Below are 72,089 nucleotides of genomic sequence, written 5' to 3' on the forward strand. Positions count from 1 at the left end.
CATATTTTTGGCATAGAGTTGAACGTTTGGCCAACGTTGCCAACGCAACGAAGCCCCCACCCCCCTTCGACGCGTTCGCGATGGCCAACATTTGTGAAAGGCTCTCTGCACGCATTCGCGACTCTTCTGCTGCTTCTCCAACGGTGCTTCAATACCCTCCCATAGTGCTTCAATACCCTCTCGGCGAGGTAAGCGTTGCTACTTGTTGTTTACACACACACACACACACACACATAAGCGTTGCTATTTGGTGTTCACACACACACACACACACACACATAAGCGTTGCTATTTGATGTTCTCTCTCTCTCTCTCTCTCACACACACACACACATACACAGAAGGAGACACATGTCGTTGCCTATTCTCATCAGATAATCATGAGAGAATCATGCATCGTTATAGAAGGAAGAATCATGCATCTTTACAAGGAAGAGCGAGAATCATGCATCGTTATATAGAAGGAAGAGCGAGAATCATGAATCCTTTTCTTTACACACACACATGTACACATGCGTTAAAGACAGAAGCTGAATGGTTTTTAATACACACATAGCATTATGTTTTTCATTTAAAAGCTCTCATTCGTCAAATGCAATTGCATGACAAAGCGTTTCGTTCGCTAATGAATGGTTTCAAGTTGCACATTGGATCATGGCCTCGTGTGTGTACACACAGGGGATCGACATAAGATTATGTCCAAAATTTCATTGCATGATTACACATAATTTTGATTTATCATCATACTACATCATCTTCCGCAGTATGTCTTCTCCACCTCTAGTCACGGCTGGCATGCGAAGAGGTAGGCGAGGGGAGGCTAGTGTGCCTTCTAGGCCCTCTTGGGCAATGCACTTGCAGTCGGCGCCAGTGGGAGATGAATGTGAGGAGTACGTTCCTCTTTCCTAGGACGCCACGCCTTTTGAGTAGGTTTCCTACGTCGGTTTGATGGAGGAGGCTATGGTTACACCTCCTTCAACCGGGAAAAAACGATCCAAGGTAGATATAACCTCGCAAGCACAGGCTCCAAGTGAGCAGCCAGAGGTCACAAATACAACGACTCAACCTCAAGTGTAGACACCACAGGAATCAGACATAAGCATAAAAGGGACGAAGCGTGCAAGGGCAACGACAATTATATGGGACGACAAAAGTACACATACTCTCTTGCAAGTCTATGAGGAGTAGTGGTCACACATCAAGAAGAGTAATTTTGGCCCTAAAGATTGGGAAGATTTGGTCTTTTCTCCAAATCGAGAGATCTCAGGTAACTTCAATCCTGAGCATGCAAGAAACCGAATGGACACACTTGAGAATCTCCACAAAAAAGAGCTTTCAAACAAAATTCTAATGGCAGTATCCCTAGCACCTTGCCATTTTTTGATCAATGGGACACTTTGTGGGGGAAGACTCCAAAGTGCTCAGGCATAGCTGGTGTACTTGACAACGAGAGCCATACACCTGTATCATCCACAATAGATACATCCATAGACCTGGATGGTGTTGAGAACGATGGTACCTCGAGTCAAAATCCACAACCAAATTTTGTGGAATTGGACGACGTATTTGGCAAGAAAGTCAAGCAGCCCAAAAAATCTAGCTTGGGCACAGTAGCCAAGACAATCGAAGATGGGATGAAACAGATGTGTGAGGCCTACGGGTGTGCAAAAGACAAGAAGACAAACACCTTGTGAGAGCTTGAGACTGTCAGAATGCTACATGAGGAGCGACTCGCAAAGATCAGAGGAGGAAGAGACGAAGCGTCACCAAATCTTCTTGGAGATTGCAAAGCTTGTCTCTAAGAGAAGCCAGAGCAGTAACTTTATTACACATCACCGTAGTAAAAGATACATTTGATTTGAGCACTACCACATTTCATTGCAGAGTAAATAATATATAGACATTTTTATTTTTGTGCATGTGGGTTTCTGCAGTCGCATTTCATCGGGTCATCACATGTGCGTCCTTACTTCCATTCAGGTATGTCTTAACTTACTTCGTATTTGGATATTTATTTGCTTTGCATTTTTTTGTGATTCCAAATCAGTATGTTCGTTTTAAATCATAGGATGGAAGAGTTGGTGCATCTCTTTGGGATGATGACATTATTGAGTGACAATACACTAGGCCTTGCTGGTGCATCACATGGTCAACGCTTTGAGGAATTGCAAGAAAACAACTTCTTCATACTTATGTTTACTTATGCGTGGTTGTGTTGTGGGATGGCGGGGGCACTTGAGTCAGTGGCATGGCGTTTTGCACCAAGAGTATGGTGGTGTTTTCCTCGCCAACACATGTTCTTTCGCAGTGTGCACAATGTGCTTTGATCAACGACTCGCCTAGCAAATCAAGATCCCTATTGTTTTGCATATCGCATGTCTCACGGATCCTTTCTTATGCTATTAAACATGATTCGTCCACTGCTTCCCACAAGGGGAGTTAGGTTTGTCAGAGAGCTTATTTCTCCAGAGACTGCTCTTCTTGCGTACTTTGGCGGCTTGCGCATGGCACTGCCATGGGCCCTCCTCACGAAAGCATGGCGAATCTGTTTGGCATGGGTGAGAGAAACATTCACAAATATGTGGTGATCATTTGTCACATATTGAGTAGTAGTGAGTTATTCCACAAGATTGGCATTAGAGTGCCGCGTGGAGACCATCTTGGCAGATAATTGTAGGATTTGAGGCTATCTCTGGTTTGCCGCATATTGTTGGGGAACTTGATGGGACTCACATTCGTCTACAAAGAAAGCCAGCCCGAGAGTTCTATCCAGCACAATACATCAACAGGCATGGTTTTCCGAGCATCCTTCTACAAGGTATTGTTGACTCCAACAAACTTTTTTGGAGTGCAGTTTGGAGGGCTGCAGGGGGGTTCACGATTCTTCTTACTTCAAAGAATGCGACTTGTATGATCAGCTCAAGTGACGAGAAGCACTAGATCGGTCACTATTGCACATTCAAGGAGAGATAGTATGACCTTATTTGATTGCAGACTCAGTCTACAAAGCGAGAACATTCTTGGTAAAGCCATACCGAATGAAGGCAAGGCGATTTTTACGTGAAAAGCGAGATTTTTGACAGGAAAATCTCAAAGGGGAGAGTAAAAGTGGAAAATTCCTTTGGTCTCTTGAAGAATAGGTGAAGGATTTTGCGAGATCTCAATGTCGATCTTGCTTTTGCACCCATTGTGATAGGAGCCTCTTGTTTTCGACACAACTTTGTGCAATTGTGAGGTGAGATGGAGCCTCATGATTATCAACGAGATCCGCATCCCAACTCCCAAGAGCCACTTCCTAATGATGGCAGTGATCCTGCTCATCACGAGATGGCCTTGTAAATAAGGGAAACCTTATTCCGCCATAGCAGCTTGAGGGTTCAAAACGTAGCAAGTCCAGGTGTAGCAGTTTTGGAAATTATTCTTATTTTCAAAGTGATCCTGTCTTTTGTTTAAGGTTTTAAATATGTATCCATAAATCTTATTTTTTATTTCATGAAGAAGTGTTTTGCAGGGCTTGATGATGATTCGGAGTCTAAGGATTGATTCATGTTCTACATGGTTGCAATTTATGTCATGTGGCTTACTTTATGGCTGCAATCAGTAGCACCTCTATTTATGTAGCGGAGCACCTCTATTTATGTATTGCTACAGGGTTTTCATTATGGTTCTCAAGCATTTTCATTTATGGTGGCAAATGAGCAGCAATGCTACACGCTTCTGTATCATAGCCAATGATCCTTTTTTATGTACTTAGAACAACTTATTTTATGGCTGTCAGTCTCTTGTTTATGTGGTTGTCGGACATTGAAATCCAAGTTTTGTCATTGTTTTTTCATGCATTCGGTGCAATGTTATTAGGCGTATTTTGTTGGAAAAGGCTATCTTTGTAATGTGGGTAATGTGTGGTTTTTGGTTAGCACGTCAAGTCCAACAATGAATGGACGTGAACGGATAAACACATGTGCACACAGGACATGGCCGGACGGAATAGGTGGTTTGTTTGACCGAACGGATGCACGAACGAATGCATGTGCGTGAAATGGCAAAAAGTTCGCATCCATTTGTTGCACTTTTTTGAGAATGAACGGCCTCATGTGCGCTTTACATCTCTCTCTCTTTTCTACGCTCTCTCTTTTCTACTCTTTGCTCACAGCTCTTCACTAGAGCTCGACACACAGGTCCGCCTTCATCCTTCGGGCTACACATAACATCATCCCTTCAAGCTTTTCAATGAGCAGCACTGTCCTTATTTAGCGAGCTTCTCAGCCCAACACTGACCTCATTCAACCACCTTCTCAGCGGTTTCTTTTGAAGGTAGCTCTCATTCAACGACTTCACAGCGGCCAGCGCCTTCTCAACTCTCAGCTCGACTGTAATCTTCACTCAATCGGCTTAGGATCAGTAACCAGCACCTGCTCCGCTTGGAGGATGGTGAAGTCCTCTGTCGGTGGAGGTCCCTCCTTGCCGATGGATGAGCCAACCATTCCAGAGGAGGATAACTCGTGCCAGACCCCACCCAATGCAAAACGGGCAAGACGACAAAAAATGTGAGATAGTTTGTTGTCACTTGGGTCAACGAAAGTAGTGAAGCTTTCCAAGATCAAAGATGACATCATGTTTGAGAAAGTATAGGTCATGATTAAAGCCGAACTTCATAGTATGAGAATAGAAATGGAAAAGGATATGTATGACGTCTTGGAATCTTATAAAAGAGACATAACCAAAAACTTACGGATAGCCTTGCAAAAGGAGATGTTTCGTGACACTCGAGCCGAGTTGTCCACTAGCTGAAAGGAGATCTGCAAAACTATGTGGGAGCAGAGGTGAATACATTAGAATCTGTGATGCATAAGAAGCTAGATGACGCATTGCCACCTTTGAAACTTGGAAGTCAAGAGTGGAAAAAAGCATTAGGGAAAAAGATGCTTTGATCGAAGACCTTAAGAAGAAACTTGCAACCTGTAAAAAGAGAATCTGGATACAAATGAAGCATTTTTAAATGGTAGGGCACAACCACACTTGCAAAAAGAGGTGAAAGAGCTAAAGACAAATGTAGAGAATGGATTGAGAGCATGGTCGGATGTAGTCAAGCCACACGAGGAGAATACGAAGTGGATCGAAGTGACAAAAAAATAAAAATCCAGCAGAACATTATTTGCTCCTAGTATCATAAATAATACTTTAGAAGACGAGAAGAGGAGAAAAGTGTGGGCGGTTAATGTAAGAGTGATGGGATGGAAACAAGACAAAAGTCCCAGGGAGGATGCTTTAGCCCTATGTGCAAAATTGGGGGCAAATGACAGAAAGTTCGTTGATTCCTGGAGAGTAGGAAGGATGTCAAAGGTGAGACCTCTTATTCTAAAGTTTGGTAACTTGGAAGAGAAGAAGGGATTCCTTTCTCATATAATTAAGGGGCTTAAAGGGTGAGAAAGTATTCCTGGAGGACGACCTAACTCTTGCCCAAGTTACACATAGGAAGGAATGCATACCACGTATCATGGAAGCAAGAAACGCAAGAAAATGGGTAGTTTATAGAGATGGCAAAGTTATCATCGGGGAGAAGCGGAGTGCATGACGGCACAAGAGCTATGGGACCATGCTAAGTCTCGCGGTATGTAATTGTAACGGGGCACTCCGACTTGATGTAGGCACTTTTGAGGAGACATACAAAGGACGATATATAATCTTGTATACAAAAGCCCATCAGTATGGAAAGAAGACCTTGCCTGCAATCCCGGGATACATGTGGGAATCGGTGACTAGAGAAAAAGCTCATGGAGAATCTAGCAGAGGATCAGGAGGAGTGGCTGTGCTTTATAAGGAAGAATTACATCCTATTATACAGGTAACAAAGAAGGATAAGCAAGCCCGATATATGTGGATTAGAGTCCAAATCGATGATCGTTGCCCTATCTACATTGTCGTATGCTATTTTGCACTTTCTAACTTTGAATACGCTAGTCCACATGGAGAATCACCATTTTCAGTCATGGATGAAGATATTTTCCAGTACTCTAGATTAGGAGAGGTCCTACTAGTTGGGGACTTTAATGCTAGGACAGATTCTCACCAAGTCTCCTTTTTTGACACCTCAACCAAAGATTTTAGTGAATCTGATCATGCAGATCTTGGAATTAAAAGATCTTCAAAAGATAAGGGCAAGTGTACAACATATGGAAAATATCTTTTAGAGATGGGAACTATGCACAAGCTAGCCATACTTAATGGCATAGCTAGATGGCCACGGTCAAGAGAACTCACATGCTACACACACATCGAAAGGACACTAGCATAGTGGACTATGTTTTGGCCCCACTTGCCCTAATCCCTCGCATTCAAGAGTTCTCAATTTCACCGAGACTACTGGGAGCAACTATAGGTCATATCATTACACTCGACTGCAACTATTCTATACTCACTACAAGAGCTCGCTTAAATTTCGACGCCAAATTAGTGGTGTCAATGGCGAGTGTGGGTATATGTGTAGGTAGATCTGGAGGGAAATGAAGGTTTTAAAAATTTTAATTTTTGAATTTTCGGTGTCCATACCCGCGCCTATATAGATGACTGTACCAACATACATACCGATGCTCATACCGTGCCTATATCGGCGCCTATATAGATGACTGTACCAACATGCATACCGATGCTCATACCTTGCCTATACCAGTGCCTATATAGATGACTGTACCAACATGCATACCGATGCTCATACCGTGCCTATACCGAGACCTGTACTGGTAGACCCTGCAAAAAACGGAACCACGGGTCTTTCTTGTGCATTTTTCTCCTTTCTTCGCTTCTTCTCTTGCCCTCTTCCTCCTCACTTGCTATAAATCTACTGCCTAACGACTTTTCGGAGGTAAGATTCTCACTCGTGGACTACTCCCCATCATCAAGGTGATATTCTTTTCAAGTTTCCTTGTAGGTTTGTGCAATTTAATGTTTGTGTGTGTAACATAGTGTGTGTGTGTGTGTGTTTTTGCAGGTTTGAGGACTCTTTCTTGCAAAGACAAGAGTGGATTGATTCAAGTGAACTCTAGGTGGGTGTGGAGAGATGCGCGGGATACATTCGTACTTCCGCAGCATTGTGAACAAGTTGTGTTCACACTAGATCCACAATAGAGAGAAAATGATGAAAAAGATCTGTCTAAACTGCGCTGACTCTATGTTGTTCAAGTTGTTCCACGGACCAAGCAAGTGTGTGAAGGATTGGAAGTTGAGGTCGAAGAGTTTCATGAACAAAGTGTAGGGTCGACAGATGATATAAGTTTGAATTTTGAGCTGGAGGTCAGTGGTGAGCATATGCCTGAACCTAGACATGAGCTTTCAAATACTGAAGTTGATGCGGAGAGCGACCAAGAAGTGGAGTTTGATGACAAAAATGTAGAAGTATAGATTGAGATATACATCTTTGGTGCATCAGCTCTCATAGAAGAAGAGAGATTAACTACTGATTTTTACTAGAAACTATGTTGTAAAACTCTTTTTATTAGTCACAATATTGGATAGATTCATTAAGTTGTGTTGCAGCTTTGTTTTTTTGTTATTTGTATTGCTCAAGCATTTATTTTGTAAACTAACGTATTTTATCTGTGTTATTTGTGTATCTGTAGATATGGCCGATGACGATGATACATACTCTCCTAGTTTTACTTTTTTTGTCACTCCAGTCGGCACGTCACCCAAGTAGATGGGCTCCTTTTTGACACAGTTCACACTAGAGCAGATTAGTTACGCTCAAAACCTTTGGGTAGTTGGTTCCTCTAGACCTACTACGGTTGCCCCTACGCCTAGGACTAGTGTTCTTCCTACACCGACCGGCCCCAAACATCAGTCGAGTATGCCCCCTACACTGATGGGTGGTTCATCTTCGAGACGAGGTAGGCGTCGTTTTGGAGGCGGTGGTTGTTGTGGAGGCAGTTCTACCGATGCGTGTTTCATCTTCGAGACAAGGTAGGCGTCGTTTTGGAGGTGGTGGTTGCTGTGGAGGCGGTTCTATCGATGCATCCACACCACCGAGAGAGCGTCCACTACTCTTTTCAGTAGATAGTTCACTGATTGGCACACCACATACACCTTGGGGATCACACGAGCATGATCCTAGCCAGGTGTATAAGAGCAAGGATGGGGATGTTGTGGCGAATAGGGTCGGAAAGACCATGCGACAGAGGATTTGGCAGCTCTGTAGAGTTCAGTTTGGCCACTCTATGATGGAGATTTGGGATAATGAAGATGATGAAAGATGATGAGATACTCAAGATGATGATCCAATCTTGAATGACTGGATTTTGGACGTGGCGTGTGCCACAATGTCACATTGTCGGTGAGAGGCGAGAGATAAGTAGAAGGACGACAGTCCAAAGCCGGCATGGTTGGACGCAGAGGAGTGGACGGGGATTGCACGAGAGACACAATACAATCCTGATAGATTTCAGTAGCAAAGAGATGCAGCCATAGCATGTTTGGAGTTTGTTGGAGCATCACATGTTGGAAGTTGAGGCTATGAAACACTTCCATATGAGTTTGTAAGTATTATAAGTATGCTTTGAATTGTCAAAAATGTATATGTTATTTGAAGATTTATCTCATGATTAAACCATAATTTTACAGAAGTTGCCGTGAAGCGCCCTCCATTAGGCCGAGAGGAGAAATATGAGTACAAGCATGGATTTGTGGCCCTTTTGGCCCAGCTGCTGCTGCTGCAGGAGGAGGGAGAGGCCATTGACTCGGAGGCATTACCATGAGGGTGACATCCTCTATATATGTTTTTTTTTTTGTATCTATGGTCTTCTTGATACAGTCTTAATCATTCATTGTATACATGTACAATCTCACACTTATGTTTATGGTTTTGTATTCCGTTTGCGATTATGATTTTACAATTATGGTTATGGCACAAAGGTTATGGTCATGGTTTTGCAATGATGGTATGTGAATTATGGTATGGTTAGGGTTTAGCAATCAAGTTATGTTTATGGTTTTGCAATGATGGTATGGCAATCATGTTATGGTTATGGTTTGGCAATCAAATTATGGTTATTTATGGTTATGGTTTTGTAATGATGCACTACAAGAGGTTGTGTGCACTTGTGACATTTTTAGCGACGAAAATACATTGTGTTTTTATACTCCCCGGCGTCGCTAAGACCGTCGCTAATAGCGTCGATACCAGAACGTCGCTATGAGCGTCGCTATAATAATCTCTATCGTCGTTGCTATATAGCGACGCTAATAGTGACACTTACAGGCTACCTATAGGGACGCTTATAGCGATGTTATAGAGCCTTTTATAGCGACGCTTATAGTGACATTTGAGAGTAATTTTTTTTTGTTCAATGCCCTACCACCCATCAATCATATTGAATGTTTCAATAATAGATTAATCCAAGATAAGCCCAGATTCACCTTTGAAAGAAAGTGCAAGCTTAGGTATAGACCCAAAGTAGTCACCCACAAGACAATATAACCATTAACTCCATCATCCATATTATTGTTTGGAGAATAAAGATACAAAACTGACAAAAGTAAATTGACCAAAGTAAATCAATGACAATTGTAAACATCATAGACAAAATTAGTTGATTGTTAAGCTTTGCAAATGTAATAGTTACAACACCACTGTCATTATTGAGAAAATATACATGGTTTTCCAATAGTTACAAAAAGACGTATACACGTTATCTCATGATACATATGCTATGAAAAAAGGAAGCTAATGCTATCTAGCTACGGCTAGACTCATGTCATCTAATCAGACGTCTTATCGCGTCCAAGCGGTGTATCTGTCGGATTCTGCACAAAAAAAAACAATAAGAAACTTTCTATAAGTATAAACATATAATTTACAAAACAATACAGCAAATAGAAAAGAGTAAACCCTAATACTAACCATGCCGCCATAAGAACTCAGAATGTCCATCAGGGCGTTTAAGCCCTTCCTGCTTGCATACTTGCGCTCGTACGGTGTGGGGTCACGTCCTGTCATCGACCTCGTCACTACTCATAATGAAGGTAAAAACCTTATAGCTTGGACAAAAATTCAATCTTCTATTGGCATCCTCCGTCCTCTCTCTCTCTCTCTCTCTCTCTCTCTCTCTCTTTGTTCACACTATAAACTACCTCACATTCTCTAGTCATGTCCAATCCCTGCACACCTCAGTCTAGAGGTGTACGGAGATTAGAACCACCAGATTATAATATCGTCTTTATTGGTCAATTCTTATATTTGTGGGTACGTGAAATCTACACACCCACGTCTACATGTAGTGGATAAAACCCCTTTGCCTCTTCTCTAGCTGTAGCATTTCACAGCATCTTAATATCTCTTCACAGTAGATCTTTGTTCGAGGGATTACTTAGCACATTACATGTTGGCTTGTAATCTGAGTATCATGCCGTTGAAAGCTTTCCAACTTAAGGTTGTATCTATAGAGAGGAAGAGGGGGATCACCGTTCGTCTAACTCCAACTTTTTTACTGTAATCCCAAAGGTAGACTCTAATATAAAAACTTAATCCAAAATCTAATCTTAAATCTAACCTAATTGAACATGTGGTGATTCTTGGCTAATTGAATATGGTTAGTGTGTGAGTTAATAGGTGTCAGATTTTGATGGGAATATACATATTGTTGTGTAACTAGTGTTTGCTCTTTGGGCAAAGCGCGCCTTCATTGACATGCACTAAAATCTAACCTAAATCTAATCTAATCTTAAATCGAACATAAATCTAGATCTAATCTAATCTTAAACTCAAAATAAACTTAAATCTAATCTAATCTTAAATCTAACATAAACCTAAATGTTATCTAAATTTAATCCAGTTAATCTTAAATCTTGTCTTAATTTTAAATCTAAATCTAATTTAATTTTAAACTCAACATAAACCTAAATCTGTCCTAATTTTAAATCTAACGTAAATCTAAATCTTACATAATCTTAAACTCAACATGAACATAAATCTAAATGTAATCTAGCATAATCTAATTTAAATCTTAACCTAATCTCTCTCTTTTTGTTTTCTCCCCTTACCTCTCTCTTTCGTCTTCTCCCCCTCTCTATCTCTTTGGTTTTTTATTCTCTCTCTTTCTCCCTCTTTCTCTTTCTCTTTGTTTTCTCCTCTCTCTCTCTCTCTTCCTCTCTCAATGTGTGTGTATGCATACTTTGTTTATGCATGTGTGTGTATGTGTTTTTTGTTTATGCATGTGCTCTCTCTCTCTCTCTCTCTCTCTCTCTCTCTCTTTCTTTCTTTCAAAGACACAATGTGTGTGTGTGTGTGATAGAGTGAGAGAGAGAGAGAGAGGGAGAGATAGAGAAAGAGGTGAAGGGAAGGAGCATACCTGGCTCTTCTTCCTCTCCTCGTATTTGTGTGTGTGTGTGTGTGGTGTGTGTGGTGGGAAGAAAGAAAGAGAGAGGAAGAGCACGGGTTACATCTTTGCTTGAGCGCCGAAAACTCAGATCTGAGATCTAAGTTTTCGGGTACTCAGATCTGAGATCTAATTTTTCGGGTGCTCTCGGTTTATTTTTACCCCTGTCGGTGTCGCTATGAGTGTCGCTATGTAAGAAATAAAATAGCGACGTCCATAGCGACGCTGATAGGGACGCCATGGATTTTCACTTTTGAGCGTCGCTAATGTGAAGTACCTCTTGTAGTGATGGTATGGCTGCTATGGTTATGGTATGACAAGCAAGTTATGGTTATGGTTATGGTATGGCAAGTGGGTTATGTTTATGGTTTTTCAATTTTCGAAGCATGTTTTAATTATGGCTATAAAATCTTCATGCCAAGGTGCCTATGGTTTGGGAGTCGACGTTATGGTTATGATTTTGGGAACTTGCCATGATTAAGCTTTTGAATTTTTGGTTTTTTTCTTCTTATAGTTTTGCTAATCTATATACGCTCGCTCTTTAGCGTCAAGCGTTGTAGGTGGAGTGTGGTTGCTTGTGCACTCTTCCTTTGGGCAGAGAGGGTTGTTTTCTGTTGCTGCAGTACATGCAACATTAGTTCCCATCCCTCTCTGCCAAACTTAAAATTTTGCAGGTTTTACCCTCGGTACAGAGTTCGGTATAGACGTTGGTATAGGCCTTGGAATAGTAAAATATCATACCGGCGCATAGACAAACAATCTTTTCGGCGCTCTTTTCATTGCTTATTTCGATGTCCAATATACCGGTGCATATATAAACAACGCAATACCGACATTTATTTCTATCCTTATTCCATCACATTTTAGTTTTAAAACTATCTTTGAGTTGTTGGTATCCGTGACGATTTTCACGCGGTGTGTTGTAGTGAGTTCAACCTAAGACTTGCCAGTAGAATCTCTCTTTTCGAAGATATCAATTTTCAAAAGAGACAGAACAAGTATATGCCTCCCAGATTTTTAGGTTACTCGCCGTAGTGGATCCCCATATACCTTTGGCGAAGCTCACACACCAGCTCATAGATGCCCGTCATGCAGCTGCAGACATCGTTTCCCCACTCTGGGGGGCACGATTCACACAACAAGGGTAAGGATAGTAAGTTCCAAAATAACTGGTATGATGATGAATGCAGATAGATGAGAGAAAGATTATAGAGAGAGACAGCAATTGGAGCCACTACACACAATCAACAAAAACTACATTTTGACGCCTTGTGCGGCAAAAGAAGAGAAACTTCCTAGCTCAACTCAAAGGAGAATTATATGAATTGTTCTTGAGTCAGGACTCCAAAGAAGCATGTAGACTTTTTAAAGAGAACCAGGAAACCACACCTATCACTTCAGTAGATATTTGGGAATAATATGCAGAGAATTTATATACAGTGCCAGATCGGCCCTCCTTAATAAGAACCTTAGAAACTTTCCCTCAAACTTGCTCTTCTTTACTAATTCTATGGGTAAGGGATGCTATCACCAAGCTACACACAGGGAAATCACAAGACCACGATGGATTTGTTAAAGAATATGATGTTAAAGAATATGTCCATTGTGCTATGGGCAGCTGGACACTGACTATACTATGTTGTAAATATACTTTGGATAATTGTTAAAAGAGAAGAAGAGAAGAGCAGCTCGTTGAATGGCTGCTGCAGGGTAACGATTGTGTGTGTGTGTGTCTCGATGTGTGTTGATGTGTGTGCGTAGTCTTCTTTTCTACCTTCTCCATCACCTGCGCACTCTACAAAGTGGTATCAGAGCTTAGTTTCAGGAGCTACAGTCAATACACAGGTTTCCGCAGCTCTGGAAAACAGCAAAAAAGAGAGGTTTTTTGGTCATAACTCCCTCACCCGAACTCGCAATACAATGATCCAGGAGTCTATCTTTATGTTTTTGGGCATTCCGGACGCATTGGAACACTTAGATTTGCCAAAATATGCAATTTTCTGCAGCAAACAGCCAGCTCACACAAGCATAGGAGATGTCCAGTTTTGCACTCGGCAATAGATTTACAAGTTACAAGTGAAGAATTCAACATTTACACAGGTTTTGGAGAGCGACATAGAGCTTTTGCATCATGATATTGTGTTATCAAAGATTATGTTTGGTTGTTGTGGGTCCGTTATGGACAGCCGCTTATGTAAGAAAGGTTGTGGGAAGAAGTTGAGGCGGTTATATTGTCAGATTGAGTACTTTGTGGTTATGTATGGATATGCGGTCAATGTATTTTGGAAAACTGCAGCCTTTGTGAGGGTCGAGTGAGGTTTTCTGAAGCCTTGCCTTGGGAGCTTTGGTACCTTGGCCAGGTGGATTAGGTACTGGAGTGAACCCCCGACTGGCCCCGCGAAAGACCTCATATGTCGTTTACGACTATGGGAAGAAGGTGGATGTATGGATATGTGGTACAGGACAACGTATGGATTGCATTTGCATACAGGTCCATGTGGACATTGTTTAAGAGTATTTATGTATAGTACTGAGTCAGTCTGTGGCAAAGTGAGTCAGTGGATTTTCCCGTGGCAGTGAGAGATTTTCTGTCAGTGTTTATGAGCACTTTGGTTGAGACTGTCACTTGAGATATTGTCCAAATACAAACGAAACTCTGCAGAAATTTTGTCAAAATCCTTTGGAAGAAATTGAGAGAGTGAAGATGGCAGAAAGTTCAACTCAAGTCACACAGATTGCTGGAGAGAAGCTGACCAGAGAGAACTACAGCATATGGTCTTACAGGATGGAGAACTTTATCATGGGCAAAGGTTTATGGGATTATATTACAGGTGAACAAGAGTGTCCCGAGGTTGGTTTGGAACCAAATAGAGAGAATGTTGAAGCACGTAAAACATGGCAAGCAAGAGTAGAAGCTTACAAGAAGTGGATCGAGAATTCAACGAAAGTGATGCATTGGATTTCACTATGCATTAGTGACTTCTTTATACCACATGTGAAGAAGGCTCAATCTCCAAAGGAAACATGGGAGATACTAGCAAGAATGAACAACTCCAATACAGAACCACGAAAAGTTCACTTGAAGCAAAGGTTACATTGTGTATGGCGAGGAAATAGATCCATATCAGATTATGTGACAGAGATAAAGCAAATACACGAAGATCTTGCGAGCATTAATGTTGAAGTTCCAAATGATGACTTAGTTTCAGTGACATTGAATGGTTTGGGACCGGAATACAAGTCATTGGATACATCTATATCTGTTCGAGGACGCATGCCTGATTTTGAAGAGTTAGTAAACCTTTGTTTGCAAGAAGAGGTGAAGTTAGGCAAGTCAGGTCCTTCTACATCAAATAACAATTCCAGAGATCAGGTTTTTTACTCTAGAGGTCGTGGAAACAATAGAGGTGGAAGAGGAAACTATGGTCGTGGAAACAATGCTGGAAGAGGTCAATGGCAAAACCAACAAAGTCAAAGTTACAATGATTATAGCCAAAGAGGCAGGGGGAGAGCCCGAACTCGTGGACGTGGTCGAGGTGGACGATTTTTACATCCTCAAAGAGATGGATATTGTAACAGATGTGGCATTTATGGTCACTTTGAAAGAGAATGTTACACAAGGCTAAATCAAAATCGTGATCGTGGTGGAAGAGGCCGAGGTTATGGCAGACATGGAGGAAACTTTGTTGGATACAATCCTCATGATCAAAATATATATGACAATAGATCGAGTGGACATTTATTTCCTATGGAGCATGTTGTTGGAAGCATGGTGGAGCCACATCATACAGATGATTGGTATTTAGATAGTGGTGCCACAAATCATATGACTTATCATGGTGAATGGTTTGACAGAAAAGATAAATTAGAAGAGGATGAGTTTGTCGCTACAGGTGATGATACTATGCATCGGATTACGCATGTTGGTTCAGCTCCATTGCTAGAAAAAGACGGGACATACAACAGATTGGGAGATGTTCTATATGTGTCTTCAATCACAAAGAATTTAGCATCAGTTGGACAGATGACAGATCAAGGGTTGCAAGCCCGTTTTAATCGTTATGGCTGCTTCATAGAGGAGTTTCACAAAGGCAGACCAGGCAAGATATTGGCACGTGGAAGAAAGAAAGGTCGCTTGTTCTCATTGGAAGCTGGAGATCCATGTTTACACAGTGGTATGTATGCAAACAAATCAGCCACTCAAGATAATTGGGCAGAGTTATGGTATAAGAGGATTGGTCATGTCAATTTTAGAAGATTAAAGCATATGCAATCAAATCAAATTGTACATGGATTACCAAAGTTTGGCAGATTGAATTTTGATCATGTTTGTGAAACTTGTCAATTTGGAAAGCAATCTCGTTTACCATTTCCAAAGAGGGGGAGAATTAGCCAAAGTCCTTTGAAAATTGTTCATTCAGATATTTGGGGACCTTGTGATCATGCTACACCAAATGGATATTTTATCACATTTACGGATGATTACAACAGAATGACTTGGGTTTACTTTCTAAAGGCAAAGTCAGAGGAATTTGAGGTATTCTTGGAGTTGAAAGTTATGGTTGAGAAAGGGAATGGTTGTCAAATTAAATGCCTACGTACAGATGGAGGGGGAGAGTACATGTCACACATTTTTGATGATTACTTATGTGAACAAGGCATAAGAAGACAGATTACTTGTAGATACACACCACAACAAAATGGAGTTGCTGAGAGAAAGAATAGAGTCATAGGAGAGATTGCAAGAGCCATGATGAATGAGATAAATATGCCATTAACATATTGGGCTGAAGCAGTTCATACAACAGTACACATTATGAATCGAACACCAACAGCTGCCATTCATGAAATTTCACCTTATGAGAGACTTTATGGGATCAAGCCAACAGTTTCCTACCTGAAAGTTTTTGGATGTGTTTGCTATGTTCATGTGCCAAATGAAGCAAGAAAGAAGATGGAGCCAAAGGCAATGAAGTGTATATTCTTGGGCTACCTAGTTGAAAAGAAAGGTTACAAGTGTTATGATCCTATGACAAGACAAGTTTATGTCAGATTTTGTGAGCATGAACCATGGTATAAACCAAAGCCAGTGATGATAGAAGATGAGTATGAAGAGCAAGAGAATATGCGTCATGTTGTTGATAAGCCAGGATCATCAACAAGAACTATTTCAGGACCACATATGACAGAGGAGAGTACAGGAAGTGTCAACCCATGGAGCGGTCATTTGCAAGATAAGAAGCAAGACGAGAAAGGCAAGAAGAAAGTGGTTGAAGAGAGTTATGGAGATGAAAGCCTCGATGAAGAGCATGGTTTACCACATTTGAGGACACCTGGCAGTAAGCATATTGAGAAATATGTATCCCCATATACAAGAGTTGAAGAGAAGAGTGCACAACAGTTGAGAAGATCAGAGAGGGTGCGTTATCCAGTTGATAGATTGACATACAACGGTTACATGCGTACACATTATGCATACATGGTTTCACGTGTGCAACATAAAGAGCCTACATGTTTTCAAGAGGCAATTGGAAAATCAGAATGGGAGTCAACTATGGATGATGAGATGGATGCTCTTGTGAAGAATGACACTTGGAATTTGGTTCGCTTGCCAAGTGGAAAGAGAGCAATTGGTTCAAAATGGGTATACAAAGTCAAGTGCAAGTCAGATGGTAGTGTGGAAAGATAGAAAGCGAGTCTTGTTGCTAAAGTTTATGCACAAACAAAAGTTCTTGATTATGATGAGACATTTAGTCCAGTTGCAAAGATGAAAACAGTCAGATTGGTGATAGCAATGGCAAGTATGTTTGGTTGGAAGTTACGGCAAATGGATGTGGATAATGCATTCTTGAATGATGACTTGGAAGAAGAAGTTTATATGATACAGCCAGAGGGTTATCAACATCCAGAGTTTCCATATTATGTGTGTAAGTTGAAGAAAGCATTGTATGGTTTGAAGCAAGCATCTAGAGCTTGGTGTGAAAATATAACCAGATTCTTGAAGAAGATTGGATTTAAAGAGTCTACTGCTGATCACTCATTGTTTTTGAAGCATGTTGATGGAGAGTTCATCGTTATTGTTATCTATGTTGATGACTTGATTCTCACTGGAAGTCATGATGAGCAAATTTTGCATGTCAAGAAGAGTTTGTTGAGAGAATTCAACACGAAGGACCTTGGTGAGTTGAGATATTCCTTGGGAATTGAAATTGTCGACACTTTATCAGGAATTTGGATGATACAAAGACCATACACGTTGGATATTCTTGAGAAGTATGGAATGACAGCATGCAAACCGGTTGATACACCTCTTGATCAAAATGTGAAGTTGTTTGATGATGGACATTACATTGAGGATGTCACTATGTACCGCAAGATGGTTGGAAGCCTTGTTTACTTGACAATAACAAGGCCAGATTTGAGTTATGCAGTGGGTGTTGTGAGTCAATTCATGCAAAAGCCATGTAAAAGTCATCTTGATGCAGTGAGACGGATTATGAGATATGTGAAAGCCACTGTCAGTTATGGAATGTTTTATGAAAAGAATGGGAAGCTTTGTCTTTATGGTTACACAGATGCAGATTGGGCAGGAGATTTTATGGATAGAAGATCTACAAGTGGTTATGCATTTTCCATTGGCAATGGTATGATAAGTTGGAGTAGCAAGAAGCAATCAACTATAGCAGTATCAAGTATAGAAGCTGAATATCGTGGAGCAGCTTTGGCAGCATGTGAAGAGTCATGGTTGAGAGTACTTATGGTAGACTTTGGTTTTGACTATCTTGACAGTGTCATTATATATTGTGACAATATTAGCAGCATCATGTTGGCAAAGAATCCAGTCTACCATGCTCGTACTAAACACATTGAGGTACATTATCACTTCATTAGAGAAAATTTTTTGGCAAATGAGATTGATTTGGTGTATGTGAAGACAAATGATCAAGTTGCGGATATATTCACAAAATCTCTTGGAAAAGAGAAGTTTTGCTACTTTCGTGAAGCATTGGGAATCCATCATATGCAAGCTCACTCTGAGCTTGAGGGGGAGTGTTAAAGAATATGATGTTAAAGAATATGTCCATTGTGCTATGGGCGGCTAGACACTGACTATACTATGTTGTAAATATACTTTGGATAATTGTTAAAAGAGAAGAAGAGAAGAGCAGCTCGTTGAATGGCTGCTACAGGGTAACGATTGTGTGTGTGTGTGTCTCGATGTGTGTTGGTGTGTGCGTAGTCTTCTTTTCTACCTTCTCCATCACCTGCGCACTCTACAGGATTAGTAGCAGAACACCTGTGACATACGCAAGGTACATTGGAACATTTGCTGGCACACATGTTCAACAGAGCTATGTGTGAGGGCTTTCCTAAGAGCTGGAGCACAAACACTAATTTGCCAATATTTAAAGCAGGGGATCTGGTGCTTCCAGGTAATTATTCAACCATGATGATAAGTCACGTGTTGGAAAAGCTTTATGCTTCTATGCTTGAGAACGAGCTTAGCCGCTGGGCAGAAAGAGAAGGGGTAAGAGCACATGGGCAAGCTCGATTTAGAAGAGGCTTCTCTACTCTTGATCATAGATTCACACTCTGAGCCATCATTGAGGAGGGTAGAGCACATGGTAAGCGCATTTACTACTGTTTTGTCGACTTTCGCGAAGCATTTGATATGGTTCCTAGAGCAAGGTAGATACGAAGGTTGTATGATTTTGTGTGTCCCAAGTGAGATTACATGGGGTATCGTTGCACTCTATGAAACAATCATAGGCAGGGTGCATACACCAAGAGGGCTATCAGACATCATTCAATCCACCATTGGAGTGAAGCAGGGATATCCCCTCTCTTCGACTCTTTTTGGAATGTATATTGATGAAGTTTTAGACTATATTTATAGAGATGGAGAGAGAGGTCCACCATTACTAATCTATGCGGATGACCTTGTTCTCATTTTTGACTCACTTGAAGGGCTACAAAGCCAATTTGATACTTTACAAAGTTTTACACAAGCTAGAGACTTATGTTTGAATCTAAGAAAAACCAAGGTGATGATAATTAATACTACAGCTCAGTGGGTTAAAGCATCAACACCAAAATTTCTTTATGATAAAGAAGTGGTAGAATACACAACAAACTACACATACCTAGGAGTTGTGTTCACAGGACCCTCTTTCTCTGTGAGAAAAGCAACAACTTCTAGATTCACCCGAGGATATGCAGCCTTGCGCATTTGGAGAAGATGTGTTCACTGGTTCAATTTCAGAAGCCCAAAACCAAACTATGATTGTTTGATACCCTAGTGACACCCACATTACTATAGGGGTACAGAATTGGGGCCCAAGTCTTGATCACCGCACTCAATTAGGTGGGACATCAGATGGGTGGAGAACTATGGAGAAGCCACTAGCTACTTTGATCGTCAAGTTGCTCCGATAGAAAGCCTTAGTACAACATGAGATTGTTAGAGAAGAATTGGGAGCAACACCGATTGTGGTTGAGGAACTTACCAAATCAGTATCTTATATACATAGCTTGTGGAATCTCCCACGTCACCGATATGCTAAACTAGCCCTTGAATCATCTTGTTAGCTAGCTATGGAGGAAACTCTAAATTGTTGATATGCACAAATGTCATCTTGGTTTCAGATACATGGCTTTACAATGGATAGATACCACCCTTTCAATAATCTTTGGATAGATACCATCCTTTCAATACTCTTCGGATGCACCTATGCTCACACTAACTTGCCCGGAGATTAACAAGATAGTTAGACAGGATCTTACACAGCTTGAGACAAAGAGAACATGGATGAACCCCTTTCTAGAGTTTGGAAAGAATATGGGTTTCTACAAAGATAATTTTCTTACTACTATTGAGGCGGTCCGGGGCCGGCAACAAGAGAGGTGACCTCTAAACACCCCTCAAGGTTCCCGTACTGCTCAATTGGGGTTGGGGCAACCACAAGCACAACACAACAACAAACCCACAGCCAATCCCAAACAAGATAGGGGCACCACCTAGTTATGCTATGCGACCTAGGACGCAAGAGAAATTTTGTCACAACCAAGAAGATGCACCACAAAACACACACAAGCAACCTCACACCAAGACACACACAAAATGGATCAGAGAGAGCTAGAGCAAAGGGAAGAGAGAGAGAGGAATGGATCTTGCGTAATACCTTATTTGTGACTTGCAATGGGATGGTTCGTCATGATGCTATCGTAGAGCTTGTACAAAACTAACTCAATGCTTAGTGAATGCTAAACATTGCCAACACACACACACATTGTCTTAGGGTGTGGGAGACCTCTCACCACAATACCCTCTTACAATGGATACAAAATTGGCAATGAAAACACACTAAAACACTATCTGAAACAAGATCGAATGATAGAAACTCAAAATACACAAGTCACCTTGAATTCACCAAACCGTATTGCACAAGTGGTAGGACGAAGATTTGAACGTCGAATCACGCCTTTGATGCACCAAACCTCAATTTATTGATGATGGGGGAGCATATACAATGGTGGTTTTGATATTTTTTGAACTCACACTCTCTCACTTGCAATGTGTAGCTTGAAAGCTTCTCTTACACCAAAAGTGAAGCTCACAAAGTGGTTGCTACGCCTAAGTCTCTCCTTACACATAGAGTGTTGGGGTGCTATGTGAGATATTGGAGGTTGTTTTACAAGAAGGAGAGAGGCCTATTTATAGGTTGGAGACCCCTCATTAAGATTATTGAAAATCCTAGTTTACAAGCCAACAAATCAGGATTATGATTTTTCTCGAATATCAAAACATTGCGGGCCTTCTTTGTTTGCTTGAGTCATGGATGTGGGCTCAAAAGAGAGCATTATTGATGGTAGCCTATAAGGTGAAATTAGAGTTTTAAGGAAGCAGAGAGAGAGAGAGAGAGAGAGAGAGAGAGAGAGAGAGAGAGAGAGAGAGAGAGAGAGAGAGCGAGGGGTGGGCAGAAAGGCCGAGGGTAGATCATAGACTCAAACTACCATCACCGAGGGTGCCTTTTATGGTTAGGTTAATGGCTATTTTGTGCTAGTATGTTAGTGGTTAGTGTTAGTAATCACTAGAAAGTTAATGATATATCTACAATGGGTAGAATGGGGTGGATGGTTGAAGTAAGATCGTTGAATGAAGTGAGGAGATCCTTGTCATGGTGAAGCTTGAAGGAATACTTACTTGTGTAGGTTCCCACAATGACTATCGTCATCATCTTCTTCTTCTCTTCTTTATGCCACCGCCGTCAAGGTTGATTACCACGATGAAAATGGAAATTCGGTTGATGAGATTTCTCAATTTGCAGAGGTTAAGCATGGTTTACATGCTAAATTTTATGTATATAGAGAAGGGGTAAGATGGAATTGTATTTTGGTACTAATAGAGAGAGGCATAGAGATGGTGTATGTACATGTAGAGCTCATATGAGAGCTATGGGAGTAAGAGGGGAGGTTAATGGTGACAAAGGTGAGAGGGGCATGGAAATTTGTAAATTTGAAAGGATGATAGAGAGAGATGAGTGTATATGTGGGTGGGAGTGTGAAAATGTGAGAGAAGAGTGAGAGGATCCTTGTGTGCATAGAATGGGCAGACTCGGTCGCACCAAACAATTCACCAAAATTCGTGCTTTTCTCCAAAAATTCTGAAATATTTATGTAAAATAATTCAGCTCACGAGCTACATTTTGTATGCTGACACCTTTTGCTGATTTGGATGATAGAAGGGTGCCAAAATTCACCCAAAAAGCTGTGTATTGTGTGACTGCAAAGGTGCTTATGTGGGACCTGTTTTTGGTTGAATTCTCCTTATACATCCAAAGGTGAGACCCCCATGAGCCATGCCATGACCTAAGGAGTCCAAGTGGCCCTTGCCACATGCATGGATGATGAATTTTGAAGAATAAAAAACAATTGTCCATGATAGACCTAGCGCTTGGATTTTTCCTAGCCCTTGTCTTTATGAGCACATGGTGTATGGAAAACAAATGTGCATGACCCATGAAGGAATATCATGATAGGAGTATTTTATTTTGTATTTGGGTGAAAGAGGAAAATATGCAAGTGGGAAAATATCTAGTGAAAGTGTAGAAACAAATTTCGACTTCCACGAGGGTGCGAGATGAAATGCATGGGTTTATTTTGTAAAAATAAATATTATGGGGTATGTACACACTAACATAGAAATATTTCATGCCATGAAAGGATGCAAAGAGATTTAGAAAAAATGCACACTTAGGTCTACATATTTACACAATTACCAATAAATTGAGAAAATAATGCTATGCTTAGGTCCTTTATAAGAAATATATTATACACGAATAGGACCATAATATATATATATATATATATATATATATTTATTTATAATTTTTTTAACCTAATCTGATGACTAGCTCCATGAAGATTTTTTAGAAAATATGGAAAAGAGTCCTAACACACACACGCCTATGTACAATGCAAGAGTAAGATTAGCCATCGTGCTAAGGTGTTTTTATTGTGTGAAGTGGCTCATTAAACAAAATTTTTGAGAGCCAAAAAAACGGCTATCATACAACCCTCCCCCTGGATGATGGTATATTCATGTACCATCATTCGGTGCACGTTGGAATGCTAATTGCGGGTGGTTATGTAGTGCTTCATCCATCATTTCTTTGTCCCTTGTTATTGTTTCATCCTGATGTTTCACATATGAAGAGCATGATTTTGCTTGAGCATCTCCTTCTGCTCCATCCAAGAAGTCATCCCATAGCTTTGTCTTGTTCCTGTGCAAAATGACCACCAATGTTGAACATCAATGTGCAAGCTTGGCCAAACATATCCGTCAAGCAAAATATTTTTTGCAGTGAGTTCCTGTGCAAAATGCCCACCACACATTTCCTCATGCAAACCTTCAAGAATGGTTGGAATCTCCTTGGTTGTTGGTATTCTCTTGCAAACTTTATTTTTTCCCCTTTGGTAGAGGGACCCTTCCAAAAACAAATACGAACTCGCCTTCTTAATGAGCCTCCGCTTTTGAGCCTTTGTGAAGCCCTCTAGAAAATCGCCCTCTAAAATGTAGCTCACAATGGGAGCCAATGACTCCATCCCCTGGTACCTTGGTTTCTTAACCATTGTTGTTGCCATGATGACCTGCACTTCATTTTCAACACAGGCAACTGCTTTTTGGGCAAACAAATCAGCATCTTCATTTTGTTTCCTAGGAATATGATACAATTATACTTCTTCAAATTGATTGAAGAGTTTATGGATGGCATGAACCTTTTGCCTTAGGGTTTCATTCTTACAAGCCCAAATACCTAGAATTTTCTTCACAATGAGAAGTGCATTCCCTTTTATCATGAGACGCCGTATCTTTTGAGCCACGCACATCTGCAAACCATGGATTAATATGTCGTACTCTGCTTCATTGTTGCTCGTGAAACCGGGAAAATTCACATGCTCTTTCATAACAACCTCACCATTTGAATCAAGCAACACAATCCCTCCCCCTTCTTTTCTTGCAACCTTCTTAAATGCTCGATCAAAGAACAAGGTGAATGCATTAGGTAAATGCCTTGGTGGTGGTAAGGGTAGGGTTTTCACTTCAGGCACCTTGATGTCCCTTTCATGCACTCTATAGGTGAGAATCCCTGCTACTTGTCCACGTACACTATCTTCTACTCTGAAAGAGTATTGGAACTCTTTCAATTCCATGATCCATTTTGAAATCCTAGGACTTAGTGTCATCTGAGATGACACCCAAGGGAACAAGTTTTCAGTAGGTAGTGATTATGATAAAGGGTTTTGGCAGGAGGTAGGATCTAAACTTTCTCACTGCAAAGACAAGAGAAAGTATCATAGGTTCTGCTTCTGTGTAATCCTTTTCAAGTGCATTCATGACCCGACTAGAAAAGTAGACAGGCCGCATCCTAGTGTTATGAGGATCTTGCTACAACAATACCGCACCCAATGTCTCCTTACCCACACTTGAGCTAACAAAGAATGTAAACTCCCAATGTGGAGGCATGAGCGTCGGTAGTTCCGCCAAAACCATTTTTATACAAGAAAAGTACTCTTCAAGCTCATCAGACCATGCAAACTCTACATGTTGTGTCAAATTTTGGAGGGGGTGAAGTAACTCCGATGCCAAGTGAATGAAGCGTGACATGTACTTCACCTTTTGAATAAATGAAATTACCTCCTTAAGACTCTTTGGTGATGGTAGCTCAATGAGAGATTTTGCCTTTGCTGGATCCACCTCATTCCTTTGGAAGAAAACTTGTGACCAAGCAAGATCACTTCATCCTCACCTATGTGGCACTTGTCAGGATTGAGTTGACCTCCCATATCATAAAGCTTCTTCAAGCCTTCTTCTACCTTCTGTAGATGCAATGATTTAGAGCTATAGATGCAAAAATCATCTATGAATACTCTAATAGACTTCCCAAAGAATGCTTGAAACACCATTTCATGAATCGTTGAGACATCGCTGGAGCATTTGTCAAACCAAACATCATGACTCTACAAGCAAAACAACCCCAAGGGGTGATGAAGGTTGTAATTTTTAATTGATCCTCCAATGCAATACCTATTTGCAAGTAACCAGAGTAGCCATCACATACCGTGTACTTTTCTTTACCTACTACCTCATTAAGAATCTCATCTTGAAATGGGAGGGGAAAGTGATCCCTTTTTGTTGCCTTGTTGAGTGGACAATAATCGACACATACCCTCCACTTGCCATTCTTTTTTGGAGCGACCACAACTGGAGAGACCCACTCAAAATTCTCTACGGGGTAGATGAACCCTGCTGCTAGAAGCTTCCTCACCTCTTTGAGTAGTGCTTGCTCCTTGATGACTCCTAACCTTCGTAGCTTTTGTGCTTTAGGTTTGGCCTCTGGCTTTAGCTCTATCTTGTGTTGAATGGCATCCACTCCATGTACATCTGTGTAATCTTTAGCAAAAAGCCTAGGAAACTTTCCTAGCACACTTTTGAATTCCTCTCTTTCCTCCCAAGTAAGAGTCTTTGACAACATGCCATCTAGCATTCCTTCATCATGGAGCCCTTGGTTCTCCTGGGGGCCTACCTCTTTTAAACCTTGGCAAGATGTCTCTTCATTATTTGGCCTAAAACTTACACCCATGACTTCAATGGATGACTCCTCCTCCGTAGTGCTACCACTGCTTTCTTCTTCCGAGGTGTCGTCGGTCCAATCATCCCCGCTTTCACTTTGAGAAGATTCCTCCTGGAGCTCCTCTTGACGTTGCTCCTTCATGTCAAAGACAACCTTCTTGTGATTGTCATTCCTACAAATCAACTTTCCGCTTTCCCAATCTTGTAAAGCACGCATCCTCATTATCCACGGTCTACCTAGGATAAATGGATAGCCATTTCCCCTTGTAGACATAACATAGAAATCAACAACCTTCTTAATGCCGAAACCTTCCATAGAAACATTCTTACAAACTCCCAAACACCTAGCCTTGCTATTATTTTCCATTTTCACTTTGATTTCAGGTGTCTCATGAATGTGCTTGCCTAGTCTCTGCATAAGGTCCTCTGTCATGATGCAAATTTGTGCGCCCCCATCCACTAGACCCTTCCTAACTAGTTTTCCCTTAATATAGCAATCTAGCACAAGTGTAATATCCTCATTCATGTGGGCATGTGCAATTTTAACAACAGGAACATTTTCTTTGGTCCTTCTCCTAGTGCTAACTGCCTTTGTTAACTCCCTCCTAACTTGTGGGCACAATGGAAGAAATTGAGGCCATGATATGCCAGTGGACCTTTACCTCTCATGTCCTCCATAAGGTTGTAGGGAGCCATACCATGTCCAAGAGGGAAGTCTTGAAGGTTGATGCGGCGCCGGGTCCTCTTGGCGTCCTTGGTTTCCTTTGCTTTCTTTCCTCGTCCATGGTCACTTTGTGATGTTACTTTTTCCTTACCTTTTCCTCGCCCACTTTTGATGCCATTTGCTTCAATGTCACCCTCTTTGGATTTTGTGACTTCTACAACATTGACATTTGGGTCAGGCAAAGGTGGAACTCCTTCCACCCCTTGTGGAGGTGGTCTTGGTCCATTTGGCCTTTGTAGAAGCCTCGGTTGTTGACCAGCTCCTTCACCAACATTCATCACTGGGTAATTCAAGGTAGGTCTCCCTGGCTCCCCACGGGGCCAAGTACAATTATACATCCCATGTCTAGACTCTCCGCAATTCCAACATTGCAAGACTCTCCTAGGTCATGGATATCGCTCTTCAGACTTCTTTGCTTGTACCTTTGGACCTATAGCTTGTGCAAGGTGAAATTGACAGGCTGCTTAAAGATTCATTTAACTTCTCAATCACTTTTGTAGTTACCTTAGGAAGCTCCCTAGATGTTGATGCTTGTGACTTACCTTTGGGTTTAAGACATTCTATTGGAACCTCTCCCCTTAAGCACTTGAGTTTCCTATATTTCTCAACAGCCCTAGTTTCAGATGCATCAAAGGTAGCAGGCACACCCGCCTCTACTTTTACCTTAATGAACCTCTCCTTCTTTAGAAATTCTGCACCATCACCAGGGTTAGCAACATTTCATATCCATAGAGCCCAAAGACGTAGAAACTCTTGCTTGTACAAGTAGTAGTCATCTAAGTCTTTTTGCTTGTGAGAAACAATGTCTTGCCATAATTTTTGAGTGTTTTGGGGATCAAAGAAGTATTTCTTGAAACGATTCAAAACTTTCGTGTAATTCCCCTTAACTTCCTCAGGCAAAGAGTCAAACCAAGTGCTAGCATCTTTCCTAAGGACTACCTCAAACATTTCTACACGTTCTTGATCAGTTACTATCTTCTTGATACGGCAAGACATTTTGAAATTTGCTAAGAATAATTCTGCATCCTCCCCATGCTCTCCAAAGAACAAGGGGTAGCCACTCATTTGCTTAGTTGTATCCATGTTGCTGGGTTTACTCAAAAATTTCATTTTCTTTTTTTCTTTTTTGTTTTGCAAAATCAAATTTCAAAGTAGAATGAAAATGTAAACATCAAATCTTAGATTGTAGCGAATCAATGGCAAAATGAACGGATTGACTGAGGCATTGATAGCCGCTACTTACCTAGGTTCAAACATACGACGGAAAACACGTTGAAATTGTAACTTTGTGCCAACTATTACATGCACGTCTTGTCTAGCTAAATTAATGAATGTATGATACAGGTCCTCTTGATTCATTAACCTAGCTAAAACAAGATAAACACATGCACATCAAAAGAGACATCATAGTCTACAAGTGGGAGTATAATAGGATTTGGGGATTGTAGAATATCTCTTAATGCTTCAGCACCAAAGAGGAATACAATACATTGTTGAAAAAAGATTTTCCTATCAGTGCGAACATTTATCCTAATCCCTTGCACCCAATGAAACTGATGAAATTGAATTGCATGAGTAGGATTAGGAGGTGGTGGATTGTTCATGTAAACACAAATTACCTTGTGTATGCTAACACAACCGCTCTTCCTCAGTGGGGGCACCAAAATTGAAGCGGGCAGCAAGAGAGGCAATCTCTAAACACCCCTCAAGGCTCCCATGCTGCTCAATTGGGGCTGGGGCAACCACAAGCACAACAAAACAACAAACCCTCAGCCAATCCCAAACAAGATAGGGGAACCACCTACTTATGGTATGCGAACTAGGACGCAAGAGAGATTTTGTCACAACCAAAAAGATACACCACAAAACACACACAAGCAACCTCACACAATGACACACACAAAATGGACCAGAGAGAGCTAGAGCAAAGGGAAGAGAGAGAGAGGAATGTATCTTGTGTAATACCTTATTTGGGACTTGCAATGCAGATGGTTCATCATGATGCTATCGTAGAGCTTGTAAAAAACTAACTCAATGTTTAGTGAATTCTAAAATTTGCCAACACACACACACATTGTCTTAGGGTGTGGGAGACCTCTCACCACAATACCCTCTTACAATGGATACAAAATTGGCAATGAAAACACACTAAAACACTATCTAAAACAAGATCAAATGATAGAAACTCAAAATACACAAGTCACCTTGAATTCACCAAACCGTATTGCACAAGTGGAAGGACGAAGATTTGAACGTCGCATCACACCTTTGATGCACCAAACCTCAATTTATTGATGATGGGGGAGTATATACAATGGTGGTTTTGAGATTTGTGCACCTCAACTCAAGATATGTGCATAGCCATATTCTAGGTCAATGGATATTTTGTGCTAGTATGTTAGTGGTTAGTGTTATAATCACTAGAAAGTTAATGATATTTACAATGGGTAGAATGGGGTTGATGGTTGAATGAAGTGAGGAAATTCTTGTCATGATGAAGCTTGAAGAAGTACTTACTTGTGTAGATTCCCAGAATGACTATCGATCATCATCTTCTTCTTCTCTTCTTTATGCCACCAGCGTCAAGGTTGACTACCACGATGAAAATGGAAATTCGGTTGATGAGATTTCTCAATTTGCAGAGGTTAAGCATGGTATATAGAGAAGGGGTAAAACGGAATTGTACTTTGGTAGTAATAGAGAGAGGCATAGAGATGGTGTATGTACATGTAGAGCTCATATGAGAGCTATGGGAGTAAGAGGGGAGGTTAATGGTGACGAAGGTGCGAGGGGCATAGAAATTTGTAAATTTGAAAGGATGATGGAGAGGGATGAGTGTATATGTGGGTGGCAGTGTGAAAATGTGAGAGAAGAGTGAGAGGATCCTTGTGTGCATAGAATGGGCAGACTCGGTCGCACTAAACAATTTACCAGAATTCATGCTTTTCTCTGAAAATGCTGAAATATTTATGTAAAATAATTCAGCTCACGACCTACATTTTGTATGTTGACAACTTTTGCTGATTTGGATGATAGAAGGGGGCCAAAATTCGCCCAAAATTTTGTGTATTTTGGGGCTGCAAAGGTGCTTATGTGGGACCCTTTTTTGGTTGAATTCTCCTTATACATCCAAAGGTGAGCCCCCCATGAGCCATGCCATGACCTAAGGAATCCAAATGGCCCTTGCCACATGCATGGATGATGAATTTTGAATAATAAAAAACAATTATACATGATAGACCTAGTGCTTGGATTTTTCCTAGCCCTTGTCTTTATGAGCACATGGTGTATGGAAAAAAAATGTGCATGACCCATGAAGGAATATCATGATAGGAGTATTTTATTTTGTATTTGGGTGAAAGAGGAAAATATGCAAGTGAGAAAATATCTAGTGAAAGTGAGTGAAAGTGTAGAAACAAATTTCGACTTCCACGAGGGTGTGGGATGAAATGCATGGGTTTATTTTGTAAAAATAAATATTATGGGGTATGTACACACTAACATAGAAATATTTCATGCCATGAAAGGATGCAAAGAGATTTAGAAAAAATGCACACTTAGGTCTACATATTTACACAATTACCGAATAAATTGAGAAAAATAATGCTATGCTTAGGTCCTTTATAACAAATATATTATACACGAATAGGACCATAATATATATATATTTTTATTATTATTATTTTTTTAACCTAACTTGATGACTAGCTCCATGAAGATTTTTTAGAAAATATGGAAAAGAGTCCTAATACACGCACGCCTATGTACAATGGAAGAGCAAGGTTAGCCATCGTGCTAAGGTGTTTTTATTGTGTGAAGTGGCTCATTAAACAAAATTTTTGAGAGCCAAAAAAGCAGCTATCACTAGAGAGGATGGCTTTATTTTGCAACCAAGGTACATGGACTCACACCTCTCACATGGGCTTCGATGTGCGATAGGTCAGCTTCGTACATCCTCTCATCAGCTTCAAATAGAGACAAGAAGATACACCACTAGATGAACGCATATGCAAACTATGTGAATTACAGCCAGAGACAGAGGAACATTATATATGCAGATGCCCAGTATATTATGAAATAAGATGAAGATATCATTGTTAGAGGGTTTCGGACCTTTCGCTAGGATCATGAACTACGTAGACCAGAAAATTTCTAGCGCTTTTCTTGAAAGAGCTTTGTAGACATAGACAAATTTTTCTACAAAAAGAGAGGAGCCATACACAAGGACCCACACAGAGGCCCATGACAGATTTCCTTCAGAGCAGCATTCCTCAACTAATAAATTGCATGATACACCATGCTTCAGTATAGGGGACTCTACTAGAGCGAGCAACAGAGATCTGCAGAACCGTCGTCTTCATCCCCATTGAAGATTGTGCAACCAATCCCTCTATCATCGATGCTTCCAGGCTATTATTGGGAGGTATAGAGCAACCCCCACGAGAATCTTCACAGAGAAGCAGATTGATGCTTTGTTGCAGCAACCAATGAGGGAGTTTATATGCCGACATCCGCCCCCGACTAAGTCTCACCTCATCCCAATCTATTCGGTGTCATTTTTCTTCTTAATTAGGGGCTATCATTTAGCACCGTCATCTTTATTGTTGTAATGGACAATAGAAGAATCTGGAGACGATGTAACGGACTATAATGATTGGGTCTCTTATGGAAAAGTTGTTTGGGTGCATAATGGAGATGAAATTGAGTGATTGGGCTGAAGAGAATGACAAGCTTGCAAAGGGACAAGCGGGTTTTCGTCGATTCCATAGCACCATTGATCATCTTGTCACTCTTCGTGTTCTCATGGAGGAAAGTCGGTTGAAAGGCAAGCGATTGTATTGTTGTTTTGTGGACTTTAAGAAAGCCTTTGATATGATTCCACGTAACAATTTGTGGAGAAGGATGGAAGAACTCCAAGTGCCAAGTGAGTTTATGCTTGCGGTTTCTCGAATCTATGAGAAGGTGATTTGTCAATTGCGCATGGGAAGAGAAATTTCAGAAATTTTTGTAAGCACTATTGGGGTTAAACAAGGATGTCCATTGTCACCAACTCTCTTTGGTCTATGCATTGATCAATTGGAACAAATGGTACTTGACTTTATGCAAGAAGAAGGCATTGAAGAGGTCACTATTTGCAATGCGGTAATCATGCTTTTGTTGTATGCGGATGATGTAGTGCTTCTAGCACACACTCTAGAAGATGCACAAAAGCTTATGGTTGTCCTTGAGAACTTTTGCTTGCATAGTGCGCTGATTGTAAATGAATCCAAAACAAAGGTTATGCTTGTGAAAACCAACCATAAGGAGAAGCCATGCATTGTGTACAACAACGAGACACTTGAAGTTGTTGAGAGCTTTAAGTACCTTGGCCTTGAGGTTCCATCCAATCACAAGTGGCATGAATGTGCTATGCGTCGTTTGGAAGCGGGAAAGAGTGCATATTATGCATTTGAGAACATGTGTAATGCGGGAAACATCAAGTGTTGGGTTCTCAAGAAGTATCTTTTTGATGCATTGGTGACACCGGTTCTTCTTTATGGAGTTGAAGTGTGGGGCGGGAGCATCTCAAAGTCTACTTGGAAAGAGTTTGAGAATGTTCAAAAGCGTTTTCTTACAAACTTTCTCCAAGTTAAGACACAAACACCATATATGCTCCTACTTCTTGAGTCGGGATCTCTTCCAATTGAGGTTATGGGCATGGAAAGGGTTGTGGATTACATGATAAAGATGCGTCAAAACCCCTCACATCGACTTCCTACAATTGCATGGGAAGCAAGCAAAAAAGTTCAAAAGACGCATAAAAGCAAGATCTTGAGCACGGGATGGATGCAAGACATAAAGAAGTGGTTTGGGAGATGGGATGCATTACACTTGCTACATGATGCTTCAATTGACTCTCAAGTGAATGAATCTTTTCTACAACGCCAATGTATTACGGCTTGGGAGAAATCCGGTGGGTCACGCTTCATACATTACACCACTTATATTGCCCCCAACTACAAAACCATGTTCTTCGCTGAGAGAGGAAACCGTACTCAAACTTACATGCTTGAGCCTATTCCCTTGTCCGCGATACGCACTATCGCAGCAATTCGGCTTAGCTCCCATTTCCTTCGATGCGAGATAGGGCATTGGGGCAATGGAGAAGAGTCAAATCGATTGTGCACATTATGCTCACTGCAAGTTCGAGAGTCTGAGTACCACACACTACTAGAGTGCTCAGCTTTTGATCACATCCGAACTTGCTTCTCTCACATTTTCAGCCATAACTTAGACCTACACACTTTCCTCTCCCAGCCAAAGTGTGGGCTCTCCATTGCGACTCTCATCACTACAATTTTGGAGCATCGAGAGTCACTCATCAGCCATACACATACTACATCACATGGAACTTTGGTCCCATAGGTCATATTTGACCTCCGAGGACGATAATAAAATCTATCTATCTATCTATCTATCTATCTCTCTCTCTCTCTCTCTCTCTCTCTCTCTCTCTCTCTCTCTCTCTCTCTCTCTCTCTCTCTCTCTCTCTCTCTCTCTCTCTCTCTCTCTCTCTCTCTCGGTGCTCAGTGCACATCGGTAGCTCCAGCCACCTCGCAAGGCTGGCCCTAGCGACCCACGATATCATGACGTGTGTCCTCCTTCATGGCTTGTGTTTTTATCCATCCATAGTTAAGACCACACATGCCAAATGAGCGCAAAGAGAGAGAGAGAGAGAGAGAGAGAGAGAGAGAGAGAGAGAGAGAGAGAGAGATCATGAAGCCACATTAATGGACTTTTTATTTATGTATTAGAAAACCAAATGAACCCACTGTTTTACTAGTAAAAAGACAAAAAAACCAAATGAAGCTATGAGGGTGTCGTAATAATGACATGAAAAATTTGATGAATTAGTGGAAAATAAACCAAGCAATGATGCTCACAAGGCTGGTATATTTTTTTTCCTGCCCAAAGGGCTAAGGCCATAATGATGTATTCCCTTTTTGCTAGTGAAAAATCTCATATGTATTTAAAAAAATAAATTAAAGAATGAAAATGTTTGATTGGTGAGTGCACTGCACCATAGAAGAAAATGTCATGAATGCTAGTGTTGGATTGTTGAAAAATGTGAAAGATCCAATGTGTATGAGTGGACTAAAAATATGAAGCTATTTATGTATTTTTGGCAAGGATACGTCTGCTGAAAGGATACGTGCATCATTGAATTCCCAACAAAAATTCACATTTTTGAAATTTCTAGATCGTGTTGCCTCGATTTTAGCACAAAGAGAAAGAGAGAGGACGAGGAGAGAGAGAGTTATGTGCACAGGAACAATAGAGAGAGAGAGAGAGAGAGAGAGAGAGAGAGAGATAGAGAGAGAGAGAGACACTCAAGCTTGATCACTCTTATGTTTCAAGAGTAAATGTGCACAGGAACAATAGAGACAGAGAGACACACACACAGAGAGAGAGAGAGAGAGAGAGAGAGAGAGAGAGAGAGAGAGAGAGAGAGAGAGAGAGAGAGAGAGAGACTCAAGCTTGAGAGGACGAGGAGAGAGAGTTACGTGCACAGGAACAATAGAGAGAGAGAGAGAGAGAGAGAGAGAGAGAGAGAGAGACTCAAGCTTGATCACTCTTATGTTTCAAGAGTAAATGTGCACAGGAACAATAGAGAGAGAGAGAGAGAGAGAGAGAGAGAGAGAGAGAGAGAGAGAGAGAGAGAGAGAGAGAGAGAGAGAGAGAGAGAGAGAGAGAGAGAGAGAGACACTCAAGCTTGATCACTCTTATGTTTCAAGAGTAAATGTGCGTGTCGATCGAAGCAAGCAAAAAGTGCTGGTAGTGGTTACGTCACCTTACTGGTTGGCTTGTTAGCTCTCATCCACCTACACACACACACACACACACACACACACACACACACACACACACACACACACACAGACATGTGAAATCAGAGAGAGTTATGGCGACCTCAATCGTTGCGTCCTCTATGTAGTTCGTTCCCTCTCTACCGCTCACCCCGGAGAGGTCACATAATAAAAATGTAACCTATCACGTGAGTTCAACAGAAGGGTATTTAAAGTTTTTGAAACTTACAGAAATATATATACAAAAGGGCATTATTTTTTCAAATTTGAAAAAAACTTACAGATTTTAAAAGAAAAGGGTACATTATATTCTTAACAAAATTCATAGATAAGGGGTTTTACAAACATGTCTTGAACACACATGATATGGCAGTTTTACACATAGTGAACCCCCCGAGCTGCTGACCAGGTTAAAGTTCTTGGGGTCGCTTGCCTTCACACCGGGCACATTTGCCTCCAATGGGTCCGCCTCTCCATGTTGGCAGAGCGGCTGCCTAGGTAGCCCCGCCCCGCTCATCTAGACGGATATTCCCGCGAGGACTTTGGCTTTGACCCTCTTGGCCTTGTAGAGGTGCATGAGAATTTCAAGCGATACAAGGAGTCTGAGCTCATTCACTACAAATGGGCAATGCTTGTTGTGCTGGTGTGCTACTTTCATAAGCACTTGGTTTGGCAATTGAGTGGATGCTCAGAAATGGGTTGCCACTCCGAGTGGCCAGGCTACATATCTGGGTAACCCTTTCCCATGGGGCAATCAGCTAGTAATTCTTGCAATGCAGGAGGCTTTTTCTATTGCCTTTGTTGAGGCATAGAGAGGTTATGAGAAGGAACCAGAGAAGCAAAAGTACCCTGGTGGGCCCTTTGATCCGCTCAATTTCTCTAAGAACCCAAAGCAGTTTGAGGAATACAAGCTCAAGGAATTGAAGAATGGTCGTTTGGCACTTCTTGCATTCATGGGATTCTCAGTGCAGGCTACCGCTCTCCCTGGGACTGGCCCCTGGGAGAACTTCTTCACCCATCTTGCCGACACATGGCACAAAAAAATTATAGAAATTGTAACTCCCCAAATTGTGTTGTAAATTGTACGTAGATTTCTTTGGTCTTATGAAACAAAGCGAAATTTTAGAGAGAGAGAGAGAGAGAGAGAGAGAGAGAGAGAGAGAGAGAGAGAGAGAGAGAGAGTTGTGTTGTGTTGTGCTCACTGATTCACTGTCACATATGCAGCTTCTTGCAGCCGCGCCTTCCTTTGTCTCAATTTCAGCCAAGATCCCTAACGCAGATGTCACAATAGCTTTTTCGCATATGCAACTTGATATATTTACCGCAACAATTGAAATAGAGGGTCCTTCGGGGCGTGTGCCAGATGGGGGGTCTCACCTCTCATGCAAGGAGGGTACTCTCAATGAAGTGGTGGGCAATGATGTGCTGCCATCGAAATCAAGTATGCTACAAATGGCGAAGAAGAAAATGTTGAGCATGTCCCTTCATCGAGAGTTGAATAGATATAGACTCTGGAGCCTTCACCTTAACTTAACAAAGTTGTGCCTTTTCCCACTCTAATCCAGTGAACACCTATACGGTGTCCCTGAAGGAGGTTACCTCACTGCATGAGCGGCCAAGCATATGGTCTAAGGTCACAAAAATAATAGATGTTAGATAGGCTCCCACTCTTCAGAATGCAAGTTCCAACTTCTATGAGCAGTGCCCGCATGCCTTGAATGTATTGCTCTTTTCAAGGGTTTTCTTATAGCCCGCAGTCCTTTGTCAAGTTCTTGGGGCAGTCGATAAATGCATCATGACATGACATGAGACTCAAGAGGAATATTGAATCTCTCTCTCTCTCTCTCTCTCTCTCTCTCTCTCTCTCTCTCTCTCTCTCTCTCTCTCTCTCTCTCTAGGCTAATAGAGTCTCATGCACTCTCCTTCTTTGTTCTCGCTTATGAGGCTACGAACTGCAGCATGCATGGTCATAGCTTTGTAGCTCTATGCATACAAGAATCTCAAATTCTAATAAGAGAGGATCTCAACCGGTAACAATCAATCCTACGCATGTTTCTTCTTATCGTGAACACTGAGACCTTTCAAAATATGTCCCATGGGGCTCCTTGCATGAGGAGGATTGGTGGAAGTCATTGTAGTGGCTACAAAGGAGCAGAGGGCACAATATTCCCTTGAGTAAACAATTGCATGTAGTATGAGGGGTCAATGCTCGTAGTATTTGGGCAGCATGGTAGCTACACGCAAGGTGCAAGCATAGATGAACATATTGCACATGTGTACTGGGCTTGAGCAACTGGGTGCTTATTTTTTATAAGGCTCTCACTTATTATATCTCTATGTGTTTTTTTTCTACTTGATAGATAACCAGTGCTTGATAGAATTTACACCTTTTATCTATTTCAGATGGAAAAACACGGTTTGATTTCTTTAGCCTGGGGAGGTCCAATAGGACTGTAGCAAGAGAAAATTGGAAAGGGGGTCGACCAACAGAGAGAGGGGGCTGATTTTTGCAAGGAATTATCACACACACACACTCACACAATCTCATGTGTGAAGCAAAGAAGACTCTCTCTCCTTCTCAAGCTTTAATGGAAAGCTTACCACCTACTCCAAGCTTCAACAACTCTTGGCTTTGTGATGCAAATCCAACCAAGAGCCAAGCTTCAATGCATGCTCATCTCCTCTACCATGCTAATTACTAAGCTAAGCTATGCTAATATGAGTGATTATGTGAGGAGATGTACATCTTTCTCGTAAGAAAACTCCTTCTTCCTCTCAATCTACTCTCATACCCCGCTAGCTCTCACCATCTTCGAATGTGTGTGAGGTCTTGGGTCTGAGACCGTGAGGGAATTGATGTTGTGTTTGATAAGTGTTTCATTAGTGCATGAAGTTTCCATCTTCATTGCACTAGCTAGTATCGAAGGAACACAGAGTGTTGCATATGGAGGATAAGCTGGGCAATATGGAAGGAGGCATATCTTGCAAGAAACACATCCACGCCTACTTGCTGTTGGTGTCTGTTGATTGAGATTATCGTAAAATATTGAAGGAGGACTCGTCTATCCACCATCTTGATCAAGATTCATGCAACATAATGGAAGACCCACTGGATGTAGTCATGTCAATGGAGGACATTTGAATAGGACCTATAGTAAACCGATTGATATAGCATAAATGCAACGAGGGGTTGGCCCAAATAGAGGGTGGGGTTGAGACCCTACATATTTTGTTAATGGTGCAATTGTGCAATATTGAGTTAGAAGGGGAGTTCAGAGATATAAGCATTTGCAGAGACACTTCAAGTTTGGAGGCAATAGAATTTGGAAAGACATCGCGGTTTCCAAGAGCTTGGATTTATTGACTTGCATAAGAAAATGGGTTGCCAAACGTGGTCATGTGTACTAGCTCAATTTCACCAATGGTGAAATTTCATTTGCCGTTGTAGCTGTATAAGACTTTAAAGGAGTGTGTGCATGGATGGCCAACTTTCAACTCGTGCTCTAGCTTTTAGATGTTGCAAGTTAGAACAGGTGTGCTTATATTGTGCAAGGCTGACATTTTGGAGGTGCACTAGGGATTCTCGCTTGTAGACAGTGGCTAGTGGCCAATGAAGCAAGTCAAACGGAGGTGTTGCTCGTATTCTATAAACCTAGAAGCTACTACAACTATAAATAGGAACGTACTACGTGCCTCATTAGCAACTTACTAGCATGAGCTTGACAAGGAATTACTAGTACAATATCCCTCTACTTTTAGCAGATATACTTCTAAATTTTCCAAAGAGTGATTAGCACTGCACTTCTTCTTGACATACATCTCTCTCTCTCTCTCTCTCTCTCTCTCTCTCTCTCTCATAGTGCAATACAATCTAGCATATTTATAAGCCAAGGGCACATTTTCCAAAGAGTGATTAGGACTTCTTTTTTACATACATGTGTGTGTGTGTGTGTGTGTGTGTGTGTGTGTGTGTGTGTGTGTGTGTGTGTAGTATGATCTCTACAAACTATAAGAGGCAAATCAAAACACACTTCAAAGAATGTCTTGTTGGCCTTCCATAGCCATACTAAGGAATAGCTTAACATAACTTGAATACTTGAACTTGACAGAAATAATTAAGATCTTTTTGCTTGTAGCTTCTATTCTAGTTATTTGTTATAAGTTGGAAATTTGATATCATGTGGGGGACATCGTAGAAGTTAAGATCGGCAGGCCTCGTGATTTTATCACTTGTTTGAGATCACATCAAATTACCAAGTATAGGAAAAATATTGAGGAATCAGGACCGAATATTCTTGCAACTGGCGCTGGATGGAATTTATTATTATTGTAGTACGTATGATTGATTATGAAGGGTTTTACGTAAGGTAAGGCTAGTGCTAGGAGAAGAGGAACTGGTAGTTGAACCAGAATTGGGTGTTGCCGAATGCGTCCAAGAGGGGGCCGGGGATGGGGGTAGTGATGGCGTTTCCGGTCACCAGCTCGTAGTCGTCCGTTCCGCCGGTGATTGGCTTGCTGCTCACCTTCCCTATCATCTCGATGCCCAGCGCCGAGAAACTACCCTTGTGTGGCACACTGGTTCCGTTCAAAATGAACGTCTCCGTTACGAACACGTTACCTCCCGTCAGTTGTGAAAACGAATAGCGCCCCTGTACCCGCCCCAGCAGCTCCGAATTCGGGTCCTTCTCCTTGTACAGCGGCATGTCGAAGCAGAATATGTCACCGAACTGCGCCGCCCCGGGCGGCACGCTCCGCTGCTCCGAACCCCCGCAGCGCACTGTGTTGTATCCCTGTGTGCTGTTGGGCCCCTGCCGGAGCAGCACGTTGTACGCCTCGAATGAGGGGATCTTGGCTTCTGCGCTCTGCAGAGATATCATTAGCAGCAGCGCCATGGCGAGCAGTAAGACGGCGGCTTTCTGGCCCCTGCACGCCATCTCTCTCTCTCTCTCTCTCTCTCTCTCTCTCTCTCTCTCTCTGTGTGTGTGTGTGTGGACGTCCTCACAAGAGCTACAACAATATTGCCGTGCAGAGATCTATACGAACTCGAAGCATGTGTTTTTAAGTCTAGAACGTCAACTGGGCGGACCATCGCCCTCGAATTCTTTTGAATTTGCATGTCAACGCTGCGCGTTTCGAACGTGTTACGTGGCCCAAAGCCCCCTCCCACTCGTTCCCCACGTATGCAGCAACACCACTTTAACAACTCATAACTCTGCAGCAACACCACTTTAACAACTCATAACCCTCCTAATAATAAACAAGGTGAGGGCTCACGAATCACGATGGCTGAAAGAGAGAGAGAGAGAGAGAGAGAGAGAGAGAGAGAGCGACAACATTCTCTAAGCAAAATTGGTAAAATTCTTCAGTTCTCTCAATTATTGGCAAACCTCTGATGATTGTCTGTCTGATTTGACTATTTAAGATAGAAGCACGTCCCCCCCTCCCCCGCAAAAAAAGAGAGAGGAAGATCGGAGAAGAGAGAAAAACAAGGTGAGGGATCACGAGGGCCTGCCCAAAATGAGATTTTTTCCATGTATTTGCAACTCTTCTTCATTAGCATGGCAGGGATGGACATATACTCGAGATGGGTATATACCACCCGCCTTAGTCGTGGGGAATGCATATTTCTTTACTTCTGTCGGCGTCATCATGTTCCTAGCAATTCAATGAGTTTTCACAACAATTTCTCACATTTCTCAGAAGGAAAATCTCTGCCAAAAGAAAGCTTGCACAACACATCATCAAAGGCATTATTCTGATTGAACTTTTGAACGTGTATTTCTCTCACAATGAAGGGATGGAAGGCATATATATAATGATAAGAGCCCGAAGTACGAGGCTTTGATTCATTACAAAGCATTGATAGATTGCTAAGCATGTGTTTTTATATCCTTTCGACTATACATTACAGGGAAGAGACCATATGCTGCAAGACACCCATGACAGATATCATCTTCATGTTCCTAAAGAATGGGGTAGGTTGAGAGTGTTCTTCACATTATTCTTGTCAAATGCTTGTCCAAACCCGACCAAATTTCATCATATTATCGTCCAATGAGGCACAAGTAATGGTTCAAATGAACCTGAAGTGTTAGCCTTGGGAACAACACCTACAAACTTTACAGTAGCCAATAGCAGCGCTATAAAACTTCACTACAAGAGGCTATTCATATTAGCGACGCTCACACAGCGACGCTTATAGCGACGCCGACTGGGCTAAAAAAATAACAGAGAGCGCCCAAAAACTCAGATCTCAGATCTGAGTTTTTCGGCGCCCTCAAGCAAGGAGCAGGTAACGTTCTCTCTCTCTCTCTCTCTCTCTCTCTCTTTCTTTTCCACACACACACACACACACACACGCACACACACACACACGAGGAGAGGAAGGAGAGCCAGGTATGCTCCTTCTGTCTCCTCACTCTCATGTTCCCTTCGCCTCTTTCTCTCTCCCTCTCTCTCTCTCTCACACACACACATACACACACACACATAGTGTTTTTGAGAGAGAGAGAGAGAGAGAGAGAGAGAGAGAGATAGTACAAACATAAACAAAAACGCACACACACATACATAAACAAAGAATGCACACACACATCGAGACAGGAAAAGAGAGAGAGAGAGAGAGCATGCATAAACAAAAAACGCACACATTGAGAGAGGAAAAGAGAGAGAGAACATGCATAACAAAAAACGCACACATTGAGAGAGGAAAAGAGAGAGAAAACATGCATAAACAAAAAAACGCACACACATTGAGAGAGAAAGAGAGAGAAACTAATTTAACGTCGTAGGAAACTAATTAAAATTAAAAGACCTAAAGATCTAGCCGACGAGGAGTTGAACTCAAGACCTATTATTCAAGAGGGAAATGGCATAACCAATCTATCATACTTGGCATGGGTGATAGAAAGGTTATACCATTTATCTCTTTTTATTGGCACACACATCCACACACGCGCACACACACAAGAAGGTATTGCTGCCTTCACTCATGGTGGGCTCCGTCGATCCAAAAGTACTGGTGAAATGTCTTCAGAAGATAGGGAAGAAGGTGGATCTTCAGGGCGGCAAGAGTCACTACATCCCCGACACAATGACCATCTAGACAACCTCTAGTCATTTACAACAACTTCAAAGTTAGTAACAAGAGCAAGAACGGTCTAAAGGGCCAATTGCTGTCGTCAGATGTGGATGGAGATGAGGCAGCGTCACCGCCGGAAGTTAACTCTCACATCTTTAGTGATGAGAATGCCAACTCTTGCCGAGTTATGTGAAAGATTATGTGTTAAATCAGTTTTAAGGTTCTTATAATCCCTATTAGTTTAGTTCTTTGTTTTTAATATAACATAATTTACATTAGATTTAGATTTATGTTATATTAGACTAGACTTAGGTTTATTTAGGTTTACCCACACACACACACACACACACACACACACACACACACACACACACACAAGAAGAAGAGAGTTTTAACGTCGTAGGAAACTATCCCAAAAGGCGTTAAAGATTAGGTTAAAGATTTACGTTTATTTAGATTTACGCTTATTTACGTTAGATCGAGTCCACGCAAGAATTACTTACGGTTTAGGGTTTAGAGTTAGACGAACAGTGAAAAGATCTACTGTGAAAAGATGTTAAGATGCTGTGAAGTGCAACAGCTAGAGAAGAGGAAAAGGGGTTTTGTCCACTACATGCAGTATCATGTAGACGTGGGTCTGTAGATTTCTTGTACCCACAAATATAGGTATTGACCAATAAAGACGAGATTATAACCCGGTGGTTCTAATCTCCGTGCACCTCTAGACCGAGGTGTGCAGGGATGGGACATGACTAGAGAATGTGAGGTAAAGAGAGAGAGAGAGAGAGAGAGAGAGAGAGAGAGAGAGAGAGAGAGAGAGAGATAAGACGAAGAATGCCAATAGAATATTAAATTTGTTGTCCATGTTATAAGATTTTTATCCTCATTATGAGTAGCGACGAGGATGTGGGACCGTCCAACCGAAACACCTATCTCTCAACGAGGGTCTTATGTCCTTGTAATCAATGCAAGCATGCTGTGCGACGGACAAGACGTGTTTCTTTGCAACACGTTCGCGAATTTGGCGAGTTCGACCCATCTATTATAGATCGAGTTGTTGCCAATTATAACTCGTCGGACTCTGACGCTGGCCAACAAGCAACAATCTTGCAACCCAATAGACGTGTTCGCAGGCGCTTTGGTCAAGCAGCATATGTGAGGCCACAAGATGTAGCCTTTGACAGCTCGGGGGATGATCATGCAGAGCACATTCCCAACGAGGCAATGTTTGAGCCCGAGATTGATGAAATGATCGAGACGATCATGGATTCAGAAAGGCTTATCTATGATGATATGAAAAGTGAAGCCGATACGCCATTGTATAATGGAGCACGTATGTCTAGATTGAAAGCACTCCTGGTTCTTCTCAACATGCAAACAAAGTTTGGATGGAGTGACACTAGCGTCACAACGCTTTTCAGGTGATCTATTACAATTAGTTTACTTTAATAAAACTCTAAATGTATAATGATCTGATAGATTTTTACACGACTGTATCGTATTTTTATGTTGTGTAGATTGCTTAAAGAGCACATACTACCAGCTGACAATGTGATGCCAGATTCCCGAGATGAAGCAAGAAAGATTTTGCGAAACTTGGGGATGGATTACAATTCTATCCACGCTTGTCCTAATGACTGCATTCTTTTCAGAGGGGAATACATAGACATGGAGAAGTGTCCGAAATGTGATTCCGAAAGATATCGAGTAGATCTCCACGGGACAAAAATTCCACAAAAGGTTTTGCGACATTTTCCTCTGCTTCCTCGCATCAAGCATTTCTTCGAATGTAAGTCCATGGCCGCCCTAGCATCATGGCATGAGGAGAATAAATCTTCGGATGGTGTGCTATGAATTCTTGCAGATTGCGCAGCCTAGAAACATATAGATGGAACATGGTCGGATTTTGCCAGGGAAACTCGAAATTTGCACTTAGGCCTGGCTATGGATGGCGTAAATCCATTTGGTCAAAGATCAACATCTTACAGTGTATGGCCTGTTGTCATCGTCAACTACAACATTCCCCCGTGGTTGACTACGAAGAAGGGGCACCTATGGCTAAGCTTGATTGTGCCAGGGAGATATAAAGTGGGGAATATGGATGTGTATCTTCCTCCACTATTGGAAGAGCTACAACAATTGCGGATTGGCATAGAGGTGGTGGATATGAGCTGACACACAGGACGACGGAATGCTTTGATCAGAGGCATTCTAATGTGGACCATGCATGACTATCCCGGGCTAACAGATTGCTTAGGTGATCTATTGACACTTCTCACTCAGACACTGTAAATCTTGTTTTCTCCCATAGTTGATCTATTATCACGTGTATACATGCAGGGCTTCAAACAAGCGGATACAGAGCATGTGTCACATGTGGACCTAGACTGAATGCACGTAGGGCGCCCTCACTGAAGAAGAAAATCAACGAAGGTCATCAAGCGTATCTTCCAGAGAATCATGTGTTACGCGACGGCTTTTTGGGAAGAGAGCCACCAAGGATGTCTGCACAAGCATGGTTAGAGAAGAAGGAGAAGTGCGATGACGGATTGCCTCTAGGGATGAAGAGACTATCTCTATGGTACGAGTTACCATACTGGCCCCGACTCATGATCAATCACTTGCTCGATCCAATGCACATATTCAAGAATGTGGGTAATCTACTATGGGACCATCTGACCGGCAAGAAAGATACTTTGGGAGCCAGAGTTGACCTTAGAAATGTGGATCGTATGGAGCAATATTGGCCGCAAACAGCGTCTGATGGATCGATAAAACTCCCTAAAGCACCATGGATTTTCACAGGAGCCCAAGAACGCAAAGTAAAAGAGACCATTCGATCTTTGCGGACCCCCACTGGCGTAATGCACTCGCTCCGAACGTGTTTTACTAAAGAAGGAAAGCTTACCGGTTTGAAGTCACACGATTGGCATAAAATGTGTCAGGTACGTTCATAGTGGACTTTAATATCATTGCATAAAATGTGGACTTTAATATCATTGCTGCACATACTTTACAGTTTATTTTACCGGTTGCCATTGAGGGATGTTTGTCTCTCGACATCCGTAACACAATCTACAAACTTGCAAAGCTGGTGCAATGGATCTCACAAAAGAAGATCAACGTAGACTCCATACCATTCGCCAAACTAAATGCTGCGGAGCTTGTGTGCATGTTTGAGAAACATTTTCCTACTACCATGCTAACTATTCAGGTGCATCTTCTTGTTCACATAGTTGATGAGGTGGAGATAGCTGGCACAATTCATTCCAGATGGATGTTCTTCTTAGAACGTTTCATGAAAACGCTTAAGGGATATGTGCGTCAAAAGGCATGTCCAGAGGGTAGCATGGCAGAAGGTTGGTTGGTATCAGAGTCCCTAGTGTACATTGGAGAGTGGCTAGGCGAACCATAGATGATGAGCGCATATCTGGGATTGTCATGTGCAATCTCGGTGTTGAGAAGAAGATGACGGAAGATCTAGAGGCTAAAATCAACCGATTTTGCATGCTTCACAATCCAGTGATGCAAAAGTGGATTTCACAATATGAGGATGCAAAGCAAGAGCGACAAAGGGCACGAATCGAGTGGAGACGGGGAAGACGACCACCGATGCACTATCCAGCAGTTCTGGAGAGCCTACCAAACTTCATGAGCTTAAGATGGTTGCACAACCAATTGAAAAGCGCACAACAATGCGGTGACGAAGTGACTGAGGAAGAGTGGGAGTACTCTCGGGGTTGCACAACCAAGGTAAGTTTGCAATGTACGACTAGCTAGTGACTTTATTTCTAAACGTTTGAACGGCCACTCATAATCTTTGTTCGTTGTAGTATAGTCATACACAGCAGCATGGTGTAAAGGTCGACATTTTAGGGTGGAACGAATCGACAAAAAGCGTTTTACTCAAGATTGTGGAATCATGGCAAAATTTGAACAGTCTAGTCGACGACGTTCCTCTGATTCAGATCCTGTGGTGGCGGAACTCACTTACTTCGGCACGCTGCAAGAGATTTTGAGGATCGATTACATAGGATTTTTTGTCGACTTGTTCGACGTGCAATGGTTCAAGATAATCATGGAGGGTCGCAACGCTACTGTACGTAGAGGAGAGTCTGGTTTTCTTGAGGTGGATTCTACTAAGAAATGGACTGACCTAAGAGACACTTTTGTACTACCCGAGCATTGTGAACAAGTAAGTATGTAAATAGTTAACATCCCCCTTTTACAAGTTATGTGTATGAAAGCTCTCATGTAAGTTATGTGGCTCTGGCAGGTAATATTTCATCCTAAAAAGTCTACATCAAACCGGTGGTACGTCATAGAGGTAGCCCCTTGTAGTGCAAGGACGTATGAAGGCTACCATGTGCCAATCACAATGGCATCAATGAAGAAGATCAGAGAAGATGCTCAATCAAAAGCCGCTACGGTGGTGCCAGATGAGCATCAAGATGCTACTACTCTATATGGGGTGCATGCAGAGGAGCTACAAAATGAAACAGAGGATATGTGTTTAAACGGAGAGCTCTATGTAGATATAGGAAGTTATGCTGAGTTATGCGAGGATGAGAGAGAGATCTCTTAAAGCCACAAATATTGTATTTGAACAATTTTGCTCCGTGTTGTAAAAGCTCTGGCTCTCTAAGTACCTTCCATGGTGTATAACGCTCTTTTCTACTCGCGCTCACATCTTTTGATTGAAAATTCTGAGTTTTCGACTTGCCTCTTCTATCACTCAATTCATTGCGTCATTGTATTTATATGCATCATTACGTCATTGTATTTAATGGTCTTTGCGTCATTGTCTACTCTATTCATTCAATATTAAGTTTAAATATTCGTGTGTTTAATGCAGGTATGGATGATGAGGAGTTTCTTTCTTCTTTGTCACCGCAGCAGAGACAGTGGTACGTGGAGCGTCATCGCTCTGGCGCATCATCGCGCGTTCCTACTCCATCCCCATCTCCGTCTCTTTCGGAGCATTCGGCGCGCTCCGAAGCTTCGGCGTCCACGAGACGAGCTTCACACTCCTCTAGACACCGGCGCTCTAGTGGTGGCGGTGGCGGTTGTTGTGGGGATTCCGCCACCGATGCCTCCACACCGCCTCGTGTTCGACGAGGCTCTTTACCCTCCCCTTCTTTGCCCGCCCCCACACCAGCAACAGCATCGCCATCTATGCCAGGTTTTGCACGGCTGACTGTTCCTAGCAGCTACACACCTCTACCTACTCCGCCAGGAGCCACCCCACTCGACACCGGTGGAGACACCTGAGGTCCGTACCCCCATCGACACGCCGCTAGAGACCTCTGCCCGGACACCCAGGTTCACGTGTCACCGGCCAGAGGGCTTGCCTTACTCCGTCGACTTCAGCGGCGGCATCATCATGGATGATGACGGCAAGAAGGTGATCTCGCGCATGCGTGGTCTTTGCTCTCAGCTGTTTAGACACTACATACTAAACAAATGGAGTGAAGTACCAAGTGATTTAAAAAACAGAGTCATCAGCATACTTCATGATGAGTTTTCCGTTCCAACACGGGATCAGCGCTTCAATGAAGACCTGATGAAGATTCGAATGCTCGAATGCTGCAAACACAAGCGTTCCGAAGTGCAAAAAGCAATCAAGCATGGGTGGAACAGGCCAGATTGGCTGGCCAAAGAAGATTGGAAGAATGTGAAGAAAGAAGCACGCGAGAATCCCGACAAGTGGAAGCAACAAAAGGATGCAGCCAGAGCGCGAGTAGAGGCAGGGAGCTCGCACCACTTGGGGAGCGGTGGATGGGCATCATTTGAGGCCGATTTTGTAAGTGTTTTCGCATTGCTCTTTATGTTCGATAGTTTAGGGTTTATGAGGTTTTTAATTCTAACATAATGAATTCTTTGTATGTTTTGACAGTGGTCGATGACAGGACGTGATCCCACACCGTACGAGCACGAGTACGCAGGCAGGAAGGGCTTAAACGCCCTGATGGACATTCTCAGTTCTCGCGGCGGCATGGTTAGTATTAGGGTGTACTCTTTTCTATTTTTTGTATTGTTTTATAAATGTCGTTATATGTTTATACTTACTGAAAGCTGTCTTATTGTCTTTTTTTGCAGAATCGAACAGATACGCCGCTTGGACGCGATGAGACGTCTGACTAGACGACGTCAGTTTAGCCGTAGCTAGATAGCATTAGTTTAGGGTTTCTCATAGCTTATGTATCATGAGACGGATTTTATACGTCTTTTTGAACCATGTATATTATTACATTTGTCACCGCAGTTCATTTTGCCAATCAATTCTTTATGCCTATGATGTTGTACAATTTTCATTATTACATTTGCCAATCAATTCATTTTGCCTATGATGTGTACAATTGTCAATTTTACGCTTGTCAATTTTGCAAACAATGCGTCTTGTGGGTGACTATTTTGGGTCTATTATCTACCCTTGCACTTTTTTTAAAAAGTGAATCAAGTACAATATGCCAAAAAAAATTTCTCTCGGGCGTCGCTATAACCGTCGCTATTTATGGCTCTGTAGCGTCGCTATAGACTTCTGTGTAAGCGTCGCTATAACCGTCTCTATGAGCGTCGCTATGAGCGTCTCTATATAGAGACGGTTATAGCGACGGTTATAGCGACGTATGTAGCAACGCATATAGCGACGCTCTCGTAGCGACGCTAGTAGCGACGGTTTTAGCGACGCCGGGGGTTATAAAAACCCAGTGTATTTCCGTCGCTAACAGCGTCACAAGAGCACACAACCTCTTGTAGTGCTTGAGGATAAGCCTCTTTCCATCTGTGTGAAAAGCTGACATTTGCTATACATGATGAATTCCAATTGGAACTTTCGTATTTACATTTTCTATACATTAACTCCAATGGAACTCTCATATTTACAAAAAATTGCTACGCCGATGATTCGGTCACCTCCCCCTCGCAACAATGCCTCTAAGGGCAGTGGATAAATCCTTATAAAACTGCAAGAAAAATCTCAATTAATCATCATAACTTAAGGTGAATCCACAATGAGCCACATGAGCACAGAAGACCAACCTTGCAGGCTTCCAATGTGTCGTCCCCAAAAATGATTCTTTTGAATTTGGCATTCTCCTTGAGTTGCAGAACAAAGACAATATCACCTGTGACAGTATCAGGCTGTTAGAAAAAACAGTTTTAGAGTTTCAGCTCCAACTGCGTCAAAGTAGATTGATAACCTTGCATATAAGGGCACCTACCGCCTCATGTGCTTCTCCCTGAAATGTGATTTTTTGCCCATGTTGCATGCCTTTCTCTACATGCACTTCCATCATTTTCTTGTCCTGTACTATTTTTTCACCTTTGCATTGTGTACACTTGTCCTTCTCACTTATAGTTTCACTTGCACCAGCACATATTGGTCAACAGTCCAATTCTTTTTCCTCGAAATTTCAAAAAGGCGTAACCCAAAAGACCATACCTGAACCTTTACAGTCAGGACAACATGCTGCATCTGTTGAATCATACCAAGGCCAAGCTGTCTTATAGAAACCTTCATACCAGACCCTTGACAGACAACACATTTCATGGAGACTCCACTTTTTGAGCCTTTCCTGCAACAAGGAATAACCATAGGCATTCTTTCACATTGAGCAAATACAAAGACCACGTAATAGTGCCAGCTGGGTACCATACCCTTTGCACTTTGGACAAAGGACATTTCTCGACAAAGATAGTTTCTTAGATGTGCCATTGTACAAGCCCTCAAGAGAGACCTTTAGAGGGTGGACATCATCCTCTCCACGCCTTTGACGTCTATTGCCTCGGCTGCTACCACATACTCAAGAGTCAATACAATTTGGTAGCCCATTTACAAATTTATAACAACTCATCGTACTAGCTACAATAATTCATATTAAAAAGTACGTAGCATTAAAATTAAACTCAAACAATTCTTGGCACTACTTCACATCCTTCTAATTGTAGAATTGCTTGCACAAACCTCCAAAAGGATTGGCACCACCAAAGAAGCACTACAAGAGGCTATTCATATTAGCGACGCTCACACAGCGACGCTCAAAAAAAAAAATCCCGGCGTCGCTATGAGCGTCGCTATAAGCGTCGCTATGAGCGTCGCAAATTTACAAGTAAATTTGCGACGCTCATAGCGACGCTTATAGCGACGCTGACAGGGCTAAAAAAATAACAGAGAGCGCCCAAAAACTCAGATCTCAGATCTGAGTTTTTCGGCGCCCTCAAGCAAGGAGCAGGTAACGCTCTCCCTCTCTCTCTCTCTCTCTCTCTCTCTCTCTTTCTTCTCCACACACACACACACACACACACGAGGAGAGGAAGGAGAGCCAGGTATGCTCCTTCCCTCTCCTCACTCTCATGTTCCCTTCCCCTCTTTCTCTGTCCCTCTCTCTCTCTCACACACACACACACATACACACACACATAGTGTTTTTGAGAGAGAGAGAGAGAGAGAGAGAGAGAGAGAGAGAGAGAGAGAGAGAGAGTACAAACATAAACAAAAACGCACACACACATACATAAACAAAGAATGCACACACACATTGAGAGAGGAAAAGAGAGAGAGAGCATGCATAAACAAAAAACGCACACATTGAGAGAGGAAAAGAGAGAGAGAACATGCATAAACAAAAAACACACACATTGAGAGAGGAAAAGAGAGAGAAAACATGCATAAACAAAAAAACGCACACACATTGAGAGAGAAAGAGAGAGAAACTAATTTAACGTCGCAGGAAACTAATTAAAATTAAAAGACCTAAAGATCTAGCCGACGAGGAGTTGAACTCAAGACCTATTATTCAAGAGGGAAATGGCATAACCAACCTATCATACTTGGCATGGGTGATAGAAAGGTTATACCATTTATCTCTTTTTATTGGCACACACATCCACACACGCGCACACACACAAGAAGAAGAGAGTTATAACGTCGTAGGAAACTATCCTAAAAGACGTTAAAGATTAGGTTAGATGCAGACTTACGTTAAATTAGATTTAGGTTTATTTAAGTTAAATTAGATTAGATTTAGGTTTATTTTTAATTAGATTTATGTTTATTTACGCTAGATTTAGATTTACGTTATATTAGATTAGATTTAGGTCTCCATAGACTGCGATGCCTGCATGAAGCGGGTGAAGATAGCCCTCAAAGGAATATAGGGTATTGCTGCCTTCACTAATGGTGGGCTCCGTCGATCCAAAAGTACTGGTGAAATGTCTTCAGAAGATAGGGAAGAATTACTTACGATTTAGGGTTTAGAGTTAGACGAACAGTGAAGGATCTACTGTGAAAAGATGTTAAGATGCTGTGAAGTGCAACAGCTAGAGAAGAGGCAAAGGGGTTTTGTCCACTACATGCAGTATCATGTAGACGTGGGTCTGTAGATTTCTTGTACCCACAAATATAGGTATTGACCAATAAAGACAAGATTATAACCCGGTGGTTCTAATCTCCGTGCACCTCCAGACCGAGGTGTGCGGGGATTGGACATGACTAGAGAATGTGAGGTAGAGAGAGAGAGAGAGAGAGAGAGAGAGAGAGAGAGAGAGAGAGAGAGAGAGAGATAAGACGAAGAATGCCAATAGAATATTAAATTTGTTGTCCAGGTTATAAGATTTTTATCCTCATTATGAGTAGTACTGACGAGGATGTGGGACCGTCCAACCGAAACACCTATCTCTCAACGAGGGTCTTATGTCCTTCTAATCAATGCAAGCATGCTGTGCAACGGACAAGACGTGTTTCTTTGCAGCACGTTCGCGAATTTGGCGAGTTCGATCCATCTATTATAGATCGAGTTGTTGCCAATTATAACTCGTCGGACTCTCACGCTGGCCAACAAGCAACAATCTTGCAACCCAATAGACGTGTTCGCAGGCGCTTTGGTCAAGCAGCATATGTGAGGCCACAAGATGTAGCCTCTGACAGCTCGGGGGATAATCATGCAGAGCACATTCCCAACGAGGCAATGTTTGAGCCCAAGATTGATGAAATGATCGAGACGATCATGGATTCAGAAAGGCTTATCTATGATGATATGAAAAGTGAAGCCGATACGCCATTGTATAATGGAGCACGTATGTCTAGATTGAAAGCACTCCTGGTTCTTCTCAACATGCAGGCAAAGTTTGGATGGAGTGATACTAGCGTCACAGCGCTTTTCAGGTGATCTATTACAATTAGTTTACTTTAATAAAACTCTAAATGTCTGATGATCTGATAGATTTTTACACGACTGTATCGTATTTTTATGTTGTGTAGAATGCTTAAAGAGCACATACTACCAGCTGACAATGTGATGCCAGATTCCCGAGATGAAGCAAGAAAGATTTTGCGAAACTTGGGGATGGATTACAATTCTATCCACGCTTGTCCTAATGACTGCATTCTTTTCAGAGGGGAATACATAGATATGGAGAAGTGTCCGAAATGTGATTCCGAAAGATATCGAGTAGATCTCCACCGGACAAAAATTCCACAAAAGGTTTTGCTACATTTTCCTTTGCTTCCTCACATCAAGCATTTCTTCGAATATAAGTCCATGGCCGCCCTAGCATCATGGCATGAGGAGAATAAATCTTCGGATGGTGTGCTACGAATTCCCGCAGATTGTGCAGCCTGGAAACATATAGATGGAACATGGTCGGATTTTGCCAGGGAAGCTCGAAATTTGCGCTTAGGCCTGGCTATGGATGGCGTAAATCCATTTGGTCAAAGATCAACATCTTACAGTGTATGGCCCGTTGTCATCGTCAACTACAACATTCCCCCGTGGTTGACTACGAAGAAGGGGCACCTATGGCTAAGCTTGATTGTGCCAGGGCGATATAAAGTGGGGAATATAGATGTGTATCTTCGTCCACTATTGGAAGAGCTACAACAATTGTGGATTGGCATAGAGGTGGTGGATATGAGCCGACACACAGGACAACGGAATGCTTTGATCAGAGGCATTCTAATGTGGACCATGCATGACTATCCCGGTCTAACAGATTGCTCAGGTGATCTATTGACACTTCTCACTCAGACACTGTAAATCTTGTTTTTTCCCATAGTTGATCTATTATCATGTGTATACATGCAGGGCTTCAAACAAGTGGATACAGAGCATGTGTCACATGTGGACCTAGACTGAATGCACGTAGGGTGCCCTCACTGAAGAAGAAAATCTACGAAGGTCATCAAGCGTATCTTCCAGAGAATCATGTGTTACGCGACGGCTTTTTGGGAAGAGAGCCACCAAGGATGTCTGCACAAGCATGGTTAGAGCAGAAGGAGATGTGCGATGACGGATTGCCTCTAGGGATGAAGAGACTATCTCTATGGTACGAGTTACCATACTGGCCCCGACTCATGATCAATCACTTGCTCGATCCAATGCACATATTCAAGAATGTGGGTAATCTACTATGGGACCATCTGACCGGCAAGAAAGATACTTTGGGAGCCAGAGTTGACCTTAGAAATGTGGATCGTATGGAGCAATATTGGCCGCAAACAGCGTCTGATGGATCGATAAAACTCCCTAAAGCACCATGGATTTTCACAGGAGCCCAAGAACGCAAAGTAAAAGAGACCATTCGATCTTTGCGGACCCCCACTGGCGTAATGCAGTCGCTCCGAACGTGTTTTACTAAAGAAGGAAAGCTTACCGGTTTGAAGTCACACGATTGGCATAAAATGTGTCAGGTACGTTCATAGTGGACTTTAATATCATTGCATAAAATGTGGACTTTAATATCATTGCTGCACATACTTTACAGTTTATTTTACCGGTTGCCATTGAGGGATGTTTGTCTCTCAACATCCATAACACAATCTACAAACTTGCAAAGCTGGTGCAATGGATCTCACAAAAGGAGATCACCGTAGACTCCATACCATTCGCCAAACTAAATGCTGCGGAGCTTGTGTGCATGTTTGAGAAACATTTTCCTACTACCATGCTAACCATTCAGGTGCATCTTCTTGTTCACATAGTTGATGAGGTGGAAATAGCTGGCACAGTTCATTCCAGATGGATGTTCTTCTTAGAACGTTTCATGAAAACGCTTAAGGGATATGGGCGTCAAAAGGCACGTCCAGAGGGTAGCATGGCAGAAGGTTGGTTGGTATCAGAGTCCCTAGTGTACATTGGAGAGTGGCTAGGCGAACCATAGATGATGAGCGCATATCTGGGATTGTCATGTGCAATCTCGGTGTTGAGAAGAAGATGACGGAAGATCTAGAGGCTAAAATCAACCGATTTTGCATGCTTCACAATCCAGTGATGCAAAAGTGGATTTCACAATATGAGGATGCAAAGCAAGAGCGACAAAGGGCACGAATCGAGTGGAGACGGGGAAGACGACCACCGATGCACTATCCAGCAGTTCTGGAGAGCCTACCAAACTTCATGAGCTTAAGATGGTTGCACAACCAATTGAAAAGCGCACAACAATGCGGTGTCGAAGTGACTGACGAAGAGTGGGAGTACTCTCGGGGTTGCGCGACCAAGGTAAGTTTGCAATGTATGACTAGCTAGTGACTTTATTTCTAAACGTTTGAACGGCCACTCATAATCTTTGTTCGTTGTAGTATAAGTCATACACAACAGCATGGTGTAAAGGTCGACATTTTAGGGTGGAACGAATCGACAAAAAGCGTTTTACTCAAGATTGTGGAATCATGGCAAAATTTGAACAGCCTAGTCGACGACGTTCCTCTGATGCAAATCCTGTGGTGGCGGAACTCACTTACTTCGGCACGCTGCAAGAGATTTTGAGGATCGATTACATAGGATTTTTTGTCGACTTGTTCGACGTGCAATGGTTCAAGATAATCATGGAGGGTCACAACGCTACTGTACGTAGAGGAGAGTCTGGTTTTCTTGAGGTGGATTCTACTAAGAAATGGACTGACCTAAGAGACACTTTTGTACTACCCGAGCATTGTGAACAAGTAAGTATGTAAATAGTTAACATCCCCCTTTTACAAGTTATGTGTATGAAAGCTCTCATGTAAGTTATGTGGCTCTGGCAGGTAATATTTCATCCTAAAAAGTCTACATCAAACTGGTGGTACCTCATAGAGGTGGCCCCTCGTCGTGCAAGGACGTATGAAGGCTACCATCGGCCAATCACAATGGCATCAATGGAGAAGATCAGAGAAGATGCTCAATCAAAAGCCGCTGCGGTGGTGCCAGACGAGCATCAAGATGCTACTACTCTATATGGGGTGCATGCAGAGGAGCTACAAAATGAAACAGAGGATATGTGTTTAAACGGAGAGCTCTATGTAGATATAGGAAGTTATGCTGAGTTATGCGAGGATGAGAGAGAGATCTCTTAAAGCCACAAATATTGTATTTGAACAATTTTGCTCCGTGTTGTAAAAGCTCTGGCTCTCTAAGTACCTTCCATGGTGTATAACTCTCTTTTCTACTCGCGCTCACATCTTTTGATTGAAAATTCTGAGTTTTCGACTTGCCTCTTCTATCACTCAATTCATTGCGTCATTGTATTTATATGCATCATTACGTCATTGTATTTAATGGTCTTTGCGTCATTGTCTACTCTAGTCATTCAATATTAAGTTTAAATATTCGTGTGTTTAATGCAGGTATGGATGATGAGGAGTTTCTTTCTTCTTTGTCACCGCAGCAGAGACAGTGGTACGTGGAGCGTCATCGCTCTGGCGCATCATCGCGCGTTCCTACTCCATCCGCATCTCCCTCTCTTTCGGAGCATTCGGCGCGCTCCGAAGCTTCGGCGTCCACGAGACGAGCTTCACACTCGTCTAGACACCGGCGCTCTAGTGGTGGCGGTGGCGGTGGCGGTTGTTGTGGGGATTCCGCCACCAATGCCTCCACACCACCTCGTGTTCGACGAGGCTCTTTACCCTCCCCTTCTTTGCCCACCCCCACACCAGCCACAGCATCGCCATCTACGCCAGGTTTTGCACGAATGACTATTCCTAGCAGCTACACACCTCTACCGACTCCGCCAGGAGCCACCCCACTCAACACTCCTCGCTTTGGGGCCCAGACGCCAGTGGAGACACCTGGACGTTCGTACCCCCATCGACACGCCGCTAGAGACCCCTTCCCGGACACCCAGGTTCACGCGTCACCGGCCAGAGGGCTTGCCTTACTCCGTCGACTTCAGCGGCGGCATCATCATGGATGATGACAGCAAGAAGGTGATCTCGCGCATGCGTGGTCTTTGCTCTCAGCTGTTTAGACACTACATACTAAACAAATGGAGTGAAGTACCAAGTGATTTAAAAAACAGAGTCATCAGTATACTTCATGATGAGTTTCCCACGGGATCAGCGCTTCAATGAAGACCTGATGAAGATTCGAATGCACGAATACTGCAAACACAAGCGTTCCAAAGTGCAGAAAGCAATCAAGCATGGGTGGAACAGGCCAGATTGGCTGGCCAAAGAAGATTGGAAGAATGCGAAGAAAGCAGCGCGCGAGAATCCCGACAAGTGGAAGCAACAAAAGGATGCAGCCAGAGCGCGAGTAGAGGCAGGGAGCTCGCACCACTGGGGGAGTGGTGGATGGGCATCGTTTGAGGCCGATTTTGTAAGTGTTTTTGCATTGCTCTTTATGTTCGATAGTTTAGGGTTTATGAGGTTTTTAATTCTAACATAATGAATTCTTTGTATGTTTTGACAGTGGTCGATGACAGGACGTGATCCCACATCGTACGAGCGCGAGTACGCAGGCAGGAAGGGCTTAAACGCCCTGATGGACATTCTCAGTTCTCGCGGCGGCATGGTTAGTATTAGGGTTTACTCTTTTCTATTTTTTGTATTGTTTTATAAATGTCGTTATATGTTTATACATACTGAAAGCTGTCTTATTGCCTTTTTTTGCAGAATCCGACAGATACGCCGCTTGGACGCGATGAGACGTCTGACTAGACGATGTCAGTTTAGCCGTAGCTAGATAGCATTAGTTTAGGGTTTCTCATAGCTTATGTATCATGAGACGGATTTTATACGTCTTTTTGAACCATGTATATTATTACATTTGTCACCGCAGTTCATTTTGCCAATCAATTCTTTATGCCTATGATGTTGTACAATTGTCATTATTACATTTGCCAATCAATTCATTTTGCCTATGATGTGTACAATTGTCAATTTTACGCTTGTCAATTTTGCAAACAATGCGTCTTGTGGGTGACTATTTTGGGTCTATTATCTACCCTTGCACTTTTTTTAAAAAGTGAATCAAGTACAATATGGTTGATGGGTGGCAGGGCATTCAATGCCCTGTCACCAAAAAAAAATTCTCTCGGGCGTCGCTATAATCGTCGCTATTTATGGCTCTGGAGCGTCGCTATAGACTTCTGTGTAAACGTCGCTATCACCGTCGCTATGACCGTGGCTATGAGCATCTCTATATAGCGACGCTCATAGCGACCGTCATAGCGACGGTGATAGCGACGCCTATAGCGACGCTCTCGTAGCGACGCTATTAGCGACAGTTTTAGCGACGCTGGGGGTTATAAAAACCCAGTGTATTTTCGTCGCTAACAGCGTCACAAGAGCACACAACCTCTTGTAGTGAAGGACTCTAAAATGTCAAAAGGATTGTGGCCACATCCTCCACCCATTCCCTCCTTAAGTGCATCCTCACCATACTGGTCATATATTTCTCTTTTCTCTGGATCACTTAGCACCTCATAGGCTTGTGCATGCTCCTTGAACTGAACGACAAAACGAGTTCACTAATGCAACAATAAGCAAGGTACACTCATGAGAAATCCAAAGGAAAAGGTAATAGTCTCTCTCTCTTTCTCTCATGTAGGTCCGCACCATGATCTCTCTCTCTCTCTCTCTCTCTCTCTCTCTCTCTCTCTCTCTCTCTCTCTTTTGAGAAACAAAAAAAATATATAAAATTGACATTACAAGGTCTTCAACCTAATGCAGACTGAAGAGATGACTAGCCATTTTTGCGTCCAGATAAGCCACAACAAGACACGGAACACCATATCAACAAAACCTGCAAAACAACAGCCATTCCTGCATGCTGCTTGAACTCCGGGAGGACTATCAAAACATTCAGTTCCGAATCTGATTACACTCAATCCGTAGGAGATACATTAGCTCTAAAGAGAAGCACTTTCCTGTTAACACTTGACTTCCTTCAAGGAGTGGAAGTACAGGAAAGTGGGATCAGTTGCCCCATCCTTATAGTATGCAAACACAATAGAAGAATCTTCCTTCATTGTACAACAAGAGGATAAGGAGGGTCTAGCCCAAATGCAATTGGCAGCTCGTGAGTAGAATAGAGGAAAGTGATACCTGTAGGGGGATACCAAGGAGAAGACAACATTGTTGCAGGGGCTTGACAACGCTCTAATGCAAGAACCAAGGCTGCATGCTAAAAGAGGCCATGAGCAGTGATAGACGCTGAGAGCACCCAAATTGGGGGAACAAGGATGCCTCTCTACAGGTTCAAGTGGGATCATCTCTTATCAAAATGTAAAAGAGCACATCAGCCTGGTGTTTATGAATTACGTATGCAGATGTACGTACGTGGTATGGCCTTTGTCAAGTATGGTTGGTGAGTGTTGTCATATCATACCATGTGATCGATTTGCCCTTGTGGAGCTTGGGGTGGACCTTATCTTGTAAATCCCCATGGCCAAGAGCCCCTACAAAGAACTGCAAGTCTTTCAGCATGCTCAAAAGCCATTTCACAGCAGCCTCAACATTCTTCTTGAAATTGTCTTTCTGATCATCGGGTATCACCTCAGTCAAGTTCTTGATGTACTTCTTAATGAATGCTAGGAAAGTTTTTTTGTCGAAGGATGGTTGCTCTTGAAGCCTAAAGGTATCAACAATATCCACGACTTTGATGGCTTCGTCGCTCACACTTCACCCCCCTTAGCAGAGGGATTTGCATCGATGTCTACATCAACAACACCTTTTACAACCCACTTTCCCTCTAGCTCCCACAAGATCCCATTCTGGATCTTCTTGTAAGGAAAGGAGTCGGAGAGGAGCTCATCACCTGAGAGCAGATGTTGATAGACAAGCATGGTTGCAGACGAAGAGACGACTATCTATGGGAAACTGGGATTGCAACCGCAGCGACAAGAGCTGCTCCTCTCCGGTGAAAAATCAGGAGGAAGTGCGATCCAAAGAGATGATCTCTCTCTCTCTCTCTCTCTCTCTCTCTCTCTCTCTCTCTCTCTCTCTCTCTCTCTCTCTCTCTCTCTCTCTCTCTCTCTCTCTCTCTCTCTCTCTCTCTCTCTCTCTTTCTCTTTGAGGCAATCGAGGGTTTGTAGAGGAAGGTAAGGAGGAAGGTACACATCCACATCACTACATAGTCTCTCTCTCTCTCTCTCTCTCTCTCTCTCTCTCTCTCTCTCTCTCTCTCTCTCTCTCTCTCTCTCTCTCTCTCTCTCTCTCTCTCTCACACACACACACACACACACACACACACACACACACACACAAGCAATCGAGGATCTGCAGGTGCTGACCAGCCCGTCTTCTGCGTTCCACCTTGCGACTCCCCAAGCATATTTTCGCACGCCTTCTCACCTCAAAAAGTGTTGGCCGTCCACGTGGACGCCATCTGTGAAAGGACGCCTTAGCTAGCCCAACACTAAGGCCTTTCTTTAGCAGGCCAAAAAGTATCTTTCTATATTACAAGGACGATAAGCAGTGAGCACCCTAAGAATACTAAGACACATTGAGTAGAACATTAGAAGAGTATTTTTGGCCTGCTAAAGCCTTAGTGTTGGGCTCTCTTGGGCGTCCTACAACCTATGGCGTCCACGTGGAGGTTGAGCCTTAAAGGCTTAGGAGGGAATCCAGGACTGGACGGACTCGGCGACTGCAGTCGATGGGCTATAGGCGTGCGACAGTAGGAGACTAGGAGTCCCTATAGACAGTCGTCTTCTGCAAGATGTGCAAGCCGTCGAGCCCGTCAATAAATGCAGTCAAGAAGTCTCAGCCCTGCAAGCAGAATTTGGCACGGCATCGCGTGGGAGATATGCGGAAAGGGAGAAAGGTACTGGGCCTTTGGGCTGCAGATGCGGAGTCGCTTCCCTCACTCGCAGTCTAAATGAGTGCCCTCCTGCACGCTGTCCAGGCGGTCCTGTTCAATAAATGTAGTCCAATTTGTGGACGTGACTACAGGCTGCGCGTTGCCGTCTGCCAGAGGGAGGGAGCGCGCACGTCAGACGAGAGGTCTGCCGGCCAGCTCAACAAATTTCTGCGATTCTAATTTGTGGGGAGCTCAGCCTTGGCATTATTTTTTATGCCTTGGCTTCAGTGTTCGAGAAAAATCATTTTCACAAACATACAAAAATCCCTAGAAGGCAAATTTGGACGGCAAATTTTACAATTCTAGCCAGCACTTTTGCAAAAATACACTTTTTTTCATTTATTTTAAGCAGAATTTTGTCCTTCTTGCCCTCCCCACAACCGACTACTTTGATTTTGCAACCGGCTCAAGGCTAAGCTGAGGCACACTTTTCCCGGACACTGCTTGGCTTAGTTAGCCTTATATAAAAATAACATTATTTCTATTTTATTGAAAAGATGTTCTTATCTTTGTGTCTTTCCAGCCTCTGCCTGATAAAATGTTTTTTTATCGTTGTGCTACTAAATTATGCAGCGTTTAAAAGACCAAAATCGGGGTTAAATTTACCTCGCAGAATACGAAAATAGGTTTTTGAAGGTTTTCTATTGCTAAAGTAAATATTTTCACTTTTTTCAACGCCTATATAGGCCTATCTGGCTTCCTGGCGAAAGCAGTCGGGATTCTGCAAATCTACAGGTTGGTCCTTAGCTGAAAATGAGGAAATTATTAGATGGTGTACATAGTAGAAAAGAAAGCACGGGGGCGTTTTTGCATTGGACCTGGCGCCGGGGGAGCCACCCACGCGCTCATTTCAGACGCCAACAGCCCCCGCCGTCTGCCGATCACCCCACAACCTCTTTAAGTGTAGCGTTAACGGGGACCATTCCTGGAATTTCTTTCCGCTCTTTTTTTTGACCTGCTAAAGCGTTGGGCACAAGGGGAAAAGGAAAAATTCCGCCCGAAAATAGAGGAAAATAGTGTAAACACCTAAAAAGTTAAGCTAATTTTCTAAATTTTCCTCTTTGAAAAAATAAGGAAAGGTATTTTGCATGTTTGGGAAAATGGTTTTTTCCCGAATACTGCATGCCATTTTCGATTTCGAAAATGCTGTGAATCTCAAAAGAGAGATAGTGTTTCGCTGTAGGCATTGTCACGGGAAAATGTGTCTCAACTGAATACCATGCCGTTTTTTATCTCGAAAATCTTGTCAACCTCAAAAGAGAGAAAAATAATGTAAAAACGCAAAAAATAGTACCTAATTTTTCAAATTTTCCTCTCAAAAAATTTTGCTAGGGAGAAATGTGCCTTGACCTAATACCATACTGTTTTCAATTTTGAAAATTCTCTCAACCCCAAAAGAGAGAAAAATAGTGTAAAAACCCATCAAAAAATTAGCCTAGTGTTTAGAATTTCTCGGCATTTTTGACATTCAAAATGGTATGGTGTTAACCCGAGGCATATTTTCCCCAAATATTGCTCGGAAATCTCCAGGCTATGCTATGAAAATATTTCAAGAGGAAACTTCAAAAAATTAGACTATTTTTTTAATATTTTAACACTATTTTTGTATATTTTGGGACAGCACTTCTCCTTTTTCCATGCCCTCAATCGGTAGTTTTAAAATTGGAAATGGCACAGTATTAAGATGACACACATTTTCCCCAAACACTAGAGAGGAATTTCAAAAAATTAGGCTACTTTACAAAATTTGAACACTATTTTTTGTCTATTCTAGGGCAACGTTTTTCCTTTTTCCCAAATACTATCGTTCCCTCAAGCGGCGTTTTCGAAATTGAAACCGGCACACTATTAAGACGACACACAATTTACGACGAGAACTGGTTTTCGAAAATCTTTTTCTCACCAAGTGCTCAGGAAAAATCATTTTCTCGAGCATGCAAATTTCTTTTCACTGAGTTTCTCAAGGGAAAATTTTAGGCTCGTTCGTTCGTTATTTCTATGGTGTTCAACACATGAGTGTGGTGGGAACGCTAGACCACCAACATACACTTGTCCACTAGTTCATTAATCCCTTTGAATTTGATGTCACCTCTTGCATGTGTCTAAATGTGTCAAATCCATTTGATAGATGTGATAGTAGGTTAGCTTTAAGATATAGTGAACCGTTGAGAAAGGCAAGGGAGCTTGTAGTATATAAGTGGGCTTGCTGCTTCAAAAATCAGTTCAAAAACATTCCTCTCCCTTACTTATCCTAAGATGCTTGTGACTGTGTGAAGTATTATTTGTATGAACTTATTCATCCTTTAGCTAAAGCAAGTGCTTTACCCTTTGCTTCTTTTGAACACAGCAAGTAATAATTGTGTGAACATTATTTACCATCCTCTCTTAATATGGCTGCCTCTTCTTCCTCGCGAAATCCACTCGATGGACATTACGACGGCTACGATGACAACGTTGAACCCATGTGCGATGAATCTAGTGATGTTCGCTCGATGGAGTTTGAAAATGGTGACTCAATAGCTTGCTAACTTATAGAAAATGGTTGATATGCGCTTGGGAATAATACGAGTTTCCTTTTTGTTTTTACAGAGTTACACAAGATAGTGCATCGTGATATAGCTGCATCTTTTTTGGGACCCGATAGTGCCCTCGTTCTTGATCGTGTGTCTCCACTCCGCACAAGGAGCGCTTCGAGCCTACCTAAGGTTGATGTTTCTTCTTCTCTTGGCGTTGGGCCCAAATCGCTCAAGCGTGTGGAACAAAGTGGGGCAATAGCACGTACACTTTCCAAGACGTGTGAGGCGACAACGGAACTAAGTAAGACTTGCTTGCACCACAAAGATATTGTATTGTTGTATCCAACCCTTACGAGTTTTGTTTTTTGTTGTGGCAGCCAAACCTTTATTGGGGGGACCACCACTTGTAATTGCAAAAAAAGAGAGCGTTCTGGAGGGTTCCAAGCTAGAAGCACATATTGGTACTGAGTGTTCCCATGAGAATGTAATTCCTGCTGGTTCGTCTTCTCTTGTGCCTTATATTCCCACTAAGATCCCTCTATTGCGCATTGTTGACATCACTGAAACTTGCCCTCGTTTCTCATTTGAGGGGTGCATACTTAATCGATATGGAACCTACAAACAAAGCCCAGAGGTCGCTAAGTATATGCGTTACCTTAAGGTAGACCTAGTTGATCCACTCAACACTGACACCATCACTTGTGATGTTAGCGATCAATTTATTGAGCAATTCATTAACACTGACGGGAGCAAAGCGAACCCCGAACCCCCGACGGCCTCTAAAACACTGGGGACCGAATGGCGCGCCTCGAGCCTGTCATGGTAAAGCAAACAGGGGGCATCACCTAGCTTCAGCGGCTAGGACGCAAACAACACACCACCATAACAAAGTTTTCATCCACGAGAGATGGATGCTTGGGAGTAATGATGAAGAGGAAAGGGAATGAGATCAAGTGAGAGAGAGAGAGAGAGAGAGAGAGAGAGAGAGAGAGAGAGTGAGGGAGGTGGTATAGCGGCTTAGTACTTAGGCACCACAAAAGGATGGCGAATCCGCACACCCTTCACACATACACAAGCTCACTCCAAAACACAAGACTAGGTGGCGATTCCGCACAACTCACATGGGAAAAACATTGCAAGAAACATACTCACAAAACCTCAAGATTTATTTAGAGAATTAGGCGATGAAATGGGGAGCATAGGGTAGGGGAATGAGAAGGGAGAGAGTGGTAGAGCACATGGCGGATAGGTGGGAGTTGATGGCGAAGACTCGCACGAGGATTATGGCCATCATCCTTCATTTAGTTGCCCTTCATCTTCCATAGCCAAGGGTGTAGAGGTCATGCTCAAGACAAGCATGGTGATTGCGGTGATGGTGATGGTGATGGTGTGGGTGTGCGTGTGTGTGCACTAGGCACACACAGTGCATAGTGTGTTCTTTGGTGATGTTGTCTGTTTTTTGTGTGATGGTGACCCCTCTTTATATAGGGGAGGAGGGGGGAGTAATTCTAGAATTTAGAAATGAAGAAATCATTATCTACATAGGCCATGTGACTGTGGGCCCCACTTGTCTGGCTGTGTGTATATGTGCCAGAACAGCAGTCTCATGAGAGAGAGACTAAGAGAGAGAGATGGGTTGATAAAAAAAAGTGAGAGGTGACATGGAGAATAAAGTAATTACAAGAGGGGAGAGAGGGGAGTGTGTTTAGAGGTGAATCTGTGTGCAGATGTGTGTGAACACAAGAAAAATTAGGTAACCACCGGGTGGGGATGGGTTTGTGGGCACCTTTTTCAGTGAAACTGAGTGTGTGTGAGTGTGGGGGAGGTTATTTAGCTACAAGACAAGAGACATGGTGCCCTTTAGAGAGAGAGGGGGATATTTGGGTCATGGGATATGATAGGAGAGAGAAAGAGGGGGTGGGGTATACTATTTTGGAAGATAGGATAAGTTGCATGTGAGTTAGGGTGCATTATTGGTGAGTTAGAATGCATTATTGGTGAGACGTGGGGTAGCTTGAGGGGAGAGAGAAAGGAGAAAGGACAAGGGGAAGAGAGAGGGGGTTGACCTTTTGAGTGGAGGAGAGGAAAAGGGACACACGGCAGGGCAACAATGAAGAAAAAGGAGGCAAGGTGGGGATGGGCTGCCCCGCAGGCATGAGATGGCCTATTTTACCTTTCTTATATATTTACATGATCATACTTTATTTTTTCTTACTTTTTCCAATGCCTTTTATCACTCCCTCCCTAAGAGGGGGTTTTCATGGGGTGGGGACGAGAGAAGAGGGGTATGGGAGCTTGGCTTGTGAAAAGCCCCCATCATTAGCCCTCCCCTTTTGGCTAGAGGCATTCATGTCTCTAGCTCTGTTTCTTCTTCCGCTTAGCTATAGGATCCGATATCGAGTTGCCTTCTGAACTAGCCATTCCATTTGGCCATTGGTGAGATTTCTGGGATATTCATGAATCTGTAACAGGTCCGGGTGATAGCTTGTTCCTTGGAATAGTGTCTGTTGATTAAATGGGAAGCCCATGGCTTCCAGAACTTTGTGCCAATGTCCTTCTGGATCCCAAGTGAAAAATAGGATCATTGTTTGCAGTGTCCGAACAATAAAATTTGCATGTCAAATTGGATCAAATTTGTAACCACCAGTAGTGGGAGGGGAAATGAGCATCTTGGCTCCTGCAAAGACAGAACTGAAAATTATGATTCCCAAGAGTGTACCAAGAATCCACCATATATGGCTGCCTTGTTGGTGTGGTGAGCTCAAGTTGTCTTCAGAGTCCTGCTTACTGCCATGACTAGAAAAAACTGCAAGCATATCATGCTTCTTTTGGGTGTGCTCAAACATGTCAGCTTCCTTTACTGATGCTAATAGCAAGCCACCTACCTTGCGGCTTAAATACAAGCGTAATTCACTTACCTTTCTCCAAAGAGAGGATGCACTATTTGTAAAAAATTGTACCAAATTGCGAATGAGGTCTTCATTCTTGCATTCTATCAGGCTTTTGTCTATCCATGGCTCCTTTGCTCTTATCTCCATGCTGATCTTCTCTCTATATGTTATAGCAGCTAGCCATAGCCATAGGTCTGATGCATCCCATGCAAACACAATGCTGTGTTGTGGAGGAGTTTGGAACATCCTTAAAAGGTTGGCAACATATTGATCATCACACTTACTCTGAACGCCCTCACATAAACTAGAGGCATTACCCATCTCCAAGTTTATAACATCTTTCAGTAGACTAGAGGCATTACCCATCTCCAAGTCTATAACACTACACAATAAAATCTTGCTCGGCTGCCAAGCCTCTGGAGAAATATCCAACTCCAAACCTTCAGTCATACTTACCTCTTCGTTATGGTCCTCAAGTGAAACTTCCTTTAGCTTGCTACACTGTCCTGGGTCCATGGTGGTGCACAGGCTTCCGTTTTCAAAGCCCTCCCCTTTGCTTGATATGTTGTCCATCTTCTGCAAAGCCTTGCTAACAGGCTGGTTTTCCTCTTCTCTTGTATCTTTCATGACTTTTGCATTCCTCTTACTCTGACGAGGCCTAATCAACACTTTACACCTTCTTACCCTTACTGCCCAATGCTGTCGATTGATCGCTTTGGTGCCTATTTCATTCAAGGTTAAATATGTACTCACATTTGTAACACAATTTTCTTGACTTACCTCCCCCACTTGGGTAGCATCTTTTGATTCTTTAACCTCTTGTTCCACTGCTTCAGTTCTTTGAATAAACTTCTCGCTTGATCCTTCTTCGGTTACCTTCATCTTGACCTCTTCTACAAGACCAATGATACTTGGTGTGCGGGTACCAATTGATGGTGGGCGTAGGATGATTGTAAGTGGTGATTGTGGCGGACGTAGAATTTGTGTTGGTGGGGTTGGTGCTCGGGGTGGGGGTGTTCTTTCTCTAGGGGGTGACAATTGGTTCCTCCTACCTCCTCTATTATAGTTTTGTCGTGGTTTGGGACAGTAGTACATACCGTGACCATCTTCTCCGCAGTTGTAGCAATGATACTCTCTGTTTTGTCGTCGTGCTCTTCCAGGGTCTTGATCTCTTTCTTGACTCCTCCCTTGCTGTATTAAGTGGACAGACAAATTCTACAGTTGGTCAGTAATATGGGCCAACATATCTTGTTGGTCATCTCTTACCCCAAGAGCCGGTGGTGGTGGTATGGTGGTTGTCGTAGTTGCTGGTCGACGCGATGTTCCTACTTCTGTTGACTCGGTTTCTTTGGCTTTCATTCGCAGCTTCTTGTCCGTAAGGCGAGCAATCTCAACGGCTAACTCGTACGTAGCCGGGAATCTACCTTTCACCTTCTCCTTGAGAAGCGGCCATAAGCCATGCGTGAACCGATCTTTTTTTAGGAAATCGGGTGCGGCTTCCCCCCTTGCCAGTGACTCAACCCACCGTTCCCACAAATCCACAAATTTGGACTCATAGGTGGCATATTCTAAAAGACCCTCCTGCTTCAAGTCTCTCAACTTGTCCCACAACTTTTCTGAAGTGGTACCTCCCCCAAAGCGCCTCTTAAAAGCGGTTTTTAAGGGTTCCCAGTCATCCTTGGTTGCTTGTGGAAGTGCATTGTACCATGATCTAGCTTCTAGCTTCATGAGATGCTTAAAGATTCTAACCCGGGATTCATCCGTATCTTTGTTGCTCACTACACATGCTACTTCAAAGTCATCTAGGAAGTCTGTTACCAAATCCTCCCCCTTCTTTCCTTTAAATGTTGGAAATGCTACACTTGCCATGATTACTGAGAGAGAGCTAGAAAGACACAGTGCTTAACTTGCAAAAGTTTTTTTCTTCTTTACAAGGAGGCGTGTATACCCTCTTATACTAGGACATAGATTAAAACTTCAAACGGTACATTGCCTTGTACCAAAGGTAAGACAAATGGTTGATCTGATGCCAGAACCTCCAAAAACCGCTCCCCACCCGGCATGGTGTGAATGACGTGCTGGTAGTGAGCCTTCAAATCCAGTATTACCTTGATTGAGCGTACACGTGTTGGTATGTGTGATCTGTCTTGAGGTAGGTTGCACTGATTCATGTGAAGCTTAGAGGTACTTAGTCACTGTCCAAGCTTGTGGGAGAGGGTGGTGTTCATTCCTGAAACAAACTCAGTAGATCCCTAGTTTCTCTAGTGAGCGTGTGAGCCAATGCTTCCGTTATCTGTGCTGCAGCATCAAGTGTGACTTGAAAACTGACTGTGGTAATTACCTCGGTGACTTGAGTTACCTCATTCTCAAAGTAGAATAGTGTTGATTCTCTATTTTGTAGAGCTCCTTCCATTTTGTTGTTGTGGGTTGGTTGTAGGTTGCGGACATGGTTTCGACCTTCTCCTTCTTCTTCTTGGCACTTGGCCTATGTATATCCACTGGGTTTGGCGTGTTGGTTGAATCTCCCACTGCAAATCGATTACCGTTACGCCTGGCACTCGAGCTTCGATGGAGATACAGAGTTCCTCTAGTTGTGCTTGGCGCTCTTCTTCTTCTGTCGTCCAATTAGCAAATCCTGCTAGCCATTCATCCATTCACAATAGTTTAGGGGTTTCAGTCTTGTAAACTGAAGGGTTTCATGAAAAGATCCTCAGTGGGGGCACCAAATGACGGGAGCAAAGCGAATCCCGAACCCTCGACGGCCTCTACAAACACCGGGGACCGAATGGCGCGCCTCGAGCCTGTCATGGTAAAGCAAACAGGGGGCACCACCTAGCTTCAGCGGCTAGGACGCAAACAACACACCACCATAACAAAGTTTTCATCCACGAGAGATGGATGCTTGGGAGTAATGATGAAGAGGAAAGGGAATGAGATCAAGTGAGTGAGAGAGAGAGAGAGAGAGAGAGAGAGAGAGAGTGAGGGAGGGGGTATAGCGGCTTAGTACTTAGGTACCACAAAAGGATGGCGAATCCGCACACCCTTCACACATACACAAGCTCACTCCAAAACACAAGACTAGGTGGCGATTCCGCACAACTCACATGGGAAAAACATTGCAAGAAAACATACTCACAAAACCTCAAGCTTTATTTAGAGAATTAGGCGATGAAATGGGGAGCATAGGGTAGGGGAATGAGAAGGGAGAGAGTGGTAGAGCACATGGCGGATAGGTGGGAGTTGATGGCGAAGACTCGCACGAGGATTATGGCCATCATCCTTCTTTTAGTTGCCCTTCATCTTCCATAGCCAAGGGTGTAGAGGTCATGCTCAAGACAAGCATGGTGATTGCGGTGATGGTGATGGTGATGGTGTGGGTGTGTGTGTGTGTGCACTAGGCACACACAGTGCATAGTGTGTTCTTTGGTGATGTTGTCTGTTTTTTGTGTGATGGTGACCCCTCTTTATATAGGAGAGGAATTCTAGAATTTAGAAATGAAGAAATCATTATCTACATAGGCCATGTGACTGTGGGCCCCACTTGTCTGGCTGTGTGTATATGTGCCAGAACAGCAGTCTCATGAGAGAGAGACTAAGAGAGAGAGATGGGTTGATAAAAAAAAGTGAGAGGTGACATGGAGAATAAAGTAATTACAAGAGGGGAGAGAGGGGAGTGTGTTTAGAGGTGAATCTGTGTGCAGATGTGTGTGAACACAAGAAAAATCAGGTAACCACCGGGTGGGGATGGGTCTGTGGGCACCTTTTTCAGCGAAACTGAGTGTGTGTGAGTGTGGGGGAGGTTATTTAGCTACAAGACAAGAGACATGGCGCCCTTTAGAGAGAGAGGGGGGTATTTGGGTCATGGGATATGATAGGAGAGAGAAAGAGGGGGTAGGGTATACTATTTTGGAAGATAGGATAAGTTGCATGTGAGTTAGGGTGCATTATTGGTGAGTTAGAATGCATTATTGGTGAGAGGTGTGGTAGCTTGAGGGGAGAGAGAAAGGAGAAAGGACAAGGGGAAGAGAGAGGGGGTTGACCTTTTGAGTGGAGGAGAGGAAAAGGGACACACAGCGGGGCAACAATGAAGAAAAAGGAGGCAAGGTGGGGATGGGCTGCCCCGCAGGCATGAGGTGGCCTATTTTACCTTTCTTATATATTTACATAATCATACTTTATTTTTTCTTACTTGTTCCAATGCCTTTTATCACTCCCTCCCTAAGAGGGGGTTTTCATGGGGTGGGGACGAGAGAAGAGGGGTATGGGAGCTTGGCTTGTGAAAAGCCCCCATCAACACCCTCACTATAGGAGACTTTGTCCACATTGAGAATGTAATTGTTAAAAAATAATGTAACTGTTAAAAAAAAAACTAAGTCAGATGGTTGCACATCTCCTCATGTACTATTTTTCAATGCTTTCACGGTTGTAGAAAAAACAAAGCCTTTTGAAGTCAGCCTTAGTTTCTACCCAGAGAGCAAAGTGCGTCAATTTATGGATGAGGCGCAGTCCCTACATGCACAAGGCACCTGTACACACTTTGGAACTGTAGCTTTTGTTGTTATATAGGGCCATGCTAGCACTTCAAAAGTTGGTCTTTCCCAAGGTGATCTTATTGTTGCAGATGGGCCAGCGCCTGAGGACCGTGCCACTGTAAGGCTTGCTTATCTTCGCTCTTCTATAGATTTGCAGCTTTCTAATGTTTTCCCTCTCTTGTTATCACAGCTTAGCTTCGTGAATGCACGTAAAGACGATTACCACGCTATTTTTCGTGCTTTGGAGACCGATGTGCATCCTATGTTTTGTTGCACGAAACATAGGTTCCTTCACAGGTCGAAGAAATACACTCTCAGTCTTGGATATTACTATCCTAGCACACGTCAAAAGCCCTCATCTCAAGCATCGTTTAGAGGAAGCATATAAGGCTCATATTCTTGATGTTGGCCACAATCAAGAAGTAAGTATTGATGTTGCTTTTCCTTTTTCACCGCAATAACTCAACAAAGCTCTAACTTGTCATGTGTCTATACATAGGTAACTGGCACACTGCACTTTGTGAATGTGAACTCAATTTTGGTGGAACGTTTTTGCGGTCAATGCAAATCTACTAAGATTCACCACCAACAAGAGGTGGAGTTTTGCTCTATTTTCTCAAAATCTACAACTATTGTTTTGGTGCCCAAGCTTGAAGGAAAGATTTTGGCCAACAAAGCTTCCCCAATTGATGTTTCCTTAGCGGGCGACATAGTCGACAAAGTATTGTACCTTGACAAAAACTTTGTTGACTTATATGCTTCTGATGTGCTAGATGCACGTGAGCTACTAGCCTCCCTTGTTCGCACTGGGAAATTCACTGTCAACAAATTAGGCCTCATCACATCTTTTGTCGAAGAGACAAAGTAGTGCTCCTCTACAACATTGAAACTCCATCACCTCCACACCACCCTTTGTATTATATCGCTTTCATCCATGCTTATCTTGTAAATTCCCATCTCAATATTTCAAGAAAAAATTTCAAAAAATTACGCTGCTTTTTTAAATTTTTACGCTATTTTCTATTTTGGGGCAACATTTCTCCTTTTTCCATGCCCTCAACCGCCACTTTTTAAATTGAAAATGGCAGGATATTAAGACAAACTAAGTTAGACGATTGCACATCTCCTTATGTACTATTTTTCAATGCTTACCCGGTTGTAGCAAAAACGAATCCTTTTGAAGTCAGCCTTAGTTTCTACCCAGAGAGCAAAGTGTGTCAATTTTTGGATGAGGCATAGTCCTTGCATGCACAAGGCACCCGTACACACTTTGCAACTGTAGCTTTTGTTGTTATATAGGGCATGGTAGCACTTCAAAAGCTAGTCTTTCCCGAGGTGATCTTGTTGTTGTGAATCGGCCAACATCTGAGCACCGTACCACTGTAAAGCTTACTTATCTTCGCCTTTCTATAGACTTGCAGCTTACTAATATTTTGTTTGTCTTGCCATCACAGCTTAGCTTCATGAATACATGTAAAGACGATTACCATGCTATTTTTCGTGCTCTATAGACCGATGTACATGCTATCTTTGTTGCACGAAACATAGGTTCTTTCACAAGTCGAAGCAATACACTCTCAGTCTTAGATATTACTATCCTAACACACGTCAAAATTTTTCGTCTCAAGCACCGTTTGGAGGAAGGATATAAGGCCCATATTCTTGATTTTACTCACAATCAAGAAGTAAGTATTGATCTTGCTTTTCCTTTTTCACCGAAATAACTCAAGATGTGCTATGATGTGCTAGATGCACGTGGGCTACTAACCTCCTTGTTCGTATTGGCAAATTCACTATCAACAAATTACACCTCATCACATCTTTTGTCGAAGAGACAAAGTAGTGCTCCTCTACAACATTGAAGCTCCATCACCTCCACACCAAAGAACACTCTTTATATTATATTTCTTTCATCCATTGCTCATCTTGTAGATTTCCATCTCTGTCTCTTTCTGTCTCTTTCTCTCTCTCTCTCTCTCTCTCTCTCTCTCTCTCTCTCAATGTGCGCGTGTTTCATTTACTTATCTTCCTTCCACCCCATACCGTAAGGGGAGAAAAAATTTCATGTACATGGCTTCCTCAACCAACCATAATGCATCTTTTGAACAACTCATTCAAAATAATATTGATAGTGCTTTTCTTGCTGATCACCCATGGAATAATAATGTTTTCCTCGTGCTCAATAAAATAATAAAGTCGCGCTCATCATTGCAAAAAATCATCAACATCATGATAGAGGCAGTTAGAGTATCATTGGATGAAACACCAATGATCACACCTTCTCTAGCGCATCTGGCTTCCAGTAGACATGATTCCTCCATTTTGACCCAAGTATTAAATAGCCACACATCATCTATTAGTACTGCGCTTGATATTATCCATGTGTTCTCTTTTAGATTCAGTATTGCATGTGATGTTTATATTTACGGTGTACCAATAACTTCAGTCAAAAACACAACATTCAATAGTGGAAACGATTCAACGACATTACAGAAAATCATCATTGTTGATAGAAGTGGCAACCTATTTTTTTACTTGGGGGGCAACCGATCCTCACACAAACGCAAGCCTCGTACTTGGGACAAAAACAAGACAGAGTCGTTGACAGCTTTGATTCTCCAGCAACCAAATGAACTCCCTATCTCTATCGTGAGACAATTTACTTGCTTAGGTGATGGAACCATCCGAGAAATAGGTGCAATAACATCAAAAACTAAAAAACTTAAAAAAAAATTACACCTCACAACTCCGTCCAACATAAACATTCAACAAGCCTCCCCGTCAGAAAAAGCTATACAACAGTACACAAAAACAGCAAACGATGTTCCTATATATCGATGTTATAAATGTGGACGTTTAATGTTTTTTTCCTAGTTAGCTCGAAAAGGGCGTAAGTCGACACTTGGGAGGTCTAGAAACAATGAGATACACGAAAACTATGT

General features: G+C 42.5%; 1 protein-coding gene, 1 long non-coding RNA gene and 4 pseudogenes across 2 annotated transcripts in view; 3 read left to right on the plus strand and 3 right to left on the minus strand.

The window, feature by feature from the left end:
• The window catches only part of LOC147466203 (uncharacterized), a 4,574-nt gene extending 785 nt beyond the window's left edge, over positions 1–3,789 (plus strand). The window contains exons 2-3 of the long non-coding RNA XR_015188274.1: positions 17–188; positions 3,502–3,789. This is a non-coding gene — a long non-coding RNA (uncharacterized LOC147466203). The remainder of the gene's footprint in view (positions 1–16; positions 189–3,501) is intronic.
• LOC147466204 (uncharacterized) lies at positions 879–2,940 on the plus strand (annotated as a pseudogene).
• Positions 3,790–34,166: 30,377 nt separating the features above from the next.
• LOC147466205 (chlorophyll a-b binding protein 1B-21, chloroplastic-like) lies at positions 34,167–35,150 on the plus strand (annotated as a pseudogene).
• A 3,031-nt stretch (positions 35,151–38,181) lies between these two features.
• Positions 38,182–39,112, minus strand: LOC147466206 (dirigent protein 5-like). The gene has a single exon (XM_086513477.1). It carries the CDS (start codon positions 39,003–39,005, stop codon positions 38,451–38,453), a length of 555 nt encoding a protein of 184 aa, XP_086369603.1. The 5' UTR covers positions 39,006–39,112; the 3' UTR covers positions 38,182–38,450.
• Positions 39,113–48,002: 8,890 nt separating this feature from the next.
• Positions 48,003–57,336, minus strand: LOC147466207 (dnaJ protein homolog; annotated as a pseudogene).
• Positions 57,337–57,701: 365 nt separating this feature from the next.
• On the minus strand, positions 57,702–58,202 carry LOC147466208 (translationally-controlled tumor protein homolog pseudogene; annotated as a pseudogene).
• Between the last annotated feature and the right edge of the window lie 13,887 nt (positions 58,203–72,089).

The sequence above is a fragment of the Adiantum capillus-veneris genome, chromosome 1 (genome assembly GCF_014529385.1).
Source record: "Adiantum capillus-veneris isolate H3 chromosome 1, ASM1452938v2, whole genome shotgun sequence".
NCBI lineage: Eukaryota > Viridiplantae > Streptophyta > Polypodiopsida > Polypodiales > Pteridaceae > Adiantum > Adiantum capillus-veneris.

Bases quoted from the DNA above. Each gene is read 5' to 3' on its own strand.
- LOC147466206 (XM_086513477.1), bottom strand. From the start codon at position 39,005: ATGGCGTGCAGGGGCCAGAAAGCCGCCGTCTTACTGCTCGCCATGGCG.